This window comes from Homo sapiens, chromosome 5, assembly GCF_000001405.40.
Source record: "Homo sapiens chromosome 5, GRCh38.p14 Primary Assembly".
Lineage (NCBI taxonomy): Eukaryota > Metazoa > Chordata > Mammalia > Primates > Hominidae > Homo > Homo sapiens.
Window position 1 is genome coordinate 67,609,415 of NC_000005.10, and position 72,089 is coordinate 67,681,503.

General features: G+C 38.7%; 1 long non-coding RNA gene and 1 pseudogene across 1 annotated transcript; one reads left to right on the plus strand and one right to left on the minus strand.

The window, feature by feature from the left end:
- Positions 1–22,851: 22,851 nt before the first annotated feature.
- On the minus strand, positions 22,852–37,375 carry LINC02242 (long intergenic non-protein coding RNA 2242). The gene is made up of 3 exons (NR_147169.1): positions 37,192–37,375; positions 24,893–24,981; positions 22,852–23,219 (listed from the first exon to the last, which is right to left on the minus strand). It is a non-coding gene; the product is annotated as a long intergenic non-protein coding RNA 2242 (long non-coding RNA).
- BCL9P1 (BCL9 pseudogene 1) lies at positions 27,539–29,240 on the plus strand (annotated as a pseudogene).
- Positions 37,376–72,089: the final 34,714 nt, after the last annotated feature.

The window sequence follows — 72,089 nt, forward strand, 5'->3', positions numbered from 1 at the left end:
GATCACAAGGTCAGGAGCTGGAGACCAGCCTGACCAACATGGTGAAACTCAGTCTCTACTAAAAATACAAAAATTAACCAGGTGTGGTGGTGCGTGCCTGTAATCCCACCTACTCAGGAGACCGAGGCAGGAGAATCGTTTGAACCCCGGAGGCGGAGGTTGCAGTGAGCCGAGATCATGCCACTGCACTCTAGCCTGGGACAGAGTGAGACTCCGTCTCAAAAAAAAAAAAAAAAAAAAGGGGGAAAACGGCCAGATATTATTTATGAAATATTTCTACTGGCTTGAAGATAGTCCCACTAAATCATCATGGAAGAAATAAAATAATTTACAAAAAAACTCAATCTGATATGGTAATTTACAATGAAACGCATCATTTGAAGATGATTACTGCTGTACACCTATTTTATATCCCTAGTTTATGATAAAACCCTTTTTAAAAGTTGTCAGCTAGTGATGCATTCAGAAACCTACTCACTCCCTCCTCTCCAGGCTCTGAGTGCATTGCAGTGAAGACATAATACCCAGCATCTGATGTGTGTCTAATAAATTAGCAGTGAGCTGGATGTCACTTGAAATCTCCTCCCATGGGGACCAAGTGAGCCACAGATTATCTCCACCATTCGTTTATCATTCATATACTTTGCTTTCATTTTCCAAAGAGTAAAATGTGGAGATAAGTAGTCCTATCTGTTTACTGGGACACGGAAGACAAATATTCCCTCTTTTTTTCTCCTTGCTTCTACCACACAGCTATATGTTTCCATGAGGTCTCTCTAGCTAATTCAGCAGAAATTTCATGGATGAAAGGAAGGTAGGTAGATAAAGGTAACTGGATTTAGAATAAGTAATTGCATTTCACTGACTCCTCAGAGTCCCCCTCTGTCTATTGGATCCAAATGGAATATACACTATGAATTCATTAGCAACTCCACATGGTGGCCACCTGTTGCAGATACAGCAATTGGCTCACTCAACTCCATTCCAACCCCCATGTAACAGATTTTGCATCAGGCGGTGCTGTGGTTTCCAGAACAGCCGCTTCAGCATCATCTAAGCACTTGTTAGACACCTAAGTATTTCTTCAAATTCTTAGGCTCCACACCTACTGGATCAGAAATTCTAGGTGTGGGACTTAGCAATCTGTGTTTTAACAAACTCTCCAACACACCACAGTTGGAGAACTGCTGTCCATCTTTGTAGCTCAAAGTGTAATCTGCATCAGCATCGGCACTGCCTGAGAGCTTGTTAAAAATGCGTAATCTTGGGTCCTAACTTGCACCAACCAAAAAATGCAGATTCTGCATTTTTACAAAATACCAGGGTCATTCATGAATACAATAAATTTGGAGAAGCCATGCCTTGCATCTCTGGTTTAGCACTGGCTACACATGAGATTCACCTGCAGTGTTTTTTAAAAAGCAAATATACCGAATCCCCAGTGATTTCGATATGCTTGTTATGAGGTATAGCCTCAGTGTTTGGATTCTGAAAGCTCCCCAGGAAGTTCTAATTTACAGCAAAGTTTGAGAACCACTCACATGTCATGCTAAAGACCAGGAACTAAATATAATATTTTCCAGCTAACTTAGGTCTTCCTTCAAGTATATGTATCTGAGCATGATTTGCAAAGCATACATGAAGAAGAGTATGACACCAGTCATGGTTTTTCTGAAGCAGCATTTCAGGGGTGCCAAGCTTCATCTCCAGCTTCACAGGCATCAAGAGGTGGGGCATTGGTTGTTCTGGGGTGGATCTCAGCAGAGGAGTGGTGGAACTAGATCTTGCAGTTGGGAAAGAGGTTCAATGATTTCCTGAGTCCCTGATGACATGACAATGGAGATAGCAGTTCTCCTGGTGGGCAGGTTCGGCTGTGTTTTTCTACAAGTCATCCATGCAGTCAGCCCAGAGCCCTCCTACCCATTTTGTTAGCATTTAATTTCTTTTAAATACTTTGCCTCTTAAAACAGCTAGAGTGATTTTGCTATCTGCACTGAACTCTGCCTGATCCATCTATGTAAAGTATAAATTCATGTCCATGCCTATCATTCATTGTTCACAAAGTGACTGAATTGAGCTGAATTAGTTATGAGCCCTTTTCATAAGCATTTGATTTGTATCATCAGAAACAAAAATTAGTCATAAGGAGACTACCATGCAATCAAAAGTTATGATCTTAGTTAAGAACAGCTTTTTGTCTAAATCTTATCCCCACCCTTTTCATCAGTACACATCTTCCCCAGGCTCAAGTGTTCAAGTCATATTTGTGATGATTATAAAATATTGTGTACTGATACTTGCCCTGTCCAAATCTTAAAAGGCCATCCCATTTAGAGACACATGGGTGATTCCTTCACTGTCTGGTAAGAAACTTCATAAAATGATATTTTCCCACTTATTTCGGGTGTTAAAAAACCAAGCGTGATTTTTGCATATAATTTCACATATCTGCTTTTATATTCATGAAAGAAAGAGACCTAAATTTGGTTAAAAAATATATATTTTATTTTCAAATGATGCTTTTTGATTGCTAAACTCGTTTACATTAGTTGTCCAATTTCTCAAGAGTCTTTTCTGTGCACGAACAGTAACAAGGGCTTTTGGTGTCAGGAACTGATGGCACAGCCAGAGGGCAGATAGGAAGATGGAAAGCAGAGAAAAGGAAAGAGTAGTAAGGAGACTGAGGAGAAGGAAAGGCCCAGCAAGATCAAAGCTGCCACAGATTCCTTGCACATGGGAGATAGGCGTTAGCTATGGGCACCCTACCCTGCATGTTAAATAAAATTGCTCATTTTTCATTTTTCCTGGATGTCCCCTTCCACATTGGTGGTTGGCAGTTACTGAAGCATACCTGAAAGCTAAGTTTAGATGGAATCTCCTTCCTAGAGACCAGTGGCCACACTACACAGGATTTTCACATGGTCGCTATTATTTTAAAGGAGCAGAGTAGCAAGAGTGAATGGGCCACCCTTCACAAGACAATCCCAGATGCTCATTGCCTTTCCCTAATTGGTCCCATTTACCAGCAAAGGAGGCAGGGGAGGTGGTTGAAGATAATTTCCAGGTAACGAGGCTCCCTTTCCCATTGCGTTTGCTTCCTTTGAAAATAATCTCAAAGAGTAGCCCCCATCACACAACTTCACGCCTGGATGGAGCTGCGGTAATGTACCGTTAGACTTGCGCTTACAAAGAAAGATCAAGGAGATACTTTGCAGCCTAAATTGGACTGAGATAAATGCAATCTTTTTGAAGCTGGGATTCTCCATGGATATATAAGCATCAATGATTATCTTTATGTACAATGAGTTGAAGCTAAACTGCACGTGGAGGTTGACGTGTACTTATAGACACAGCTTTACTTCCATTCTTGTATAAGCATGAGTGCTTATCATATTGAATTTGTTGTTGGTTTTATGCATTTTTTTTCTTTACTCATTGTGCAGGTCTGTGGCTTTCCTTTTAACTTTGCAAAGCTTTGATACAAAGGAAATTTTAGAACATGAAAACATTTTTCAAATAATTTCAAAATGAACTGTATCCCCAACTAATTTGATTTGTAGGAAGAAAAGAACAAAGCCTTGCTAACAGAGAGCTTTAAAATATAATATAATTATTTACACGTGCAAGCATCTTTAAGCATGCTTTCTCAATGGAGGCACATCGTGCAATACTTTCATGCTCTAACTGTTGCCCATTAAAAAGATCCTGCACCATATGCAGGTGTGATTATACAGCCAACTGCCAATTCTGACTGGCTCAGGGATCCATTTTCAAATGTCCAGATGGATATGAATGTCGGATTTGGCAGTTAAATTGTAGAGTCCAATATATCCCTTTTAAGTTCTAAGGCAATGAAGAAAAATATCGATGTTTCCCTTCACTCCCAAATAGATTTCAAAAGAAGACTTTTGTCTTTAAAGTGGGATTATATTTCCTCATTTCTTTTGAATATCAAGATAAACTTTGTTGTGACTTTTATCACTTTTCTTCAGTCCAAATACGTTAACTAACAATCTCCATTGTTTCTGGTGGATAAGCAAAACATTAGCAAGAAATTGGCTTTGGAGGTAACCTGGTGTCTTTAAACAAGTGTAAAGTGAAAGAGAAATAAAACGACCCCTGAGCAGCTCCCCAGAGCATGCCATCTACTCTCCAGAGACATGGTTTACAGGAGAAGGACATTTAAACAGAACAGAGGGACAAGTAGGCGTCTCCTGGATTCCTGTTTTGAATCACAAATATGCGCATCTGCCACCCCCAAGAGAACAAGGCTCAGCAGCAACTTGCTATCATCAATGCACGGGAAAGTGCCATAAATATCACACTTAATATTTTCTTTTTCCCTGACTTAAAGTCCTCAGTGGTATTCAGGAAACTCCAGGTTATTGATCGTCTTTTTATAAAATGTGTGTGGCAGATAGAATATAGATTTGCCTCATCAAATGTGTTGTACGGGGCTTCCTTCTTGAGGACAGGAGCACCTGTGATACATCTCTAGAGCTTCACCCAGGACAGGCTTCTACATAACATTGCTGCCTGATTGAAGGGAAGTAACTAATCCTGTCTGTCCCATGATAGACCCAGCATAGCATCTGTAGGTGCTTTAAGCATGGGGTGGAGATTGAAGAAAAAAGATGTGCTTTTAAAATGATCTGTAGGAATAAGATCAGGAAGACTCCAAAAATATCTGCTCTTGTCACTTCTATTCAACATTGTACTGGAGGTACCAGACAGTGTAACCAGACCAAAAATAAATAAACGAATAAATAGAAAAGACATTCAGATTGAAAAGGAAGAAGTAAAATTATCATTATTCACAGATGACATGCTCAACTGTCGAAAATTTGATAGAATTCACACACAAAAAAAGCTACTGGCACCAACAGATAAGTTTCTATACTAGCAATAAAAAATCAGAAATTGAAAGAAAATTTCCTTTAAAATGCCTAAAAATATAATGTACTTAGAGTTAAATCTCACAAAAAAATGAGGATGATCTGTATACTGAGAGAAATTAAAGAAGACCTTTATAAATGAAGAGTTACACCATATTTATGACAGTACTCAATATTGTTAGGATGTCAGGTTTTTGTTTTCCAAGTTGATCTAGAGATTAAAGGCAATGTCAATCAAAGCCTCAGCAATTAGCAAGCTGATTCTGAAGTTTATATGTAAATGCAAAAGACAAAATATACCCAAAACAACTTTGACAAAAAGAACAAAGTTGGAGGACTAATATGATCTAATTTCAAGATTTATTTGTAAAGCTACAGTAATCAAAACACTGTGGTATTTGTATAAAGACTGACAAATAGCTCAATGAAACAGACTAGATAGCCCAGAAATGGACCCATATATACATGGATAACTGATTTGTGACAAAGTGTAATGGTCATTAGTGTAAAGAGATAGTCTTTTCAACAAATAGCACTAGTCTTTTCAACAATTGTATATTCACATGTAAAAACAAACAAACTTCAATCAACAATTCACACTATATATAAACATTTGCTCAAAAAGATTATAGACTTAAATATCGAACTATGAAATTGTAAAAGAAAACGTAAGTGAAAACCTTTGTGACTTGGGCTTAGGCAAAGATTTCTTAGCTAGTACACCAAAACACAACTGATAAAAGAATAACTTGTTAAGTTGGGTTTCATTGCAATTAAAAACTCAGGCTTTTAGAAAATACTACTAAAAGATTGAAAAAATAAACCACAGCCTGGAAGAAAATATGTACAGAATTATATATCTGAAAAAGAAGTTACATGCAGAATATTTAAAGAACTCATAAAACTCAATAATAAGAAAACAACCCCATACAACAATGGACAAAAGATCTGAAGGGACACTTCACCAAAGGAAATATATAAAGACAAATAAGTACATGAAATATATTCAACATCGTTTGTCATTAAGAAAATGCAAATTAAAAACCCAAGGAGATGCCACTGTACACCTATTAGAATAACTAAAATGAAAATGACTGACCGTATCAAGTGTTTGTGAAGGATGTGAAGCAACTGGAATCCTCATATACTACTGGTGAGAATGTAAAATAGTACAGCAAATTTGGAAAAACAGTTGAACAGTTTCTTAAAAAATTAAACATATATGAACCATATGATATAGCTGCTCCCTTCCTGGGCATTTACTCAGGAGAAATGAAAGCTGTCCATGTAACAAAATTTTAGCCAGCTGCGGTGGCTCACGCCTGTAATCCCAACACTTTGGGAGGCCGAGGTGGATGGATCATGAGGTCAGATCGAGACCATCCTGGGCAACATGGTGAAACCCCATCTCTACTAAAAAAATACAAAAATTAGCTGGGCGTGGTGGAGTGTGCCTGTAGTCCCAGCTACCCGGGAGGCTGAGGCAGGAGAATCGCTTCAACCCAGGAGGCAGAGGTTGCAGTGAGCCGAGATCGCACCACTGCACTCCAGCCTAGCAACAAAGCTAGACTCTGTCTCAAAACAAACAAACAAAAAATTTTTAGCAAATTGAGTTTAATAATTTAATTGGCCTTTATTAGTGATCCATTAATCGACCAGCATTCCATATATGAAAAAGAAAGGCACTCCACTAAGCTGAACGTAGTAGGTGGGCTTTACAGGTAGAAAATAGCTTAAGAAAGCAGAAAAAAAGCAGATTGGCCATTTCAAAGTTACTTTCCTTATACAATTAAAGTAAAGAGGATTTCATTATCATGCCAGTTCCAGTAGATTGGGCTTCTGTCAGTTGCTGTGAATCTCCTGTTCAGTTTGACCTCATGGCACCTAGCATGAGTGACTCTATTCTGGTTTGGTCTGATCTGTTACACCTAGTGCAGGAGCTCAGCCCATAACAATGCCCCCCACCCCCCACCATCAATTTTATTTAACAAGCCTAAGACCTACAGAGACTTGAACATGAATGATTATAGCCAAAAACTGGATATGACTCAAATGTCCACATACAGGTGAATGAATAAACAGACTATGGTGTATCCGTACAATGGAATATTACTCAGTAATGAAAAGGAATTAGACTACCTTATGAGCTACAATATGGATTAATCTCAAAATAATTATGCAAAATAAAAATTTTATGGTTTCATTTATATAAAATCTTAGAAAATGCAAACTAATCTGTATGGCAGATCAGTGGTTCCCTAGGCATGGGAGTGGGGAGGATTGCAAAGGTGGGATTACAAAGAGGCATGAATAAACTTCTGGTAGTGATGAATATGTTCATTATCTTGATTGTGGTGACAGTTCCAGGGAGGGATACATATGTCAAAACCTATTAACTTATTAACTATGTAAAGTTCAGTGTACATCAGTTATGCTTTAATAAAGCTGTTTAAAAAAAGACAATGGGGGAAAATCCCTTTCCTCTTTCAGTCTCTGTATACCTCTTTTTAATGTATGGTTAGGTGCTCTTACATTCCTTGTGTAATAGTGGCTTCCTCTGTGAACTCTCATTTAAGTTTGTATGTGCTTCAAAGTGTTCCGCCATTATTCCACCATATCATTTTAAGCCCCCTCCTTTTTGTTTTTGTGTTAAGGATATGAATTTATCCTCTCTATATTCATTTTGCCCCTGCTGACCCCTTCCAGAAGACAGTTGAATCTCTATGCCTTTCTGTAAACATTGGAAGAACTGCCTTTTCACAGAGACATGACATTTTCCATGGGGATTTATGGGAAGAGACAAACTGAATCAGATCTTCCTCACAGTTGAGCATGCCAAGGACAAATCCTCCAGGTTTTCTCTTTCTTTTTCTTCATAGAATTTGTGGCTCCAGGGCCCTTGGGGGTGTGTCCTTTGTGAGCCACACTCTCTAGTAATTACATAGAAGTACAGCCTCAGGCAGGTGTAGCTGAGCGTCCCCACTCCAAGGCGGAGCTTCTCCACTTCCAACACATCTATTGTGACACTGGCTACAGAGAAATTCCTCTTATATTCTTTATTTTTTTTTCTTTTTTTTTTGCAATATTTCTCTGTTTAGCTCTGTGTTATGCTATGATTAAACCGGGCATGAAGTGTAGCACAATTACTTCAAAGGCAATTCCAGTTGACTGGGTCTTTTCTCATTTATTAAAATATGAAGCATGTTGGACCTTCAACTTTTCCTTTGATATCTGTATCCCTAAGCTGTTATTGGAGCCTTGATTCTCTGTATTTCACATGCGGAGAGCAAAGGGTGTTCTGGTAGGAAACAATCCCTAAATATTTCCAGAACTTGAGTAGCCTCAGTCTTTTGTTCTGCCAGTTTATTGTGGAAATGTTCAGAGAGAGGTTCTTCCCAAGGAAAAAAAAAATCACTTACTATAAAAATCTAAATCTGAGCCCTTTTGGAATATTGTTTCACCTAGTGAAAAGTTTACCCTGATTTTATCTGTTTGTTTCCTCAAGTAAAAACAGCTCAAGTGACTGTTATTGGCTAGACAATGAAGGAAATAAAAATGGCATTTGCCTGTTGGGTAACTTTGAGCAAATTAATTGAGCCCCTGTGCCTGGACTTGCTCATCTTTCAGTTGAGGCAGAATGGTTTCTTAAAAAGTTGTTTCATGTTGAAGAAGTTTGTACTCCATATCTGAGTTTTCACCTGTCTAGGCTTCTATGGTGGCAAAATAGATAGCAAAGCTTCTAGGTATAAAACATTTTCAAAACAAATGCCTTCTAGTAATAAAATATTAATTTAATTTATATAATATTTGATTGATACAGAATAAAGCATGTAACGTATGTGTTTGTCAAAAGCATAGCAAGAAATGCATACCTGTGAACATACCACCAACAGTCAAAATTACATATGTGCTCCTCAATTCCATCCTCTTACATATCCCACTGCTTAAATTTCTTGCTTTTTTCCACAGTAATCTTCCTACACATGTACATATTGCTAAATGACATCTCACTTAACTTTCCTTATTTGGGGGCTTAAGAAAAAAATTAATCATTCTAAGTATTGTCATCTGCAACTTGCTTATTTTTTTTCTAAGATTCCCCCATAATGTTGTCTGTATCTGTAGTTAATTCATTCTTACTGCTATTTAATATTTTTACATGCATAGTTCATTTTCTATCCTCTAGTTGATGGAGATCTCAGTTTGCTTTTTTCTATTACAAAAGTACAGCTGTGAATGTTTTGGTGCATGACTTCCATTGCCCCTGTGCAAGAATTTTTCTCCTAATAGTGGAAGTCCTAGGTTATAGAGTACGTATTAGAATATATATAGGCATACCTTTAGAGAATAATGCCAAATTATTTTTTAAAGAGATTGTACAATAAATTTTTCATAAAGCATGTGTTGTGTGGGTCCTACTATATCAATGCAATATTTCTACTGTATTCCACAAGCGGAGCATGTGGAAATGGTGCTTGTTTGATAGAAACTTCTCTTCATCTGGCTTCTGTTTGTCTACCTATAGTAGAAGTCAAACAGCTCTAATCTTGAACTTAGGGATCTAATCTTGATCAGGGATGAGGCTGGCAAGGCACACATCCATTTCCTCAGCCTTGGAATCCCTGAACTACCTTTCAGCTCCAGGTACCTTCCCACTCTTAGCCCCTTTGAACATGAAATTGGTTAGTCACCCTGTTCTGGATAGCTTTCTGTCTATATTTTCCCTGTAGCTGTAAGTAGTGAAGGACCACATGTCCCATCTATTTGGCTTCTAGAATGAGATGCTACCTGCATACATCCCTTAGCAAAGCTTTATTCTTCCTGCCCTTTGCCTCTTTCCTTTTTGCTTAAACTTTTTCTTTCTTTTAGTAAATGTGAACATACGTTAGGTTTTCAGATTTGGGGGGTAATATTTAAATTAATATTTACTTTTAATTAACTTAATGTAATAATTATAATTAAGACTTAATGTAATATTTATCTTATAAAGTAATCCATAATCACATTTTTGATGAGTCATAAGCAAAGACCTCTTGAATGAATGCTTACTTTACTTATTGCCAGGTACTGAGCTGAGTGCTCTGGCTACAAAGATAAATACAGTGTAGTGATGAGTGGGCAGAAAATCATCAGATGCCTCCACATGGTGTGATGATTTCTATGTGGAAATTATAGACACACAGGATGTGAGGAAATATGTGCAAGAAAGTAATGGACTCTGGTTGAGGGAGTGAAAAAAGAAGGCACAGAGATGGTAATGGCTCAGCTGTGCCTCTTCAGGTGAGTTTGCCATGTGAGAAATGGAAGAAAGGCAGGCAAAAAAAGAACAAGCCAAGAGTCCCAGCGGAGACTTGGCCAAGTGTCCTGGGCTGCTGGAACATTCCCCTTTGAAGGTACAAGCCATCTAGTAGGATGTTCAGAGGTAAAATGGACTGAGAAAAATGTGAATTAATGGCTCTCCCTCTTCTATGGTTCTTCCAGGGGTAAAAGCTGACTTGGCAGAAGCTGTCTGATACTGTGGGTCATCCTGACCTTGAGACTGCGCAACGTGCCCTGGCAGATTCAGAGTGTGTCCTGCTAGAACCCATGTGCTGGACTCATTTCCAGTGAGTAATGGGCTGAGGTCAAAGGCTGTTCTCGCAGGAGCCTTTCAGGGTTATGTTTATATCCAACCCCATTCTTTGTGCTAACAGAAAACTAGAATATGTAGGAACTGGAAATCCCCATGCCACACTCTAGTCAGTACTTTCACTGCCTTCCCCACTGAACAATTAGTAAATACTTCTACTATTTTGTTCTGATTGCTGGGAATTTTATCCCCTTCTCCCTCCTCCAGGAGAGAATGAGTGAAAATTAGCAAGTAAGATGACTACATTCATTGCCTGAATGCTAGAAAGTGCCGCATGCCCCCAGATTACATTTGTGGAGTGAAGGCTTTGATCTCTGCTTCCTACATGTGTCTGCGAGGATTGGTACTATGGTACTAACTTATTTCTTCCCTTTCATTTTATCCTGACTGACTGAGACACATGGACTTTGACTTTCCAAAACCTAAATTCTAACTTGTCTTAAGAGTCAAAATAAGCCATGGTCTACCATTCTATTCCCTCCTCAACTAACCTTTCTCAGATTGATACAACAGCTAGACTCTGTCTAGGGAAGATTGAGGTCTTGGAGACATACTACTTTTCCTGCATTTGCTGGCCTCGGTATGAATTGAGCCAGCTCAGCACTCTTCTCTGGTGTCTGTTTTTAAAGCCTTGTGCTTTTATGGTGCCAATGGCACTTGGGGAGGATTTAATGGCTGCCTGTAAAAGCTGCTAAACTCTGAAGGCTCAGGTGAGGCAGTGTGAACAGGGGAGCAGCAGCAGTTTTTTCCATAGCATTATCTTCCACCAGATATCTGCAAAAAGTCTCTACAAAGTACCTTGTTTTGGCTGACTGGGTAGTTAAGGAGTTAAGCAAAAAAGAGAAACGGATGTTTCAAACAAAAGCCATGCTAAAGACTTTTATTTTAAGCACACTTTGCCCTGCCCTGCCCTATCCAGCCTGGGAAAGAGTCAGCAAGTTCATACAGGTGAACCATATCATATTACGTGAACACATCAAATATTTTAGAGTCTGTTTCAATGTGAAAGCTGTACATTGAAACTAATGTCAATTTTGCTGGCAAGATTCCGTTTGTTTTTTTCCCCCAAATGGTTTGTCGTATAATTTTTGCTCTTAATTATAACTGCTATAATTTAGAGTTAAATTAGAAGTCGAAGGAAAAAGATAACTTACAGTGCAGTATTCTTATATAGCTGAAGTTTCCAACAGTTATTATGTCTCACAAGGATCTTTAAAAATAGCATTATTATTCATAGCTCATCTTTCTCAGCTTGTAATGTGCTGTGCCACTCATACAGTATACTTTGGAGGAAGTTGGGGTTTTATCTTCAAGTTTTGATTTGGAGAACTGTAAAGAACGTAGGCTTTCATTTAAAGTCAGATAGGCACATCTTTAAATCTTGGTGCCACCAGTAAGTAGCAGAGTGACATCGAAATACCGAAATACCGAAATACCATTGAACGTCCTTGAGCCTCATTTTTCTCATAAGTATCATGTAGATCGGGGGATGGCAAACTTTTTCTGTAAAGGGACAAATAGTCAAGATTTTAGAGTTTGCAGGAAAAATGGTCTCTGCTGCAACTACATACTCAGTTATGCCATTGTAGCACAAGAGCAGCCATAGATAATACAAAAACAAATGGGTGTGGCTGTGTTCCAATAAAACTGTCTACAAATGCAAGCTGCAGGTTGGATCTGGCCTATGGGCTCTAGTTTGCTGACTCCTGATATAGGTAAAGATATTATGTCCCAGTGTTGTCATAAGGACTGCATGCTATATGTAAGATATGTGGAGTGATTGGTGCTGGCATAAAGTCAGCTCTATGACTCAATTCATTCCCTCACTCTGTGCCTCTGTGATCCCCTTTGCTGCCACTAGTGATCCAAATCAGAATGCAGGCAGGTAGCGGAATGCCCTTTTCGTAGGATGTAAGACTGTTTGGATGGAGTTTCTCTTCGCATCCTACTTATTATGTATAAAAGTACTTTTAAAGCTCTGAGCACAGTAGGAATGCCAGTTGTTATTTTTTTTTCCTCCCTGGCATCAGGGCAAGAGAGGAAAAAGTATTCCTAAAGAAAGTGACCCCTTGGCCCAAGGCAGCCTCTTGATTAAATCTTCCTGTTAGAGCTTTGAGAAAAAGCAGAGGTAATTGGATTGTGTCATCTTCCCCTCTGGGCAAAAGTTTTCTGATTTTGTTTTCTGGCTCTGTTTCTGATTTTCTCTCTTTTGATGATGGTGGGTGCCTGTAATCCCAGCTACTTGGGAGGCTGAGGTGGGAGAATTGCTTGAACCCAGGAGGTGGAGGCTGCAGTGAGCTGAGATTGTGTCATTGTACTCCAGCCTGAGTGACAGAGCAAGACTCTGTCTCAAAAAAAGAAAAAAAAGTTATCTCTATCTGGATGGATAAAGAAGGATAAGTTACATGTGAGATTTTAGTTTGAGAAAAATGTGGCATGGTTGAATAATTTTTATTTAAGCCTTACCCCAACATTGCAAGACACAGATTTGTGTGAAAGTATCTGTTGCTGTTGAATTGATATAAAGAAACAGAATCTACTGGATCATTGGTGTAGAGAATAACCCTAAATATAACATTTATTGAGAGCCTGTTATTTTTTAGCAAGTAATATATTTCTACTCTAGAAAATTTGGAAAATGTAGGAAAGTATATAGGTAAAAAATAAATAAAAGGATAAAGCAAAACGATAACAACAAGAACCAAATCTTTTCTCTCTCCGTCAAATGTTGATATTGGACATTTTAATGCTTCTTGTCTTTTATAATAGTTGCACTCTCCATTTTTGTTAGTTTACAAAACTGGAATCATATCCTATGTTCATATGGATTCATCTGTAAGCTGCTCTTTTCATAATAATGGCATGAAGTGAACACATTCCCTTGTTTTTAAAAACCTTTTATGGCGTCATTTTTAATGGCTATGGAGGATTCCAGGGATTGAGATAACACATTTGGAGGCTGATCTTTCAAAACCATTTAGGAACTTCCACTTCTCCTTAGCACTTTTGTCATAACTAAAAACAAAATCAAAGAAGTTAAAACTCACATCAGTTTGTTTGTCTCTTTTGTAAAGCGGTAAGAGGTTTGACAATGGGATCGTCCTTTCCAGCTGGATCAGGGCTAAAGGGAAGCAACTGAGCATGGGTCTGTGTTGCATCTGGGCAGTGGGATCCCAGCATCAGTGGCCAACCTGTTTCTTAGGGGCATTGCCTTAACTACAGGGCTGCATGGTGACAATTCAGGAGTTGACAACATCTGCTCATATTGTATAGTCACCACATGCATGCCCCGTCTTGATTAATTGGGTTGTTTCATTTTAGACATTCTCTTGTCACAGAACATTCTGAGCTTGTACCAGTGATAATGAGTTACCCAAGGGATAGCCTCTTCAGAACTAATAAATCTGTAACTCTTAGAGTACTGAATACATCAGCATCTTTCTAAAGATACAAAGCAATACAGCTGTGCATTAGTAACATTTAACATTGTAACATTTGTGTCTGGATGGGTAGGAAATGTTATACTTTAGCAATTAACCCTTTTGTCTGTGGCATTAATGAATGAGATTAGAGTTGGATTTAAGGATTTGTTAAATGACAAAGTCCAGTGACCTTAATTACTCTAATGCCGTTCCTAATCTTATCTGACCTGTGTAAATGAAATGCATTTTCAGCACATCAAATGGTAAGGGTTGTTACTTTATAATGAGTAAACTGCTGGTCAGAACTCTAGTGTTAAAAATGGCATGAGAAATAATGGAACGTCCACTAATTTATGCATAAATCTCTAAAAATAAAACTAAAGAGCCTTCAAGTCTGGGCCATGTAGCATCTTCTGTCAATCCTTTTCTAACTTTAAATAAAAATTGCTTTCTTGCCCCCCAATTATAAACATTTACTCAGCCATTGTGAAAACAACAGATGACGTAGCAACTTACAAAGGGAGAAAGTAAAAACCTTCCATAAATCTGATTGCTAAGATTTAAGCAATGTTCACATTTTTATTTGTATCCTTCTGGGAATTTTTTTCTATGCATGTATACACAGAAATATGTATTTTCCTAATATATAGAAATGGGATCATGTTACATGTATTATTTATTGTATTCTTTTTTTCAGGCTAAAGAATATATCCTGAGCTGATATTGTCCCTCTTTCTATCTTCAGACCACAGGAACTTAATTGCTTTTGTTTCTCTTCAGAGCTGCCACCACCTCCCCAACTTCTTAAGGTCTCTCCCCAAGACCCCCTGCAGAAGACAATACAGCCCCACCAGTTTTGCTTGGCTCGCTCTCGCACAGACCATTGTTAGGGATTTTATTGTTAACTGAGTAGGAAAACAGAAGGATATAAAAATAAAAACCATGGCACATTGTATAGGTTTGACATATTAAGACCTTCCTGTTCCTTGGTTGGGTGGTGCTTTGGGGCCTGAAAGTTAATTGTCATCTTTAATCCTGGGCAGAAACCTCACCAATCTCCCCCTTACTTAGACATTTTCCTACCTTGAGCTGCTTAAAATCAGTGATTCTCAAACTGTCTGTGGAGATGTGGAGAATATTCAGTTGTATTTTATGAGGTTTTTTTTTTGAGACGGAGTCTCGCTCTGTCGCCCAGGCTGGGATGCAGTGAGTGGCGCGATCTCGGCTCACTGCAAGCTCTGCCTACCGGGTTCATGCCGTTCTCCTGCCTCAGCCTCCTGAGCAGCTGGGACTACAGGCGCCCACCACCACGCCCGGCTAATTTTTTGTATTTTTCGTAGAGACAGGGTTTCACCGTATTAGCCAGGATGGTCTCGATCTCCTGACCTCGTGATCCGCCTGCCTTGGCCTCCCAAAGTACTGGGATTACAGGCGTGAGTCACTGCACCTGGCCTTTTTTCTTTAAAATTGTTTTTGTGGTAAAATACATATAACATAAAATTTATTATTTTACCGATTTTAAGTATGCAGTACAGTGGCATTAAGGACCTTTACACTGTTGTACAATTGTTACCACTGTTCACTCTAGAACTTTTTCATCGTCCCAACCTGAAGCTGTACCCATTAAACATAAGCTCCCCCTTCCCCCGAAACCCTGGCCCCACCCTTCTACTTTCTAACATGTGAACTTGACTATTCTAGCTACTTCACATAGTAGGATCATACAGTATTTGCACTTTTGAGACTGGCTTATTTCACTTAGCATAACGTCTCCCAGGTTCAGCCATGTTATCTCATGTGTTATAATTTCCTTTCTTTTTAAGACTGAATAAAATTTTATTCACATTTTATTCAACCATTTATGCATTGATGGACATGGGTTCCTTCCACCTTTTGGCTATTGTAGACAATGCTGCTATGAACGTGAGTGTACAAATGTCTGTTTGAGTCCTAGCTTTCAGATTTTTTGAGTATATACCCAGAAGTGGAAGTGCTGGATAATTCTATTTTTAATTTTTTGAGGAAACATACTGTTTTCCATAGTGGCTGCACTAGCTTACATTCCCACCAACAGTTGTTTCTTGACTTCTCTAACAACAGTTGTTATTTGCTGGGTTTTTTTTTTAATAATAGCCATCTTAATGAGTGTGAGGTGATATCTCATTGTGGATTTGATTTGCTTTTTCCTAAGAATTAGTGATATTGGCATATTTTCGTATGCTGATTAACCATTTGTATTCAGTAGTCCTCCTTATATGCAGGGATGTGTTCCAAGACCTCTAGAGGATGTGTGAAATCTCAGATACTATCAACCCTGATGTCCACGTCATCTACCCACAAATTTAATGCCTTTTCCATCTTAACTAAACACTTATGCACTGTGGCCACAACTTTTGCAGTTTGAAGTCTGACAGCAAAACTAGCACAAATTTCTTCCTTTTCGTCTTCACAATTTCATGGATAGACGATTCGTTCTTACCAAGATCTTAGCAACTTCTGCATACATTTTTTTCTTTCCTAATTAAGTTGAGAACTTTCACCTTTTTACCGAATGGAAGCACTTCATAACTTCTCCTTATATCCCTATTGCCAGCATGACTCTCTTGCTCTTTGGGGTCGTTATTAAGTAAAATAATGGTGACTTGAACACATGCACTGCAATACCTCGACAGTAGTTGTGATCACCGAAATGGCTCTAAATGACTAATGGGTGGGTAGCTTGTGCAGTGTGGATATGCTGGAAAAAGAGTTGATTCATATCAGAGGTGGGATGGAACAGGATGCCACAAGATTTCATCATTCTACTCAGAATGGCACACAATTTTAAATTTATGAATTACTTATTTCTGGATTTTTCTATTTAATATTTTGGACCATGGTTGACCATGAGTAACTAAATCTGTGGAAAGCAAAACTGCAGATAAGAAGAGATGAATGTATCTTCTTCAGATCTTTGGCTCATTTTTAAAATCAGGTTTTTATTTTGTTTTGATTTGTTTTTTACCTTCTTTTTCATTGCAGATTGATACTTTTATAAACAATAGTAATGTTATTATCAGTGAATTATGGAATGTCAAGATGAGGAACTTCAGGATGAAGTCCTAAAATGTCTACTTCTAGCCACAATTAAGTAAAAGAGACTGATCCAGTTTTCCACCTTAAACAATCAGAAAACCAGAAAAATACATGAAACAATGGTTTTCAGATACTGGACAAAAACCCCTGCATATGTATGATCCCTTCAGAGTGATGGTGCCATGGATTGAATGTATGTTTTCCTCCAAAATGCATATGTTGGAACTTAAGCTCCAATGTGATAGTTTTAAGAGGTGAGGTATTTGCGAGATGATTTAAGTCACGATGGTAGAACCTCTATAAAAGGCATTAGTATCCATGTAAAAGGGCTGGAGAGAACTAGCCAAGCCCTTCTTGCCTTGCATCTATTCTGCCTTGTGAGGACACAGCATTCATCCTTTTTGCCCTTTCGGCCTTCTGCCATGTGAGAATGCAGCAAGAAGGCTGTCACAAGACACCAAATGCTGGTGCCTTGATCTTAGACTTTCCAACCTTCAGAACTGTAAGAAATAAACTTCTATTATTTTTTTCTTTATTATTATACTTTAATTTCTGGTATACATGTGCAGAACATGCAGGTTTGTTACATAGGTATACATGTCCCATGGTGGTTTGCTGCGCACATCAACCCATCATTTACATTAGGTATTTCTGTTAATGCTATCCCTCCCCTAGTACCCCACCCCCACCAACAGGCCCCAGTGTGTGATGTTCCCCTCCCTGTGTCCATGTGTTCTCATTGTTCAACTCCCACTTATGAGTGAGAATATGCAGTGTTTGGTTTTCTGTTCCTGTGTTAGTTTGCTGAGAATGATGGTGTCCAGCTTCATCCATGTTCCTGCAAAGGACATGAACTCATCCTTTTTTATGGCTGCATAGTATTCCATGGTGTATATGTGCCACATTTTTTTTTTTATCATTGATGGACATTTGGGTTGGTTCCAAGTCTTTGCTATTTTGAAGAGTACTGCAGTAAACATATGTGTGCATGCATCTTTACAGTAGAATGATTTATAATCCTTTGGGTATATACCCAGTAATGGGATTGCTGGGTCAAAAGGTATTTCTGGTTCTAGATCCTTGGAGAATTGCCACACTGTCTTCAACCATGGTTGAACTAATTTACACTCCCACCAACAGTGTAAAAGCATTCCTATTTCTTCACATCCTCTCCAGCATCTGTTGTTTCCTGACTTTTTAATGATTGCCATTCTAACTGGCATGAGATGGTATCTCGTCGTGGTTTTGATTTGCATTTCTCTGATGACCAGTGATGATGAGCTTTTTTTCATATATTTCTTGGCTGCATAAGTGTCTTCTTTTGAGAAGTGTCTGTTCATATCCTTTGCACACTTTTTGATGGGGTTGTTTGTTTTTTTCTTGTAAATTTGTTGAAGTTCCTTGTAGATTCTGGATATTAGCCCTTTGTCAGATGGATAGATTGCAAAAATTTTCTCCCATTCTGTAGGTTGCCTATTCCCTCTGGTGGTAGTTTCTTTTGCTGTGCAGAAACTCTTTAGTTTAATTAGATCCCATTTGTCAATTGTGGCTTTGTTGCCATTGCTTTTGGTGTTTTAGTCATGAAGTCTTTGGCCATGCCTGTGTCCTGAATGGTATTGCCTAGGTTTTCTTCTAGGGTTTTTATGGTTTTAGGTCTAACATTAAAGTCTTTAATCCATCTTGAGTTAATTTTTGTATAGGTATAAGGAAGGGGTCCAGTTTCAGTTTTCTGCATATGGCTAGCCAGTTTTCCCAACACAATTTATTAAATAGGGGATCCTTTCCCCATTGCTTGTTTTTGTCAGGTTTGTCGAAGATCACGTGGTTGTAGATGTGTGGCATTATTTCTGAGGCCTCTGTTCTGTTCCATTGGTCTATATATCTGTTTTGGTACCAGTACCATGCTATTTTGGTTACTGTAGCCTTGTAGTACAATTTGAAGTCAGATAGCATGATGCCTCCAGCTTTGTTCTTTTTGCTTAGAATCGTCTTGGCTATATGGGCTCTTTTTTGGTTCCACATGAAGTTTAAAGTAGTTTTTTCTAATTCTGTGAAGAAAGTCAATGGTAGCTTGATGGGGATGGCATTGAATCTATAAATTACCTTGGGCAATATGGCCATTTTCACAATATTGATTCTTCCTATCCATGAGCATGGAATGTTTTTCCATTTGTTTGTGTCCTCTCTTATTTCCTTGAGCAGTAGCTTGTAGTTCTCCTTGAAGAGGTCCTTCACATCTTTTGTAAGTTGTATTCCTAGATATTTTTTTCTTTGTAGCCATTGTGAATGGGAGTTACTCATGATTTGGCTCTCTGTCTATTATTGGTGTATAGGAATGCTTGTGATTTTTGCACATTCATTTTGTATCTGAGACTTTCCTGAAGGTGCTTATCAGCTTAAGGAGATTTTGGGCTGAGACAATGGGGTTCTCTAAATATACAATCATGTCATCTGCAAACAGAGACAACTTGACTTCTTCTTTACCTATTTGAACACGCTTTATTTCTTTCTCTTGCCTGATTGCCGTGCCCAGAACTTCCAACACTATGTTGAATAGGAGTGGTGAGAGAGGGCATCCCTGTCATGTGCCAGTTTTCAAAGGGAATGCTTCCAGCTTTGCCCATTTAGTATGATAGTGGCTGTGGGTTTGTCATAAATAGCTCTTATTATTTTGAGATCCATTCCATCAATACCTAGATTATTGAGAGTTTTTAGTATGAAGGGGTGTTGAATTTTGTCAAAGGCCTTTTCTGCATCCATTGAGATAATCATGTGATTTTGTGATTGGTTCTGTTTATGTGATGGATTACGTTTATTGATTTGTGTATATTAAACCAGCCTTGCATCTCAGGGATGAAGCCAACTTGATCATGGTGGATAAGCTTTTTGATGTGCTGCTGGATTCAGTTTGCCAGTATTTTATTGAGGATTTTAACATCAATGTTCGTCAGTGATATTGGCCTGAAATTTTCTTTTTTTGTTGTGTCTCTGCCAGGTTTTGGTATCAGAATGATGCTGGCCTCATAAAATGAGTTAAACTTCTTCCTAGTTTAGTCTAGGGAGGGTGTTTGTATCCAGGAATTTGTCTATTTCTTCTAGATTTTCTAGTTTATTTGCATAGAGGCATTTATAGTATTCTGATGGTAGTTTGTATTTCTGTGGGATCAGTGGTGAGATCCCCTTTATCATTTTTTATTGTGTTTATTTGATTATTCTCTCCTTTCTTCTTTAATAGCCTGGATAGTGGTCTATTTTGTTAATCTTTTCAAAAAACCAGTTCCTGGATTCATTGATTTTTTAAAGGGTTTTTCATGTCTCTATCTCCTTCAGTTCTGCTCTAATCTTAGTTATGTCTTGTCTTCTTCTAGAATTTAATTTGTTTGCTCTTGCTTCTCTAGTTCTTTTAATTGTGGTGTTAGAGTGTTGATTTTAGGCCTTTCCTGCTTTCTCCTGTGAGCAGTTAGTGTTATAAATTTCCCGCTAAACGCTGCTTTAGCTGTGTCCCAGAGATTCTGGTACATTTTGTCTTTGTTTCCATTGGTTTCAAAGAACTTATTCATTTCTGCCTTAATTTTGTTATTTACCCATTAGTCATTCAGGAGCAGGTTGTTCAGTTTCCATGTATTTGTGTGGTTTTGAGTGAGTTTCTTAATCCTGAATTCTAATTTGATTGCACTGTGGTCTGAGAGACTGTTATGATTTCTGTTCTTTTGTATTTGCTGAGGAGTGTTTTACTTCCAACTATGTGGTCAGTTTTAGAATAAGTGTGATGTGGTGCTGAGAAGAACATATATTCTGTTGATTTGGGGTGGAGAGTTCTGTAGACATCTATTAGGTTCACTTGGTCCAGAGCTGAGTTCAAGTCCTGAATATCCTTGTTAATTTTCTGTCTCATTGATCTGTCTAATATTGACAGTGGGGTGTTAAAGTCTCCCATGATTACTGTGTTGGAGTCTAAGTCTCTTTGTAGGTCTCTAAGGACTTGCTTTCAGCTCTTCTTGTTGCGTTGATTCCCTTACCATTATGTATTGCCCTTTGTCTTTTTTGATCTTTGTTGGTTTAAAGTCTGATTTATCAGAGACTAAGATTGCAACCCCTGCCTTTTTTTTTTTCTTTCCATTTGCTTGGTAAATATTCTTCCATCCCTTTATTTTGAGCCTATTGTGTCTTTGCACTTGAGATGGGTCTCCTGAATACAGCACACTAATGGGTCTTGACTCTTTATCCAATTTGCCAGTCTGTGTCTTTTAATTGGGGCATTTAGCCCATTTATATTTAAGTTTAATATTGTTATGTGTGAATTTGGTCCTGTCATTATGATGCTAGCTGGTTATTTTGCCCATTAGATGATGCAGCTTCTTCATAGTGCTGATGGTCTTTACAATTTGGTATGTTTTTGCAGTGGCTGGTACCAGTTGTTCCTTTCCACGTTTAGTGCTTCCTTCAGGAGCTCTTGTAAGGCAGGTCTGGTGGTGACAAAATCTCTCAGCATTTGCTTGTCTGTAAAGTATTTTATTTCTCCTTCACTTATGAAGCTTAGTTTGGCTGGATATGAAATTCTGGGTTGAAAATTCTTTTCTTTAAGAATGTTGAATATTGGCCCCCACTCTCTTCTGGGTTGTAGGGTTTCTGCCGAGAGATCCACTGTTAGTCTGATGGGCTTCCCTTTGTGGGTAACCCGACCTTTCTCTCTGGCTGCCCTTAACATTTTTTTCCTTGATTTCAACCTTGGTAAATCTGATGATTATGTGTCGTGGGGTTGCTCTTCTCGAGGAATATCTTAGTGCTGTTCTCTGTATTTCCTGAATTTGAATGTTAGCCTATCTTCTTAGGTTGGGAAAGTTCTCCTGGATAATATTCTGCAGAGTGTTTTCCAACTTGGTTCCATTCTCCCCGTCACTTTCAGATACACCAATCAAACATAGGTTTCGTCTTTTCACATAGTCCCATATTTCTTGGAGGCTTTGTTTGTTTCTTTTCATTCTTTTTTCTCTAATCTTGTCTTCCATGCTTTATTTCATTAAGTCTATCTTCAATCTCTGATATCCTTTCTTCTGCTTAATCAATTTGGCTATTGATACTTGTGTATGCTTCACGAAGTTCTTGTGCTGTGTTTTTCAGCTCCGTCAGATTATTTATATTCTTCTCTAAACTGGTTATTCTAGTTAGCAATTCCTCTAACCTTTTTTCAGGGTTCTTAGCTTCCTTGCATTGGATTAGAACATGCTCCTTGAGCTCGGTGGAGTTTGTTATTACCCACCTTCTGAAGCCTACTTCTGTCAAGTCATCAAACTTATTCTCCATCCAGATTTTTTCCCTTGCTGGCAAGGAGTTGTGATTTTTTTGAGGAGAAGAGGTGTTCTGGTTTTTGGAATTTTCATCCTTTTTGCTCTGGAATAAACTTCTACTCTTATAAATTACTTAGTCTATGGTATTTCTGTTACAGCTACACAAATGAACTAAGACAAATGAGGAATAAACAAGGTGAGCCCTACTATTGCCTCAGCTTGCTGTGCGGAGGCAGCCTGAAAGCACACCTCCAGGGGACCAAATTAATCCTTTGTACCGTAACTGCAAGCCACAACAAAGTCCCCCACTACATAAAAGAATACAGCAAAATCCAACACCCAACTACCAAAAATGCATGCTCTCCAGAATCTAATAAGAAATTATCAGGTCTGCAAAGAATTGTAAAATATAATCCATAAACAGGAAAAAGAAACCAACTGGTAGAGTTGAATTATGATAAAAAATAAAATGGAAAAAATGAAATAGAACGTATAAACCCCCATTTCTTTTAATTATTAGATTTAATGGACATTAAAAAATTACATTGCTGAAATCCCTATAAAATTTCTAATGACCTACTCCCAAGTTTTGTAATACTTACTGCTCTGTGAACTGGTAACAATTCACACACTGTCACCAGGTCTCTGGACCACACTGTGTGTCCCTGTTTAGGCCAACTTTTTTTTTTTTTTTTTGAGACAGAGTCTCGCTCTGTCGCCCAGGCTAGAGTGCAGTGGCGGGATCTCGGCTCACTGCAAGCTCCGCCTCCCGGGTTCACGCCATTCTCCTGCCTCAGCCTCCCAAGTAGCTGGGACTACAGGCGCCCGCCACTACGCCCGGCTAATTTTTTGTATTTTTAGTAGAGACGGGGTTTCACCGTTTTAGCCGGGATGGTCTCGATCTCCTGACCTCGTGATCCGCCCGCCTCGGCCTCCCAAAGTGCTGGGATTACAGGCGTGAGCCACCGCGCCCGGCCTAGGCCAACATTTTTTTACCCCTAGCAGATTGACTTGAATATGCAGTTAGGGCAAAAAAAAAAAAATCATGTTTGAATATGTTTATATAAGAGTGTCGTAACCTTAAGTGAATTACTCTTCCTCCAGGGAGTCCAGACTAAGAGGCTCCCATCTCAGTGGTTTTCCAGCACCATTCTAGATCCCAGGGGAACACATGAGGTAAAGGCTCGAGGTTGTAGAGTGAAGTATGTCAGAGAAATTTATGAGAGGCCTAATTAGCACAGTCATTGTAGATAAGTAGAAACACCAGTTTTAAGTTAAATGCTTCTGAGCCTAATTATTTCCTCTTTTAGCATGGACTTAGAGGAAACTGCACTAAATCATTCTGGAAATAGATCGCCAGTTCACAGGATGCTGAGAACTAATTATTGAATGCACTGAATCTTGTGCATGTTGTAGCTGCTAAGAGTGAAGACACAGGAGAGCAACCATAGGGCTCTTCACCAGCCACCTCCTCCTCTCAAGCAAATGTCTGTGGACACATTTTTCCAGTAGAGTATGGGTGTTTGATGTCCTATTAATTGACAGCAGTTTCCCCTTTCAGTCCTCAAGATCACTGCTTAGCCTGCCTAGGTTCAAAACTCTTGTTTGTGAGCTGGGAGGAAAAAGAGAAAAAAGATAAAATAAATGTGAATAAAATAGAAATAAGCAAATGTCATTGATTACATTTCATTTGTTACTTTCATTTTGGAACCCATTGCAACCCACCTATCATGTCTTTTGTTTCTCATCTATAAAAAAGATACAATGATAATAGTACCTACCACATGACGTATAATTGAATTCACATGTGGAAATATATTGGCACATGTAGAGTGTTCAATACATATTAACTCCCTATAACTAGAGCTATACATCCATATGTGTTTACTTCTTTCCTTCATTCTAATCCACTCAAGAACCATATAGTATCTGGGTGATCAATTTTAAAAAATTATGCAATTCATCTTTTTAAATTAAAAGCACTGGTATGATTTTATAAAATGTAGCACTGTTTAATTTAAGATAGGGAGTTTTCATTAGTTTCTGTGATAAAAGCACGTCTCACCAAGGGCAAGGAGTTGAGTCCTGAGGTGTGGGTGGTATGATCGATCTTTGAGGGCCAGCTGCCCGACATGTACTTCATCATCCTCGCAAAGGTTCATCATCTCCTTTTGTTTTTCTATAGAATCATTAGTATCCATGTCCTGTGCCTGGGTCATTTTGGTTTATTGGTAAGAAAAGCAATCAGATGGCAGAGCACTCAGTGATGCCTGCCCTGACTAGGTGTTGCCACATGAACCTTGCAAAGCCCAGAAGAGTGAGAAAGGTGATGCATTTATAGGCTAGGTCTAAAGCTAAGGATGGTAAATCACCTTTTTATTTATAAATTCCAAGATCATATCCCTTTATCCTGCTATGTAAAATAAAATCTCTTGGTAATTGGTTTAAGGTCCTAGATGATGCTCTGCCAAGACACAAAGAGGATCTCAGGACGTAGGTGTTCATATCTGAAACTCTTTGTGAGCATGTGGCCTGGTCACAGACAACTATAGAAAGTCTGGGGCTGGGTACAGTGGCTCATACCTTGAATGCTAGCACTTTGAGAGGCTGAGGTAGGATGATCGCTTGAGGCCAATAGTCCAAGACCAGGCGAGGCAACATGGACTCCATCTCTACAAAAGTGAAAAAGGAAATAAATTAGCCAGGGTGGTTGTACATGTCTATAGTCCCCTGATATAGTTTGGCTGTGTCCCCACCCAAATCTCATCTTGAATTCCCATGTGTTGTGGGAGGAACCCGGTGGGAGGTAACTGAAACATGGGGGCAAGTCTTTCCCATGCTGTTCTCATGATAGTGAATAAGTCTCACAAGATCTGATGGCTTTAAAATGAGGAGTTCCCCTGCATAAATTCTCTCTCTTTGCCTGCTGCCATCCATGTAAGATGTGACTTGCTCCTCCTTGCCTTCCGCCATGATTGTGAGGCTTCCCCAGCCATGTGGAACTGTAAGTCCAATTAAACTCTTTCTTTTGTAAATTTCTCAGTCTCGGATGTGTCTTTATCAGCACCATGAAAATGGATTAATACATCCCTAGTTGCTTGGGAAGCTGAGAAAGGAAGATTGCTTGAGCCCAGGAGGTTGAGGCTGCAGTGAGCTGTGAGCATACCACTACATTCCAGCCTGGGTAACAGAGTGAGACCATGTCTCTTAAAAATATTAAAAATGCATACATACATAAGTAAAATCTGAAGATAGCACCTTTTCTTCTAATAGTGGGTTGCTGAGTTTCTTTATAGATTTCAGTGACTGCTCCCTATATGAATGTGGAAACTTCTCATAAGATGGCAAGTGTGTTCCTAGGGATGAATAATTACTTTGGTAGCAGTAAATAAAATTATTTTGAAATGGATCGAAGGTCTCGTCTATAGAGAAAGAACTCTTTTAGTTATCCTTATGCTTGGCTACATTGGTTTTCTGAAATGAGAATGTAATATTCCCGAGAGATTGAGTGTTCATACTGAATTATTTTCATCTAAAAATAATCATTTACAGAGGTAGAGGTGAGCTTTTGTGCTAAACTAGAAGTGGCAAAAACTTAGGTAATAAGGAATTTATTTTTTATTTTTCTGCTTTCTAACTTTCCTCCTTGACATTCTCTAAATTACTACTTTTGACCACTTTTTAAAAAATTTACATGTCCTCTCATGACACAGTCTGCCAATCTCTTGGCTGTGTGACAGAGACAGCCAATTCTCTCTCTACAGCTTTAAGACTTCTTGTTATATGTAATAATAAATCTCTATCATCTAAGCCATCTTGATTCGGTGTTCTGTTCCTTGCATCTGAAAGCACCTTGATTCTTTTTCCTCTAAACGATAATGGGAGAATGAACCATTCTAAAGCGAAGTCATAATCATGTTACTCCCATGCACAGAAATCTTAGTAGTTCCCTACTCCCAACCAAAAAACAAAACCCCACATTTATAATGTAGTATTTAAGGCTTTCCTAAATTTTGTCCCAATCTACCTTTCCAAGCTTATTTCCCATATGCTTAGTTTACCTGGTCCCTTCCATGGGTTACAACACTTTAAGAGCTGCAGTGAGGGAGAGAGGAGAGGGATGCAGTTGGGCCTGACCCTGGACCAAAGCATCCCTTGCCCCTCCTCTCCTCTTCTAGTTTCCACCCTGCCTCCAAAAAATGAATGTGGAACTAGCTGGTATCTGTTTGATTTTGACCTAAAAATCATTTCTGTTTGAGAGGCAGAAATCATTGTTAGTAAATTCTTCTGTGTCTCAATGCAGAAAAAAAGAACAAATTTGAGTGTCCTGAAAGATGAAGGTTGCCTTTGAGAACACGGTTCCTAGATTCCTCAGCTCCAGGATAAGCACTACCATGGGGTAGCCCTGGTCATATCATGTGTGCTAGAGAGGAGAGATTTTTCTTTGGCAGCAGGAGGTATATCCAGAGAATGCTGAAGCTCCTAGACTAAATTCTGCAGCAGAGATCAACAAAGAAGAACAAGGCATACTGTTGACCAGTGTAAAGGCATGCAGCCAGCAAGCACTGAACCACTGCCACCGCCTCAGCTGCTCAGTCTGAGAACAACCCTGAAAGCCTGCCCCTGTGTGTGATGCAAGCTCAGGAGCTCTGTCAGTGTATTCCAGTCACATTAAAGTGAAGGGCTCTCCATCAAGAAAGACAGTGAAAGCCCTAAATCAAAGTCAAAGGGGATGGGTTCTGCCCTTACAGCAATGTTCCTATCAGGAAAGCCTCACCTGGTTTCCAAATTTTCCAGTCAGGCTGAACATGGGAGCTTGTCAATCAGTCCTAGACACCTCTGGGACAGTGACACCGAGAGTAGAAGCCACACCCCTAAAGCACTCCTTAACCCAGGTGGGAGCATGGGTCTGAAGACAGAGACTGGAAATGATGCCAAGGGAGGCATTCCCATCTACTCCTTTGATCTAAGAGGTCCTGAGACTAAAGAATGTAATTCTGCTGACCACATAAAGTTCCAGGATTCCCAGCACACAACACACTTGATGATACCCTCAAATTCTGTGGCCCACAGCTCTTCCATACCTTCCCATAGCCAGACTATTGCTCAGAGTCCACACCTTCTTGGAAGACATCAGCCCAAGTGGTGCATGTGCGTTCAAGCTGCAGAAGCTGTATTGAAAGGTCAGGTTGAAACTGACGCCTCTTTCCAAATCCAGAAAATTCCTAGCAGCAAGATAGAGAGAAGCAAAACCCTGAACACACAGATATCTGCCTTTGGAATGATCCAAAACTTTTCCCACAACAGCCCCCAGCTCCAGCCAACCAGGGCCATATGTGCCTTTCTAGACTTTCAGGAATGTTAGGCTCTGAAATGTAAGGGCAAAATGTCTCCAACCCTGCACCCAGTCCAAGTCTTTCTGGAGTCAGTTGGCCAGACAATGTGCCAAAAATTCCAGATGATGGAAACTTCTCTCTTGGCAAAGAGGTCTTCGGTGTTCTTGGGGTACACTCCCCAAATCCCCAAAGATTGTTTTCAGAGATGTTTTAATAGCAGCTGGCAGAGAAACAGTGAGATCTTCCCCTTGGGATAGCACAGCTGACCTAAGGCCCAGCATAGAGATGACTAGGATGATCCCAGGCTCTCTGTGAATATTCCCATTTTCCCTTGACCAGTTGAGAGACCTCTCAGTCCTACCAGGGAAGACTTTTCCAAAGCACTGTCTCACAGATGGGCTCCAGTTGGGAATTTGAGTTTGGGATGGTTCTTCATGTCATGAAATAAAATGTCCATCTAAATATCAAACGTGGGATCTAACTCTCAGATGATACCTCAAAAGATGAGAGGCTGGGTGTGCCCTGGGGAGATGGTGAATTACAGTCAGGTAGCTCAGCTGTGCTGCCTGCTCAGCAGAAGACAGCACCCCTGCCATGTGGTGAGCACCCTCAGCAGGAAGATGACATGGGCTTCAGGTCATTCTTTCCCATATCTTAGGGTCCAAACTGCAACAGGGTTTGGCAGAATCTTAGTGAACCAATCAGACCCAACAGAAGGACTAACAGCCAGCTCAGTCATAGCCACCACTACCTTTCAACCCTTCCAGAAACCCCATTAGCCTCAACACAGCTTCTGCAGTTTGACATGGCCTGAGGCAGGGGCCCTTGAATAAATCTGGGGCATGCAGCCAGGTGTGTTCTCTTGATGTGAACTCTCTGAAATCTCCCACTCTACACAGTCCAGTCCAGTCCACAATATGGGACTTGCCCTCGGGAAACCTCAAGTTTCCCCAGGTTCCATCATACCTGGTGGGCCTAATGGCAAATCCTGATGCTGTTGCTTCCATTAAACTGCACCATCTTGAAGTGAGCAGGTTTGGGAAAGGATAGGCTCTGGAGGCAAGTTGTACTAGACAGAAGACTTCTGCAGATTATTTGATGATTGATATTTTTTTGAATATGCATTTTGATATGTTGAGTGTCCAACTTTGCAATGTCCAGTTCTATCAGATTATATCATGATACCATCAAGCTAGTGGTTAACTCAAATGAAAACGCTCCTCCAACTCCCTCACCCAACTTATCATTAATTAAAAACATGCCAGGAATTGGCATTAATAATACATAAAATCTGCAAATTTTAGATCCAGACTCTATGATTCCAATGACAACCCTCCAGCTCAGTGGGAATAACCTAGCCACTTCTCACTCCAACTTGACACCCTTCCTGAATGCCACGGAACCCAGCATACTTCCCCATAGTGCTCCAATGGGGCCTGCTTTGATGTCACACAATCCTATGATAAGTCACGAGTCCTAGGAGCCTTGGCTGGTATCACAATCCTATGATGGGTCATGAGTCCCAGGAGCCTTGGTTGGCATCTCAAGGACAGAAGAATTTCTCTAGGTGTTTGTAAGCCAGGAGGCCCAGAGTGTCTGACTCCTTTGCTATGCTGGGGAATAGCATGACTTCAGGGTTTGTGGACCCAGATCTGCAGCAATCCATATGTGAGTTTGATCTGTCTTCCGTGATTCCATCACAGATGTCCAACCAGACAGTGAACTATTTCCCTCAAGGGAAAATCTCAGGCCATAAACAATGCCAGGGTTTTTGCAGATGGAGGAGGTGACAGGCAGATAAGTTCCACGGTGGCACTGGCATTGCTTGGTCTAGGGTCAGCACAAGCTCTGAGCATCCTTTGGGTACAAGTGTATCCTTTCCAGACTTTGTCAATGACATTGCTGGCCTTTCTCAAGCAATAACACCAAAAAAAGAAAAATAAATGCAAAAAAAAAAAAAAAAAAAAAAGGAACTAAGTTTAGCATAGATAGGGATGGAAAAGAAATCTTTCGTTTTAAAAAATAGTGAAGTGTAGGACATTGTTTTTGTGTTCAAATGCTCTTCGGCACTGTCTCTCCATGTGTATACAAATTCACCTTCGTGTTTCTCGTGTTGTCTCTCATCCTTCCCCATCTCTGTTAAGTGTGCTTCACAGACATCGTGCCCGCCTTGCTTCCCTCCTCTGTTTTTCCCTTGGGCGCCGATCTACAAGGTGTTCCTCTGGGTGATTAATGGAGACAGGCCTCCACTTCCATGCTGAGCATCTTCGTGGTTTTGAGGGAGAGAGAGAGGTCAGCCACTGGGCTGCTCTATGGCTTTTCTTTCCCTGCTTTGTCTTCTCCTTCACTAATATGCCCTTCCCAGCACCCCGCCCCACCCCCCTCCTTGTTTCCTGTCTTCCTTTTACTCAGAATTCCCAGGTGAATTGTATTAATGTGGGAGTGGAACAGATGCTAAAAGTTACCCAGGACTTTTGTTTTTGTTTTCTTGTCTTTTTTTTTTTTTTAAATGTTGTGGTTATTTCCCTTTCTTCCTCCTCCCACACATGCAATGTTAGAGCAACTGCCATTCCATTTGGTACAGAACCACTCCCTGGGGCTGTGATGTCAGAAAAATAGAATATATTATTTATTACAAAATTAAAAACCGGAAAGCTCACTTTAAGGCTGAATCAAAAAATCACTTCCATGAGACACTTCCTGGTCTCCCAGGAAGAACAAATGTCATTTTCTTCGGAACTTGCTGCTGAGATCTAACACTTTCTTCTCTCATGTTCTTATAATACATATATATATATTTTTAATTTCAGCTTTCCTATAAACTGAAACTACATGAGGGTTGGGCCTGAGCCTGATTCAATTTCAGATGTTCCACAGTGCTTTGCCTACAGACATTGTGCACAAAAATTTTCTCTAACCACTTTAAATTATAGCTAAACATGGGGAATGGTGAAAAGGAGCAATTAAAGCAAGCCACAAGTTGGGACATGAAACTCAATTTATGAAATTAGAAAAAAAAATAGACATGAGGAGGACAGAACTTGAGCTATAAATAGATTCAGGGAGACTAAGCAACAGATGGCAGAGGGGTTTGTATGAGATCACAAGTTGCTGAGGGTGAACAGCCAGAGCCCTCCGTAAAGAGAGGGAAGTTTATAAAATTGGCTTCTTAGCACAGTGAGGCAATGTCAGGATTTGCTGTGGCTTGCACTGGCTCAGAAAGCCCCCATATCAGCTGAAGTGAAAAGTCATGCTGATGACCGCCCTGCACTGCTGGCTGTGCCTTTAAGGCTGCAGAAATGGAATTTTCATAAAATTCAGTGTTCCTCAGGAAAAGCTGGAGGTTAAACTGTTATCAGATTCAGTGCCATTGTAAAATGGGTCCTTTGTGGCATCCCCAAATTAGTTTCTCACTCAGAGCACCTTATTTCACCCAGTCCCAGGTCAGTTATAATAAATGAGGGCTTAGAAGTACAGAGTGCAAACGGAGAAGAGAAACAGGCATCTGTGTCTACTCCAGAAACAATTCTGTGTACACGACTAAATCTTAATTTTTTGCAACCATCCTTTTTAAAAGTGATTATTTTCTACATTTTATTTTTATTTACATTAAGAATGAAATCTGCTAACAAAATAATGTCTTTTGAAGCAACATGAATGAAGCCAGAGACCATTATTCTAAGTGAAATATCTCGGGAATCAAAACCAAATACTGCATATTCTCACTCATAAGTGGAAGCTAAGCTGTGGGTATGCAAAAGCATACAGAGTGGTATAATGAACATCAGAGACTCAGAAGGGGTGAGGGATGAAAAACTACTTATTGGGTACAACGCACAGTATTTGGGGTGACAGGTGCACTAAAATCCCAGACTTCACCACTATACGATTCATTCATGTAACTAAAATCCACTTGTACCCCTAAAGCTATTGAAATTAAAAACATTTTTAAAAAAGAATAAATATTCTCAGACTTAAACGGTGAAAGAAAACAAGTGTTGGTGAGGATGTGGAGAAAGAGAACCTTTCTAGACTGTTGGTCAGAATGTAAATTGATACAGCCATCTTAGAAAACAATATGAAGGTTTCTCAAAAAACTGACAATAGAATTATTGTATGATCCAGCAATCCCACTTCTAGACATATATGCAGAAGAAATGAAATTAATATGTCAAAGGGATACCTGCATTCTCATGTTTATTGCAGCACTATTCACAATAGCCAAGGTATTGAAACAACTGACATGCCCATCAAGATGAATGGATAAAGAAAATGTGGTGTGAATATACAATGGAATACTACTCAGTCTTTAAAAAGAAGGAAATCCTGTCACTTGTGACAATACAGATGAATCTAGAGGATACTATGCTAAGTGAAATAAGCCAGGCACAGAAAAGCAAATATCACATGAATTCACTTGTATTAGGAATCTATAAAAGTCAAACTCAGCCAGGTGTGGTGGCTCACGCCTGTAATCCCAGCACTTTGGGAGGCCGAGGTGGGTGGATCACTTGAGGTCAGGAGTTTGAGACCAGCCTGGCCAGCATGGTGAAACCCCATCTCTACTAAAAATGCAAAAATCAGCTGGGCGTGGTGGCAGGCACCTATAATCCCAGCTACTCGGAAGGCTGAGGCAGGAGAATCACTTGAACCCGGGAGGCGGAGGTTGCAGTGAGCCAAGATCACACCACTGCACTCCAGCCTGGGCAACAGTGCGAGACTCAGCCTCAAAAAAAAAAAAAAAAAAAAAAAAAAGTCGAACTCATAGAAGTGGGGAGTAGAATTGTGATTACTGGAAGATGGGGGTTAGAGGATGGACAGGAAAGGAGATATGATTGTCAAAGGGTACAAAGTTCAGTTAGAAAGAATAAATTCTAGTGATCTATTGCACAGTATGCTGACCTTAGTTAATAATAATGTATAGTTCAAAATTGCTAAAAGAGTAGATTTTAAATGTTCTCACCACAAAGTAATAAGTATGTGAGGTAATGGTGATGCTATTTAGCCTAATTTAATCATTACACAATGTATACATGTATCATAATATCACATTGTTTCCCATAAATATATACAGCTGTCATTTGTTAATTAAAGATTAAATTTTAAAAAGTTTCTGTAAATCTTGCTTAAGTACCACAATAATAACCCTCTGAAAGTAGCCTCAGACAAATAAATGTGCAATAAATAGGTATTCTTAAGATGAGTAATGTCATATCCAGGAGTCTTAACTTCTAAACTTAATGCTGATGAGAAATTCCTACAGCATTGCTACTGTGGGGACCAAAAGCAAGCCATGGACAGTTCACCAGGAATTTTATCACTCTCCTGAGCTTAACACTCTCTATTTACTCACAAGCATAATCTGCTTTAAATCCAACTGAGGAAAATTTAGACTTGCCAAATTAAAAAGCCAGCAGAGTGATTATCTCCTAAAGAAAAGGATCATTTGCTGTATCAATACTTTAAATAACAAGGTGCCTTAGTACATTTTAAAGTTGGAAAATATTTATTTCACAGCACCTCTGGATTCCTGAAAATGTGATGTGCCTATATTTTTTTCTTCAGTGCTCTAGCGCAGACCCAGACAATTTCTGAAGCCAGTTAGAAATAAGATGGACAACTAACAGTCTGTGTGATGTAATCTGTGGCTCGTGAGTCCAGAATTAGAGGCCAAAGAAGAAAATAACTGAATCCTTTTTCTAGCACTGATTTGCTGTGAATTGATTTTAAACCGCAAAAATGAATCGTTTTATTTTGCTAACAGGGAAATCATATTACATAGCCTACTCCATGTAAAGTAGTTTCGGTTTCTGCAAAGGAAAAAGAACATGATCGGATTTAGCAAAATGGTGTATTACATAGGGCGAAAATCAGATCATCACAGAATATTAGAGCTTAAATGGTCCTTAGCATTCTCAGTCTAAATCCTTTATATTGTAGATGCTAAAACTATGGTGGGCACTTGAGTGGTGTCTGTCCAGCATTTCTTCTCTTCCCCAGTCAACCTTAAGAGACAAGTCCATTTCCAGGAAAAAAATGACAAAGGGTGATGGTATTACCGGCATTACTAGTGCCAGGCCTTCTAAAGGGACTCCTCTGAAGCTTCTCACTGTATGTCACACTAGATATTAATACATGCAAATTTTTTATATATGGTGGGTGCCAGGAAAAAAATGGTTATCATGTGAATTTAAAGAATGCTCCACGTTTATTATTTTCATCAAATAAAGTAAATTTTTTTTTCTTTTTTGGTTTGTTCTGACTTGTTTTGCTTTGGCCTGGGGTGGGGCAGAACAGAGAAAGGCACTACAAATTATGAAGCATAATCCTGCACTGACAGGCGTACAAATTTAAACACAGCTTTGAGTTTGAATTCATCTATATAATGTCTAAACCATGCAGTTCTTCTTTTGTTCTGTAGATCAACTTAAGAAATAAAAGACAAGGCAGTTTCTGGTTAACGTGTATCCTCCTATTCTGTCCTATACCCTGATCTACGAGGATTTTGAATGAGCTGCAGTGGTATATTATGGCAATGTGTTCTGTCTTGAAAATAAATAAGATATTTCAGTTAAAAATAGATACAGAGATTAGAAGTAGATAAATCTCATTATGTTTGGAATTTGGATTGACTTCATATGAGCATTCTAGGAGTTCTGAAGCTTAATGACAAATTACAGAAATATTTGGGGATTAAAGGACTCATCAAATCCAGGAAAAACATATGGCCTTTAAGGACTTAAAAAACTTACACACACACACACACACACACACACACACGTATATATATATGTGTGTGTGTGTATATATATGTGTATATATATATGTTATATGAATTACTATTTTTAACTTAGGAGAGAAGAATGAGTGACTGAGGCTGTAAGTTTTCCATGTTCATATGTTTTCCACTTCTATGGGAGAAGAGGATGCTATTCTGACCCATGTGGTCTGGAGCAGGCAGATCAAATGTAAGAGCACAGAATAGTTTCTCAATGGCCATACTAAGAACTGGGCTTTCCTGTGGGTACAAAAGAGATAGCCTGGTCTGAGTTCAAATTCTGTTTCATTTTACTTGGTATGTGGCCGACTTGTGCTATTCTTTCTCACAGAGCCTTCATTCCTTCAACTTAAAGGAAGAGAGTAACAGGTGAAGATAGAGTCGCTAGTACAGAGAAAACTTTAAAAACCATGTCTAATTTAAAAAAGCAATTTAAAAACCCTAAAAATGAAAGTAGAAATTTACCTTCATGTTGACATTGTGAAAGGCTTTGTATGTTTCTGAGGAGTCCTGCCTTTTTTGTACTGCTTATGCAAATGGAGTCCTGCTTATGCAAATGGGCCCATTTATTCAGCCCTGGGGCAGTAGTTATTTATGTGCTGTAACACGAGAAGAGGCAGTGGCCCTTAAAAGAGAGAATCATGGGCTTATGGTAAGAACTAGACTTGAGCTCTGACTCCTCCAGGACCTCTGACTTTGGAAAAATCATTAAACTTCCCTGAGTTACGGTTTCTCATCTGTAAAATGATATGATGGAATGAAGTCTGAGTCCTCCCAAAATTCTTATATTGAAGCCTTAACCACAGTGTGATTGTATTTGGGTGTAGAGCCTTTAGGAGGTAATTAGGGTTAGATGAAGTCACAAGGGTGGGCCCCTTACAATGAGATTAGTGCCCTTATAAGAAGAGGTAGACCAGAGCTATCCCTCTTTCTACCATGTGAGGATTCAGCAAGAAGGCAGTCATCTGCAAGTCAGGATGAGGGTCTTCACCAGGAACTGAATTGGCTGCCACGTTGTTCTTGAACTTCCCATCCTCCACAAATGTGAGAAATAAATGTCTGTTGGTTAAACCACCCAGTCTATGCTATTCTGTTATAGCAGCCTAACCTAAGACAGATAGGAATAAGAATACCAATCTATTGTGTAGAGTTGTTAGGCCACAAATGAGACACTTGTATATGAAATCTATGTAAATTTTCAATCAATTTTAAGTACTATGTTAGAACCTAGAGAGATTTGAAAGTGAATCAGACATAGACCTTGCCCTCAGAAAGTTCAATTTCCCAGGTGATGTAAGACTCATATAACCAACAAAAATACAAAGTATAAAGGGCCATATTCATTAATTCTTTGTTCATTCATTTATTTAACAAATATGCTTTGAGCATTTAACTATGTGCCAGGTGTTATTCTAGATGTTCGGGAGACTGCAGTAAACAAAAGAAATTCTGTGTTCTTAGAGAATTTGTATCTGAGTTTGGGAAGCAGTCAATATATAAAATGTTAAATATGTCTGGTGGTGGGAAGTGCTTTGAAGAAAAATAAAGTAAGACAATAGATAAGAGTAATAAGGGGCACATGGCCATTTTGTACAAAGTGATAAGAAAAGCTCTAGTCAGGTCTGTCTGATAAGGGACATTTGAGCATATGTGTCCATGAAGGGAGCAATGATCCAAGAGGTTTTTGGGAAAAAAATGTACCAGGCAGAGGGAGCAGCAAGTGCAAATACCCTGAGGCCGCCGGTTATTTATTTATATTTATTTATTTTGTAAGACAGAGTCTCACTCCGTCGCCCAGGTTGGAGTGCAGTGTCGCGATCTCGGCTCACTGCAACCTCCGCCTCCCAAGTTCAAGTGATTCTTGTGCCCCAGCCTCCCAAGTAGCTAGAATTACAGGCGTGCAACACCATGCCTGGCTAAGTTTTGTATTTTTAGTAGAGATGAGGTTTTGCCATGTTCACCAGGCTGTTCTCAAACTCCTGAGATCAAGTGATCCACCTGCCTCGGCCTGCCAAAGTGCTGGGGTTACAGGAGTGAGCCACTGCGCCCAGCCAGGAGTCTTAATCACACAAAAGATTCTTCAAAGTGGTTCTGGGAATTCAGAGTTGAGATTATTTCCAGCTAAGGGTGATAATGACACAAGACCCTAGAGAAGGGGCTTGTAAAAAGACACCACAAATTTTCATAATATTTCATAGTTTTTACTTGTCTTTTGCTTAGATCATATTTCATAAATTCCTAACAATAAGTACAGGTTTTTAATTCTTATTCTCCCCTCAAAGAAAAGCCATAAACATCACTTTTCATTTTCCTATAAACATAATGAATGAACATTGCTATTAGTCATCCTTTCCCATTTCAGATTATTAATATTATCATCATTTTCAGACACAAGGTAGATTGTAGTTAAGAACCTGTGCTTTGAAGTCAAGCAGACAGTAGCTGATGTCCCAATTCAACTTCGTACTAGATTTCTCACCTTGGGAATATTGCTTAGGCTTTAGAATCATAGTTTCAGTCACCTCTTTTTACCTATGGCTCCTCATGGATGTGATACTAAAAAATTGCTCAGTGTTGCTATCCTTTTCCACCCTCTCTTTATTGAAGTATTCATAAACATCAAACTAGAAAGCAAGAAGCCCAAAATCTAAAAGTCACACTATGCAAATTTTATACAAAATAAATGAAAGTGAAAGTATGAAGAGAAGTAACAAGAACAAATGTATATACATCTTTACTGAATAAAAAGGGCTTTCATAGATACTCACCTATTAACTCTTTGATAAACTTGTAGCCTGAATATTATTCATCTTCAGTCGACTGATAAAAAATACAACTCAGACAGATTGAGTTATTTTGGCTAAGATCTCTCAGCTCGTAAGTGGCAAGGCTGCAATTTGTATTGCTCTTCTGAGTCCAATTCCTTGGGGTTAGTTATTGGTACAACTAGTGCCCAAGAAGTCCTCGCAAGACTGGAAGAACTTCCAAGTGATTAACCAAGTTGGTTGCATTATGGGCGGCCTCCCTCCTACTTGTGGAATTTGTTTTCTCACTGAGGATTGTTTTAAAAGTTACCTAAGCTGCTTCACAAAGCTTCAAAAATTCCTGGTTATGTGATAGATAATGATGTGTACAAGGCTTCCTTCTGGATGATTCTACAGGGTCTAGAATATAAATAGTTTCTCTCTATGGTGAGCAAGATCTCTGTGCTCTAAGGCTCATTTGATCACTCATCTGGGAGCTCTGCAAGAACTGGGACCATGTCTTACTCATCTCTGTATCCCAAGGCCAGCCGAAAGCCTGGCACGTGGGAAGCACTCAGGTGGGGTTTGAGCACCAGGATGCCAGGCATTATGATGGTGATGCCTGTTAAAAATCATCGGTTAAGCTCCACTTTTGCTGCAGTGAACAGACTAGACATCAGCTGTCATGAGAAAACATATTACCAGGCAACTTTTCCTTTTTTCATCCTGAATCCAAGCAACTGGCCAGGACAGTGAGATGACAGCCCTGCAACTTCCACATCTCACATCACTTCTCTCTTCTCCTACTTCCTTTTCAGAGAGCTTTTTTTTTTTTTTTTTTTTTTTTCCAAAATACAAGCCTGAGCCAGAACTACAGGCTTTGTTTGCCCCAATAGGGAATATACTTTTAAAGCAAGGATGTTAAATCACCCTGTAATTTTAGTCTCTCGAGTATCAGTTCCACCTAAACCTTCCCCATGGAGAAGGGTGGCACTGATCTCTAGACTGGTGAGGGAAATCAGCACCAGCTTGGAAGGGAGCTGCACTAGGTTTCAGTCTCCGCACTGTCATATAACAATGGCTGAATTTATTGACCAGTTACCTGCACTGATCACCTTACACACATTGCTTTCTTTAACTCTCTGTGAAGGATTCTCATTATCATTCACGTTTTGAAGATGCGAAAGTTAGAGCAGAGAGGTGAAGTGACTTGCCCAAGGTCACAGAAAATGATCAGCAGATCTAAGATGAAACAAACCAATTGTACTCCACAGCTGTATTCCTAACTGTGCTACATCAGGCAAGTGAATGACCCTCTCAGCACCTCCGTTTTCTCATCAGTAAGATGAATGGAGGAACAACGACTTTATTGGATTGTTAGGAAAAGTAATTGAGATAATGCAGGCAAGCTCCTGACACTTAGTAGTTACTTAAGGTATGTCAGTTCTCTCCCTTCCTTTACATAACCTGGAATTGGAGAGCATCACCTCTTAAGCAATCCTTTAGAAATATAAAGCTGAAATTAATCCAAACCACACCAGAGCCAATGACAATAAAGCTGATTTGTTCAGACTTATTATTCTGTTTCAATAAAGATCTGTCTCCAGTTTCCTCGGCATCCCCACAGAGCCAACCCAAACTGAAAACACATGCGGCGAATGCAAACTCATTGGTGAAACATGATAGACACTTCAAGAACCAGGAAATTCCTTCTTTATATGACTTGCTCCTTAGCCAGAGCAGTTATGGGTTAAACAATACAGCAGTGCGGCTGTGGCCTTCAAGATGCACAGTGGGGCTTCATGCTCCTGGAGGGAATGGAAGCACAGGGTTCTGCTTGCCAGCTGGCACCGACACTCCACGGACAAGATACGCATGGCCTGGCCTTCCAAGTTGAGAGCAATTGCTGGCAGTACACTGTGAGCATGTGAAGCTAAGGGAGTATTTTTTTTTTAAGTCCCATCATTGTTTTTCTTTCTTTAAATGGTAGCCACTGAAAAGCTATGCAAACACTTCAGCTGTGGAATATTTAATCTGACATTTGGCATGGCTCCCTTGTTGATCCAAGACATAAAGTATGCAGTTGTTTCATGGCTTACTCAAAAAAGATAAGCTAGATACAAATTAATTTTCCTTCTCCTTGCTTTTAGCTGGGTCCCTGCATGGATGCATCCTTGATTCCTAAGCAATGGGATGACAATTATAGACCACAAGAGCAGAAGGTGAATAGTTCATTTAACTAGATGGGTCAATTGAATACTTTTCTTCTGGGGGGTAAAGGGGGATACTCTACTAAAAGCTTTAGGAGTCCCTGTGGTTGTGGTGTTTTCAAAGGTTTGGCAGCTCTTCTCACAAGATTTGGGGTTTCGGGGTTTCATGTGCTGTCATGGAAACATCACCAGAATGGTCCCCTCTTCACTCTGTTGTCATTGGTCTTTAGCAAGAGGAGAACCAGCATCTTGTGAGAGTCTTGCACCTGTTCACATCGGACATACCTCCTGGCTGTATCTGCTTTTTCACTCCATCAGGACAAGTTTAACTATCTCACTGGCAGATTTGGTTTCCTGAAAGTAAATCTCCTGTAGGTTCTCTTTCACTGTCATTGAGTGGTTTCTGACCCTAGACTGGTAAGGAGAACATTGCCCCTTCTCACAAAACACAGGGATCCAAAAAACTGAGTGAGTGGGCAGTTCTTGTTTCTCAGCATGTGCAGGGAAGGACACAGAAATGTCCAACATTAGAAAGGGAACAGAGACCTTCCTTGTCCAAGTGTTCCTCCACTAGAGAGTTAGAACAGTTGCTGAATGTAAACAAACACACTTCCTAAAGTCTCATCCTTTCTTCAGGTGGACCAAGAGTGCCAAAAACACTGGAAATTATAGTCCAATGAGGACTTTATTCATTCTCCTGTGTTTCAATGCCCATTGTTATAACAACCATGTGATTTAAACATCAGGCTGCTGTCACTTGACTGCAGGTAATGATATAATTTTGCATTAGAGAAATACTGAAACACAGTTAATCCTTTAAAAAGGGATGGATGAGGGAATGGGGAGAAGAGAATCAAATGGATTTGTTAAAAGAAACCAAATCTTAAAAACCCTGAAACTGCTAAAGTAAATGGAACTGACCAATTGGGACATTTTGTTAGTTCTGATTTAAGTTTCTGGATCCTGTTCCAAATAAAAACATATCTTTTTTTCTAATGGAAAATTCAAAGAACACAAACCTGAGCTTTAAAAGCCATGTACCAGTTTGTTCTTTTATGGTTTTTGAGCTTGAGGGATTCAGTTTGGTGAGAAAGGAACTTCTTAACCTTAAAACACTTTAGTCAACAGACAAAATTGTGCTTGAAGGCAGGGAACTCCTATAAGAATGGCCTTTCTAGCAGGTATAACACAGTTATATATTTTGATTATCAATTTGTACTTAAAATATCTGCCTAAATACTATTAATAGAGTTTTTCAAAGATAGTGACAAATGATTTTTACTTTCTTCTTTATAACTTTTCTCTCTCTCCTTTACAGTTTTTGACATTGAATATCTGTTTTGTATATAAATGGAAAAATGAAAGTTAAAAATACATTCTTTCTCCAAGGATCTAGCAGTGGACCTTTTCTGGGAGTGGCTAGTAAGTCCTGAAATGAGGTAATTCTGAGCATCCTCATTGCAACGAGGCACTCACTCTGGGTCTGGAAACTTCTGTGGAGAGTTTCCAGCAGCTTTCTCTAAAGGGTTCAAACTCTTTTTCCACTTTTTCTAGGCCTTCCCCATGTAAGAAGGTCTTAATATCATGTCCTTATAATGCATCAATTATAGTCAAATTATGGCAGTGATAAACTAAATTCCATAAGCCGAAAATATTTCATAGAAATTGCTTCCCAAAGTTTTGTGAACGTGTTTTCAGTTGTCCAGTGTCTTCAAAATAGGTGGCAGGGCATTTCTTGGTAAGTAATTGGGAAGCATACCAGAGCTCTGCAAGTCCTCCTAAATTCCTTAAAATATAGATTACTATAGATAATTGAGTAACTCTTTAGGGTCTAGAGTGGCAGAGTAGTGACATCTCACCTGCTGACCCTAATTGACTGGGGGCAGCTTCTGGAATGTTCTGTTGAGAGGAAGTAGAAGGAATGGGCTTAGGCTGATGAGCAATGTTGGTACCGTGTCTAAGGTAGCAAATTGGTGACACAGTTGGTTTTAAATTGCCAACCCTGTTCTAGATTTTGTCTGAATGAGTTTCTAGTGATTTGTGTAGTAGTCAAAATGTCTTTCCCACAATGTTTACTTGGACAATATGGAAGCATATCCTAGGGGCACCTCATACTATTTCTCTCTTCTTTCCCACTTGCCTGCCTTTTTTGCATGCCAGGAGCTTCGGGGTTACTGGCCAAAGCTTTTTGAAGACTCCATGATCTGTGCTGGAGGCTGTGAGGCTGTGGTTAAGTTCTTGGTGAACACTGTCACCCTTCTCTTAGAAAGCAAGCATTGAGAACCCTTGTTTCATGTTTGGTCTTAAAGAAAAAGTAAAAGGAATGAAAACAAGAATATTTCTTTTAATGATTTGCCTTTATATTTGCATTTCCCCCAGTCCTGTACCACTCCACCACAGAAAGGAAATTTTAAGGCAAGATAATCCTATGAAGGCAGTGCTAAACTATCTCTCAGCAGTATCTTTTGCCATTGCCTTTCAACAGATTTCTTATTTATATTTAGATTGTAATGTATTCAATGTATGCAATGGAAACCTTAGAGAAATCAACTAAAGCTGAATTCCTGTGGAAAAAATACTTTACTTCCTGCCATATTGCTGCAACAGAAATTTTATTGGCAAAGTAAGTTGCAATATTACTCCCAGCAGAAGATTTCTGCATATGTAAAAAAAAAAAAAGGAGTATAATTGCTTCATTCAAAAATAAAAAGAGGAAAAGAAAAAATGAGCAATTGGGAATCATGTTGCCATAACCATCGTTAAGCTCTGTATTTATTAAATCTAACTTAAAAAAAGCCATATTTATTAAACATATAAGGAAAGCAGTGAATTGTCTCAAGATGTTATACCCTATAAGGTTTAAGTCCATACAGAATTCATTAAAAGAAAAAGAAAAAAGAAAATGAGTTAGAACTTCTAATATTGGAAATACAGGGATTTAGCAGAAGATAAAAGTAAACACAATTTTAACGTTTCCCTAGTAACTATCAAAACCAGATTAAAAGACTACAATGAGGCAAAAATATGTAATAAAATTATACCAGCACTGAAACTTAATGTCAATCTAATACTATAAAATGTCTGACATTTCTATCAGAAAAAAAATGGCTTTTGAATCAAAACAAAGATCCCATGGACCACCACACAACTTAGAGAATAATAACATCATATAAATCATGAAAAATAAAAAGAGAACATTGTAGGAAATTCTTCTAAATATCTCTTAGTTTGAAAGGACAAGGACTGAAAGAATTGGGAGGCTGTGGGAGAAACCATTGCAATTCTGCAATTGGAACCCAGCTCTGTTCTGCATGGAGAGTCCTTGAGGAAATCCAGAGAACTTTTTTTGTATTTGTCTCTGGCTCAGACAGTTATTAATGCTCTCTGAGTGGTAATGGGGAAAAGCAATCTCTAGAAGGTAGCTCATTGAAGATCTGGGACTCAATTCACTAGGAGCTATTTCTGCTGCTACATATTATAAGTGTAAATGCATTGTGATGTGTGAAGGGGAAAAGCTGTGGCAGACAAAAAAATATAGTTTGTCCACTCACCAAACAAAAAGTACATAGTAGTGGGGATTTCCTGATCTTGAATTTGTACTAGTATGACTGGTAACTCTGACTCTGCTGAATGAAACAGAATATTCTCTCAGCTCAGTGGAGCTGGAGCTTAGTGAGGTAGTTTCCGTAATACATAGAAAAAGCTTACAGTCATAAAATTATTTGAATATAATAGCTCAAAATCCATACCAATCTCTTCAGCCAAAGGCTGCTGAATTGCTTAAATGGCTGGATAGATTCCATTAGCTTGTGGCAGTCAGGCATTCATTTTATGGGGAGATAGGAAACTCCCCTAAGTTAAAGGAGAGGAAATGCAAAAGAAATACATCATACTATTTATTTATTTATCGCCTGTTTTGTTTTTTTTTTTTGAAAATGACAGTTATAGACTGACTTGTCTCTTTTTTAACTAGAGTAAATGTAATAAAATAGACTAAATGGGCTGGGGAAGTTGCTCACACTGATAATCCCAGTGCTTTGAGAAGCTGAGAAAAGACAATAGCTGGAGCCCAGGAGGTTGAGGCTGCAATGAGATATAATCGCACCACTGCACTCCATTCTAGGAGACAGAGCAAGACCCTGTCTCTTAAAAAAAGAAAAGAAAAGAAAAGAAAAAAAGTAAGATAAATATTACATTCCAAAAAAGAGTATCATTTTAACAAATATTTATTCTGGGAGACTCAAATAAAAGTAAATGATATTTTCATTTTAAAGAGATAATATAAAATATAAATTCTAAGAAATGATGTTAATAGACTGAAATTAAAAAGTACAAGCTTAGCAATAAAAACAAGTAAGTTATTTCAAAATTTAAAATTGTATTATAAGTTGAAATAGAGAGCAAGTGGGGAGAGAGAATGAGAAAGAAAGAGAGAGAGGAGAATCAATGCAGAAAGACAAATCAGTGTAATGCAGGACTAGCAGCAGGAAGTTCTACAGATTGGAGAGGGAAAGGACAGAATGCTGGAAATAGAAGGTAATAGATACCAAATGCAAAAATAGAGATCCTGCATATGAATAATGAGTATGAATGAAAAACTGAAAAAAAGATTTTAAAATGTAAAAGAAAAAAACTAACCGAAAGAAGTTTTGACTGTACAGAGTAGAAAACATTACTCCACTTAGACAAAATTATTGGAAAGCAATCAATAATTTCTTATGATATTCTGAAATTGAAAGGTAAAGAATTCCGAAAGTACTGAAGAATCCAATCACTTAAAATGAGAAAAAGTGTCATGCTGGCTTCAGACTTCACCTAGGTATGTATGTTACCAAAATACATAGCAGACACATCCCAAGACTAGAAACTATTCAAATGCCTACGAATGGTAGCTGTATATTCCCACCACAAAGTAGTAAATGGCAATAAGACTAAACTGTTTATGACTATATGGAAAAGTGTATGTGAATCTCATAAAACTAATATTGAATGAAAGAAGCCAAAAATAAAAAAGTAAATCCTGCATGAATCCATTTACATAACAATATAAAATAAGGCAAAACAAATGCATGCTGTGAGAAGTCAACTAATGGTTACCCATGAGGGGAGAACGCCAGCAAGGGAAGATTAGTGGAAACTTCATTGGGTGCTGATAATCTTCTGTTTCTTGATCTGCAGGCATTTTATAGTGTGTTAAATTATTCATTTTATAAAAACTTACCAAACTGTACACTTATGACTTGCGTACATGAATAAAACATTTTTAAATATTGAAGTAAAATTAGAGCAATCATTGAAAATATGGAGGATTCAATGGATAGATGCTGTGAATAGAATTTTAGATAAGCATATGAAAAATCTGATGGTAATAACTAACTATATATGCCATAGCTTCAAAATCAGCAGAAAAATAGAGAATAAAGAAAATTGTATCAAGTTAACAGGAGATAGGAAGGATGAATAAAATGGAAAAAAAAAGCATAGTAAACAGAAAATAAAAAATAAGATGGCAGAAATTACTCCAAATATGTCAGTCTTCACAATAAAATATAAATGGATTGAACTCACTTTTTAAAAGATGCAGATTATAAAATAAGATGAAAACATATTCACAGTCAAGGTCCTGGTTTTAAAATGTCATTCTCTAATAAAAGTAACCAGGGCCCTCTGGAGGAATGGTTGATTTCAGAGATAGGTGAGGATAAATAAATATCCAAAAGTTCATGATGATAAATAATTGAATGAATAAACACATGATGGAAAAGGAATAACCCTTCCTTGTGGAAGAATTCCAATTAATAGATGTAAAGGGGTTGAAGAAAATAGAAAATCACCATAGGCCACGTAATAATCGCTGCAGATAAGAGCCACTGATTATTCTTAAATTAGTGGGTAAAAGTATGAGGAGAAACAGAATATTGCATGGCCTCAAAGTATCAACTGCTCCCAAAATATTAATTAATTACAGTGGGGAAACCTGGCAGGTAACACAGGAACCAAATAGTAACAGTAAACATCATCAACAATAAGACAAATCAGCATCCCGTAACCCCCGATCTCATGCACTGAGAAGGGCAAATATCCTCTGTGTTGTTCTTCCCAATAAGCAAAACCTTACTCTAATCCTGAGAAAATATCACACAAACTCAATTAGTGGGATATTCTACAAGATACATGACCAATACTCGTCAAAGTGTCAAGATCATAAAAGACAAGGAAAGACAAAGAAATTGCCACAGACTGAAGCAAACCCGACGACTAAGTAGAACGCTCAGGATCTTGGACTGAATTCTGGAAAATGACTAGTACAAAAACTGGTGAAGCCTGAATAAAGTCTATAGTTAATAGTATTGCAGTGATGTTAATTTCTTGATTTTCATAATGTTTCTATGGTTATGTAAGATATTAACATTACAGGAATTAGAATAAAAGGTGTATGGGAACACTACTTTTTTGCAACTTTAAGTCTAAAATTATCTCAAAATAAAAAAAAACTTTTCAAAAAAGAATCAGATCTTAGTAGTTTGTAGAGGCCTCAACAGCCTTTGAAATTCCTTATTATACTTGGTTAGTAAGGTTTACTATATATATTTTAGTCAATATTTATAAAATATTCTCCTGGAAAATATTCAATTTCCCCAAGATATACCAATTTGTAATAATAGAATTCTATCTATTTTTTCTATATTTTAAAACTACTTCTGTTGAATAAATGTGGCCCATTTTTGTTACTTATTCATGTCCTTTTATATTTCTTGATTTAACTGTTAGAGTTTTATTTGTTTTTTATCAAATAACCTATTTAATCATTACTTAAACCCTGCTAATTCTTTAACATTTTTTATTAATATTTGCCTTGTTTGTAATAATTTGAAAATTCTAGTTGACTTGCATTTTTTTCTTCTCTTAGCTTACAAATGTAGGCAATTGGCTCATACATTTTCAAGCCTCTTGCTGAAAGCTTCTGAGGTTATGCATTATTTGAAGATCACTCTTTTGGCTGTATTTCATAGGTTTGAATCTTTCATTCTTCATGATATAATGGCTTGATAATTGGCAACATCATGTTGTACGTTAGTTCTTTCAAGCTGCAACAGCAAGAATACCATCCCAAGTGGCTTAATCAACAGAAATTTAATTCTCACAGTTCTAGAGGCTAGGAAGTTGGCCAGTTTGGTACCTGGTGAGGGCCCTGGTTATGTCATCACATGGGGTAACAGAGGTAGGGTGGGAGGTGATGGGGCAGAAGCAATCTCTCTACTGTCTCTTTTTATAAAGGCACTAACTGTATCACGAAGACTTCACCCTCATGTCCTAATTACCTCCCAAAGGCCCATGTCCATATACAATTAGAATTTTGAGGAGATACAAACATTTAATTCATAACACATTGATTATACTTTAGTCCAAATATATGCAAATTATTTATTTGCTCGATTTTATTTTCACTGATTATTATCTATTTTTAATTTGATTCTTCTCTGTAACCAACATATAGGTCATAGATTATAATCTGTGGTTAGGTTCTGTGGGTATACTGAAGTCAAATAAAAAATTTGTTTTTGTGAAAAAGTATATACACTCTATACAAACACAACTGACACATGGGCATACATATACTACACACAATATACAACCTAAGCATATGCTTCTTATATAGATATACCTAAAATTAAACAACAAAGAAAGGTTGAAAATAAAGGGATTCCAAAAGATACCATGTGGGTACCAACTAAAGGAAAGTTGGTACAACACTATTTGTATCAGGCAAAATGTAAACTTAAATCGCAAAGCGTCTCCCTATCTTGTGGAATATGAAGAAACACATTGTTGTCAAAGGACTATCCAATTAGAAATATTTAATCATGCTGAAGCTGTGTGCACATAGCACCAGAATTATACAATATATAAAGTAAAACTTAGAAAAATTACAAGGAGAATTTGCAAATCCACAGTCATACACATTACAAGTAGACTGCAAATTCTGCTTGTTAAAGAAAACGAATTTAGTTTTAGAAGAAAGGATTTAAAATAAAGTTTTCAAACTTTAATATATACCCACAGAGAGAATAAATATTGTTTATAAGTTCACATAAAACATTAACAAAAATCAACCACAATACTAGTTTACAAAGAAAATCTCAGCAGATATCAAACAGTTCATACCATAAAGAATACTTTCTCTGAAGAAAATAGAGTTGAATTAAAATTTTTAAATAATAGAAAAAATACCATAGTTCTAGAAATTAGAAAAACATTGAAAATGTACGTATTAAACAGGATATCTGATACAAATTATTATCTATGATTTATAGAACAACAATGAAAATACTGCATATAAAACTCAAAGAATAAAACTAACGTGGCAGTTCACCATTAAAATCAAGTTATAAAACAAATATATTGAAAATAAATAATTCAATGCTCAATTCAAGTAGCCAGAAAAGGAAAAAAAATGCTGTAAATGCAAAAAAAGTCAAGGAAGGAGATATTAAAAATAACGTGCATTTATGAAGTAGAAAATAAGTAAAAAATAATAACTACAAGTCAAAAATTGATTCTCTGAAAAGAGTAAAAGAAGTATAAATCTCTCAATAAGAATGATCGAAATCTAGGAAAAGACACAAATAATTTATGACAGGAATGGATTACATAACGTAATTACTAGTAACAGTTGAGATGTTAAAAAATATTTGAAGAACTAGGAACAAATTTATACCAATAAATTTTGGATAATTTTCTTAAAAATATGAATTATAAAATTGACTCCAGAATAAATAGAGAAATTAAACAGGTAATAACTACTAAGGAGCTTGAAATTATAGCAAAAATATTTTTCTCACAAGACACCCACCTGCCCAGACAGATCTTCAGGCAACTTTTACCAAAATTTTAAGAAACAGATAATGCATATATTATAAAATCTTAAGACAATTAAAGAGAGAAAACACCCAGCTTATTTTGTAAGGGTAGTATAACCTAGATATTAAAATCAGGTGATAGAAGTATTAGAAAAAATCTAGTCTCAATATTCTTAGGAAGGTTGATGAAAAATAAAATATAAAATATTATTCAGTTGAATCCAGGGTGCGCATGGAACATATGGCCATGTGTGTTTATCTTTATATATGTCATGACTAACTAGACTTTGTCCCTGGGAAGCAACAAGAAATCTATGTTTAAATTGGTGTATTGTAACAGACTAAATAAGAAAAAAAAAGTGATTTTTAAAGAAAGGATAAAGAAAAGCTACTCAGAAGTTACCAATAAGCCCACCAACCATAAAGTCATTAATGGATTACTTAACTCCATTAATAATGAAAAGAAAAAAAATTTAGATGCCATTGCTTCCTAAGTAAATTGGCAAAAATGGAAAAGATTGAACTAAGCAGTGATGTTGTGTCCAAGGAATGAGTGGTATAGATTATTTCAATGATTTTAAAGGTAATTTAGCAAAATAGATTACAGTTTAAAGTTCACGACTTTCATCTCAGAAAATCTATTTCCAAAAATATGTTTTAAGTAAGTAATTGGGAAAAGGTACGGATATTATGTTCAAGGATGTTTATTTTTGAAGTGGTATGGTATGTACAACTAAGGGAATATTGGCTTTTATTCCCCATCACTCCTAACTCTGGATGTGATACCTGAGTTAGGACACCAAGTTGGATTTAAAGTGAGGACCTGACACAGCTCCATGGATCAGGAGACAACTCATAACCACTGTATCCCTGAGTTTTGCACACTTGGGCCAGCATTACTTATTTATCCTCAAAATATTAATTATGGATTATTAGTCCCTGACAGTTGGGATAGCCTTAGAAGTAGGCTGAGACTGTGGTTCTCAAGTTTGAGTGTGCATCAGAACTACCCGGAGAGCTTGTCAGTCACCAATTGCTGAGACCCAACTCCAGAGGTTTTGATCCAATACACCTGAGAATTTGCATTTCTGACAAATTCCCAAGTGTTGCTGATATTGATGGCCCAAGGACCACATTTTGTGAAACACTGCTCTAAAGGAAATCTGTTCTGATTATTTTCCTTTATTAATGAAATCATTGACCAGAGAGAAAACAGAGTCTAGGGCATAAGCCATTCTTATCTCCACCTCTCCTGATACATCCTCCCTTTATTTTACTTTGAGAGGGGCATTTATAGCTGTAATTCAATATACATTCTCTGAAACCTCACAATAGCACCATTGTCTTCCTATATAAAGACAAAGAGTGAAAAACTAAACAAATACACACACACACACACACACACACACACAAAATCTTAGGCATGGGACAGCTTCTTCCTGCAGCTTGTCTAATAGGATCTAGTTACTACGGTACCAGGATCTTTTAAAAAAGCACAATACTATATTTAATGCTCTTTCCTACATTAACACTGAAGGCACCCTTCTAAGCAAGATTCTACCTCATATTACAAAATCTGGGGCTAAACTTTTCCAACATTCTCTCTATTCATGGGCTTCTTATCAAAAGGAAAAGAGAAAAAATAATAAAAGATAAAAACATAAACATAATTTGCCAAAAAGATATGGAAAAAAAAGGCATTTCGCTTATTAGCCAAAATGAGGCTGGGACAGAGCTGATCGCCTCCATCAGAATGGGAAGACTGAGAATTGAGTCTATCCAGTTGTCTCTTTGCCAGAGAACACATCAACACTTTAAGCTGATGACTGTACTGCACCGTCTAACTTCACGTTTCATTAAATTACAAAATGTAATTCAATATGACTGAGGTAATGAGGCTTAATGTGTTGGCTTGGTATACGTCAAAAGACGCAACTCATTGGCAACCACAACTCAGCTATGTGGTGTTTAATCCACCCTCCTAGCCAGAGCCTACCTGACTTTGAAATCTTTTTGTTTCCCTTGAAATTCTGAAATAATAATTTTATTGCTTTAGAAACATCATTAATTTCCAGTTCTAATATTTGCTCCAATAATTTATAATCAGAAAAACAGGCAACAATTTTCCCACATTCAGTCTTTTAAAATGACCTCTATCAAACACTTTGGTAGTTAAGAACATACTCGCAGAAAGTCAATTACTAGGGCTCAAATTCTGTTCTTGCTGTTGTTAACTGTGCAGTCTTGGACAAGTCAATTACTTTTTGGGTAAACTTAATTTTCCTTAACTGTAAATTTTTCTCATTGAATTAAATAAACTAATACATGTAAAGTACTTAGAACTATATCTAGAACTGAGTAAGTACTTAATAAATGTTAGCTCTTATATAACTAATTCATTCCTTGCGTGCTTTGGTAGCAGTCTCTGGGACTATCCTGTTTAGAAGCCTGGTCAACCTTAAACAAATACAACCTTGTTTCCTAAATAAGTTGAAAGCTATAGGACTTAAATATAAGCTGGGTGACACAAGTTGGTTTTAATACAGGAACTTTAATTTAGGTCCCAAAGTAATTTTTGTTAGAGTGTAAAAATGAAAAATCTTTTAGCAATATTTTACAACAATGTAATGATTACTCACACCCTGACAGCCCAGCCAATGGACAGCTGAGCTGAATGGTGCCGCTCTGTTTGTGTCTGCCTATCTCTTGGCAAGGTCAGCAGCTCCAACCGCCTCCTGGAAAGGTGAGAGATTAGCTTAGGACTTGCCCATACTGAGAAACGATCATTGAGAAGCAAAAAGTAACATTTCATTAAACTGATATAGCCAGTTATGGATTCATTCAGATAAATATTAGATATTTCTTTACCAACCACATGTTGAATTTTAAGTTCAACGATGGGCAAGGAGAGAGAGTTTTACAACAATAAATAAGAGAAAATCCCTCACTAAAAAACATTTGTTTAGAAAATGAGATATTTTTCCTGTTATTTTTCATTATTTTCATACAAAAATGTTTTCTTTCAGCAAATTCATGACCTACCAATACATAAAGTTTTATATTATATATTATTATATTATACATATAAAATATTTTATATACCTAAAACGTATTATTATAAAATGTTTTCGTTCCTCTGCTAAGGAAAAAAATCTTCTTTTTAATTTGCACCCTTTGATTACCAGTAAGGTTGAATATTTTATTGTCCATTTGTAAGTCTTCTTTCTTTTTTTTATTATACTTTAAGTTTTAGCGTACATGTGCACACCGTGCAGGTTTGTTACATATGTATACGTGCACCATGTTGGTGTGCTGCACCCATTAACTCATCAGTTATATTAGGTATATCTCCTAATGCAATCCCTCCCCCATCCCCCAACCCCATGACAGGCCCCAGTGTGTGATGTTCCCCTTCCTGTGTCCAAGTGTTCTCATTGTTCAATTCCCACTTATGAGTGAGAACATGCAGTGTTTGGTTATTTGTCCTTGCGATAGTTTGCTGACAATGATGGTTTCCAGCTTCATCCATGTCCTTACAAAGGACATGAACTCATCCTTTTTATGGCTGCATAGTATTCCATGGTGTATATGTGCCACATTTTCTTAATCCAGTCTATCATTGATGGACATTTCGGTTGGTTCCAACTCTTTGCTATTGTAAATAGTGCCGCAATAAACGTGTCTTTATAGCAGCATGATTTATAATCCTTTGGGTATATAACCAGTAATGGGATTGCTGGGTCAAATGGTATTTCTAGTTCTAGATCCCTGAGGAATTGCCACACTGTCTTCCACAATGGTTGAACTAGTTTACAGTCCCACCAACAGTGTAAAAATGTTCCTATTTCTCCACATCCTCTCTAGCACCTGTTGTTTCCTGACTTTTTAATGATTGCCATTCTAACTGGTGTAAGGTGGTATCTCATTGTGGTTTTGATTTGCATTTCTCTGATGGCCAGTGATGATGAGCATTTTTTCATGTGTCTGTTGGCTGCATCAGTGTCCTCTTTGGAGAAGTGTCTGTTCATAATCCTTTGCCCACTTTTTGATGGGGTTGTTTTTTTCTTGTAAATTTGTTTGAGTTCTTTGTAGATTCTGATATTAGCTGTTTGTCAGACGGGTAGATTGCAAAAATTTTCTTCCATTCTGTAGGTTGCCTGTTCACTCTGAAGGTAGTTTCATTTGCTGTGCAGAAGCTCTTTAGTATAATTAAATCCCATTTGTCAATTTTGGCTTTTGTTGTCATTGCTTTTGGTGTTTTAGATGTGAAGTCCTTGCCCGTGCCTATGTCCTGAATGGTATTGCCTAGGTTTTCTTCTAGGGTTTTTATGGTTTTAGGTCTAACATTTAAGTCTTTAATCCATCTTGAATTAATTTCTGTATAAGGTTAAGGAAGGGATCCAGTTTCAGCTTTCTACATATGGCTAGCGAGTTTTCCCAGCACCATTTATTAAATAGGGAGTCCTTTCCCCATTTCTTGTTTTTCTCAGGTTTGTCAAAGATCAGATGGTTGTAGATGCATGGTGTTATTTCTGAGGGCTCTGTTCTGTTCCATTGGTCTATATCTTTGTTTTGGTACCAGCACCATGCTGTTTTGATTACAATAGCCTTGTAGTATAGTTTGAAGTCAGGTAGCGTGATGCCTCCAGCTTTGTTCTTTTGGCTTAGGATTGTCTTGGCAATGTGGGCCCTTTTTTGGTTCCATATGAACTTTAGTTTTTTCCAATTCTGTGAAGAAAGTCATTGGTAGCTTCATGGGGATGGCATTGAATCTATATTGATTCTTCCTATCCATGAGCATAGAAGGTTCTTCCATTTGTTTGTGTCCTCTTTTATTTCGTTGAGCAGTGGTTTGTAGCTCTCCTTGAAGAGGTCCTTCACATCCCTTGTAAGTTGGATTCCTAGGTATTTTATTCTCTTTGAAGCAATTGTGAATGGGAGTTCACTCATGATTTGGCTCTCTGTTTGTCTGTTATTGGTGTATAAGAATGCTTGTGATTTTTGCACATTGATTTTGTATCCTGAGACTTTGCTGAAGTTGCTTATCAGCTTAAGGAGATTTTGGGCTGAGACAATAGGGTTTTCTAAATGTACAATTATGTCATCTGCTAATAGGGACAATTTGACTTCCTCTTTTCCTAATTGAATACCCTTTATTTCTTTCTCCTGCCTGATTGCCCTGGCCAGAACTTCCAACACTATGTTGAATAGGAGTGGTGAGAGAGGGCATCCCTGTCTTGTGCCAGTTTTCAAAGGGAATGCTTCCAGTTTTTGCCCATTCAGTATGATATTGGCTGTGGGTTTGTCGTAAATAGCTCTTATTATTTTGAGATACGTCCCATCAGTACCTAATTTATTGAGAGTTTTTAGCATGAAGAGTTGTTGAATTTTGTCAAAGGCCTTTTCTGCATCTATTGAGATAATCATGTGTTTTTTGTCTTTGGTTCTGTTTATATGCTGGAGTACATTTATTGATTCACGTTTGTTGAACTAGCCTTGCATCCCAGGGATGAAGCCCACTTGATCATGGTGGATAAGCTTTTTGATGTGCTGCTGGATTTGTTTTGCCAGTTTTTTATTGAGGATTTTTGCATCAATGTTCATCAGGGATATTGTCTAAAATTCTTTTTTTTTTTGTTGTGTCTCTGCCAGGATTTGGTATCAGTATGATGCTAGCCTCATAAAATGAATTAGGGAGGATTCCCTCTCTTTTTATTGATTGGAATAGTTTCAGAAGGAATAGTACCAGCTCCTCCTTTACCTCTGGTAGAATTCATCTGTGAATCCGTCTGGTCATGGACTTTTTTTGGTAGGTAGGCTATTAATTATTGCCTCAATTTCAGAGCCTGTTATTGGTCTATTCAGGGATTCAACTTCTTTGTGGTTTAGTCTTGGGACGGTGTATGCGTCCAGGAATTTATCCATTTCTTCTAGATTTTCTAGTTTATTTGCCTAGAGGTGTTTATAGTATTCTCTGATGGTAGTTTGTATTTCTGTGGGATCAGTGGTGATATCCCCTTTATCATTTTTTATTGCGTCTATTTGATTCTTCTCTCTTTTCTTCTTTATCAATCTTGCTAGCAGTCTATCAATTTTGTTGCTCTTTTCAAAAAACCAGCTCGTGGATTCACTGATTTTTTAAAGGGTTTTTTGTGTCTCTATCTCCTTCAGTTCTGCTCTGATCTTAGTTATTTATTTCCTTCTGCTAGCTTTTGAATGTGTTTGCTCTTGCTTCTCTAGTTCTTTTAATTGTGATGTTAGGGTGTCAATTTTAGATCTTTCCTGCTTTCTCCTGTGGGCATTTAGTGCTATAAATTTCCCTCTACACACTGCCTTAAGTGTGTCCCGGAGATTCTGGTATGTTGTGTCTTTGTTCTCATTGGTTTCAAAGAACGTCTTTATTTCTGCCTTCATGTTTTTATGTACCCAGTGGTCATTCAGGAGCACTTTGTTCAGTTTCCATTCAGTTGAGCGGTTTTGAGTGAGTTTCTTAATTCTGAGTTTTAGTTTGATTGCACTGTGGTCTGAGAGATCGTTTGTTATAATTTCTGTTCTTTTCCATTTGCTGAGGAGTGCTTTACTTCCAACTATGTGGTCAATTTTGGAATAAATGCGATGTGGTGCTGAGAAGAATGTATATTCTGTTGATTTGGGGCAGAGAGTTCTGTAGATGTCTATTAGGTCCACTGTAGATGTCTATTGGGTACAGAGCTGAGTTCAATTCCTGGATATCCTTGTTAACTTTCTGTCTCATTGATCTGTCTAATGTTGACAGTTAGGGTGTTAAAACATCCCATTATTATTGTGTGGGAGTCTAAGTCTCTTTGTAGGTCTCTAAGGACTTTCTTTATGAATGTGGGTGCTCCTGTATTGGGTGCATATATATTTAGGATAGTTAGTTCTTCTTGTTGAATTGATCCCTTTACCATTATGTAATGGCCTTCTTTGTCTCTTTTGATCTTTGTTGGTTTAAAGTCTGTTTTATCAGAGACTAGGATTGCAACCCCTGCCTTTTTTTGTTTTCCATGTGCTTGGTAGATCTTCCTCCATCCCTTTATTTTGAGCCTATGTGTGTCTCTACACATGAGATGGGTCTCCTGAATACAGCACACTAATGGGTCTTGACTCTTTATCCCATTTGCCAGTCTGTGTCTTTTAACTGGAGCAGTTAGCCCACTTACATTTAAGGTTAATATTGTTATGTGTGAATTTGATCCTGTCATTATGATGTTAGCTGGTTATTTTGCTCATTAGTTGAGGCAGTTTCTTCCTAGCATCGATGGTCTTTACAATTTGGCATGTTTTTGCAGTGGCTGCTACCGGTTGTTCCTTTCCATGTTTAGTGCTTCCTTCAGGAGTTCTTGTAGGGCAGGCCTGGTGGTGACAAAATCTCTCAGCGTTTGCTTGTCTGTAAAGAATTTTATTTCTCCTTTACTTATGAAGCTTAATTTGGCTGGACATGAAATTCTGGGTTGAAAATTCTTTTCTTTAAGAATGTTGAATATTGGCCCCCACTCTCTTCTGGCTTGTGGAGTTTCTGCTGAGAGATCATCTGTTAGTCTGATGGGCTTCCCTTTGTGGGTAACCCGACCTTTCTCTCTGGCTGCCCTTAACATTTTTTCCTTCATATCAACTTTGATGAATCTGACAATTATGTGTCTTGGAGTTGCTCTTCTCGAGGAGTATCTTTGTGGCATTCTCTGTATTTCCTGAATTTGGATGTTGGCCTGCCTTGCTAGATTGGGGAAGTTCTCTTGGATAATATCCTGCAGAGTGTTTTCCAACTTGGTTCCATTCTCCCTGTCACTTTCAGGTACACCAATTAGACGTAGATTTGGTCTTTTCATATAGTGCCATATTTCTTGGAGGCTTTGTTCGTTTCTTTTTACTCTTTTTTCTCTAAACTTCTCTTGTCACTTCATTTCATTCATCTGATCTTCAATCACTGATACCCTTTCTTCCAGTTGATCGAATAGGCTACAGAAACTTGTGCATTCGTCACGTAGTTCTCATGCCATTGTTTTCACCTCCATCAGGTCATTTAAGGACTTCTCTACACTGATTATTCTAGTTAGTCATTCATCTAATTTTTTTTTAAGGTTTTTAGCTTCTTTTTGATGGGTTCAAACTTCCTCCTTTAGCTCGGAGAAGTTTGATCGTCTGAAGCCTTCTTCTCTCAACTTGTCAAAGTCATTCTCTGTCCAGCTTTGTTCTGTTGCTGGTGAGGAGCTGCGTTCCTTTGGAGGGGGAGAGGTGCTCTGATTTTTAGATTTTTCAGCTTTTCTGTTCTGTTTTTTTCCCATCTTTGTGGTTTTATCTACCTTTGGTCTTTGATGATGGTGACGTACAGATGGGGTTTTGGTGTGGATGTCCTTTCTGTTTGTTAGATTTCCTTCTAACAATCAGGACTCAGCTGCAGGTCTGTTGGAATTGGCTGAACTTCCACTTCAGACCCTGTTTGCCTGGGTATCAGCAGCAGAGGCTGCAGAACCACGAATATTGCTGAACAGCAAATGTTGCTGCCTGATCGTTCCTCTGGAAGCTTCGTCTCAGAGGGGTACCTGGCCATGTGAGGTGTCAGTCTGCCCCTACTGGAGGGTGCCTCCCAGTTATGCTACTCAGGGGTCAGGGACCCTCTTGAGGAGGCAGTCTGTCCGTTCTCAGGTCTCAAACTCCGTGCTGGGAGAACCACTACTCACTTCAAAGCTGTCAGACAGGGACATTTAAGTCTGCAGAGGTTTCTGCTGCCTTTTGTTTGGCTATGCCCTGCCCCCAGAGGTGGAGTCTACAAAGGCAGGCAGGCCTCCTTGAGCTGCAGTGGGCTCCACCCAGTTTGAGCTTCCCTGCCACTTTCTTTACCTACTCAAGCCTCAGCAATGGCAAGTGCCCCTCCCCAGCCTGGCTGCCGCTTTGCAGTTTGATCTCAGACTGCTGTGCTAGCAATGAGCGAGGCTCTGTGGGCGTGGGACCTTCTGAGCCAGGCACGGGATATAATCTCCTGGTGTGGCATTTGCCAAGACCATTAGAAAAGCTCTGTATTAGGGTGGGAGTGACCCAATTTTCCAGATGCCATCTGTCACTGCTTCCTTTGTCTAGGAAAGGGAATTCTCTGACCCCTTGGGCTTCCTGGCTGAGGCAATGCCTCACCCTGGTTTGGCTCACGCTTGGTGGGCTGCACCCACTGTCCTGTCCCCACTGTCCGATAAGCCCCAGTGAGATGTACCCAGTACCTCAGTTGGAAATGCAGAAATCACCCATCTTCTGTGTCACTCACACTGGGAACTGTAGACTGGAGCTGTTCCTATTCGCCCCCATTTGTAAGTCTTCTTTTGTGAATTTGTGTTTATTACTCTCTTATTTGTCAGCCTCTTGCACAGTTATCATAGTAGGATTTCTTGTTTTTTTTTTTTTTTTTTTTTTTTGAGACAGAGTCTCTCTGTCAGCTGGGCTGGAGTGCAGTGGCATGATCTCAGCTCATGCAACCTCTGCCTTCTGTGTTCAAGCAATTACTATGCCTCAGCCTCCGAAGTAGCTGGGATTACAGGCATGTGCCACCATGCCCGGCTAATTTTTTGTATTTTTTGTAGAGACAGGGTCTCACTATGTTGCCCAGGCTGGTCTCAAACTCCTGGCCTCAAGCAGTCCACCTGGCTTGGCCTCCGAAAGTGCTGGGATTACAGGCGTGAGCCACTGCATCCATCTCATAGCAGGATTTCTTTCATCCACTTAGTGGTTACCATCATATAATATATCTCATATTCCAAGCCTTTATCTCTCTTTCATTATGTTTTGTAGCAGTTTCATTAAGATCTGGTTCACATATAAAATTCATCCATCCAGTGGTTTTCAGTATAGCCAGAGAGTTGTGCAACCATCACCACGATCAATTATAGAACATTTTTGTCACTCCAAAAGAAACTCTATACCCATTAGTTGTCTCTCCCATTTCCTTCCACTCCAAACTCCAACCCTAGGCAACCCCTAATCTACTTTCAGTCTCTAATGATTTACCTATTCTGTACATTGTGTTTAAATGGAAACATACAATACATAGTCTTTTACATCCAGTATCTTTCACTTAATATTTTCAAGGTTCATCCATGTTGCAGCATGTATCATTCTTCATTTATTTTTATTGCTAAATAATATTCCGTTGTATGGATATGCCACATTTTAAAAATCCATTCATCAGTTGATGGACATTTGGGTTTTTCCACTTTTTTTGGCTGTTATGAATAATGCTTCTGTGAATATATAAGCTTTTGCCTGAACATATATTTTCATTTCTGCTGGGTCATATAATAATATGGTTTGGCTGTGTCCTCACCCAAATCTCATCTCTAATTGTAATCCCAATAATTCCCATGTGTCAAGAGAAGGACCTGATTGCAGGTGATTAGATCATGGGAGCGGTTCCTTTTATGCTGTTCTTGTGATAGTGAATGAGTTCTCACGAGATCTGATGGTTTTATAAATAGCTTCCCCTGGGCTTCTCTCTCTCTCTCCTGCCACCATGTGAAGAAGGTACTTGCTTCCTCTTTGCCTTCTGCCATGAGTATAAGTTTCCTGATGCTTCCCCAGCCATGTGGAACTGTGAGTCAATTAACTCTCTTTCCTTTATAAATTGCAGTTTCTTATATTTATTTATAGCAGTGTGAAAATGAACTAATACAGAGAATTGGTACCTCAAAGAGTGGGGTACTGCCATAAAGATAGTTGAAAATGTGGAAGCAAATTTGGAACTGGGTAATGGGCTGAGGTTGGAACAGTTTGGAGGGCTCAGAAGCAGATAGGAAGATATGGGAAGGTAGAACTTCCTAGAGACTTGTTGAATGGTTTTGACCAAAATGCAGATAGTGATATGGACAATGAAGTCCAGGCTGAGGTGGTCTCAGATGGAGATGAGGAATTTCTTGGGAACTGGAGCAAAGGTCGCTTTTGCTATGCATCAGCAAAGAAACTGGTAGCATTTGCCCCTGCCCTAGAGACCTGTGGAACTTTGAACTTGAGAGAGATGATTTAGAGTATCTGGTGAAAGAAGTATCTTTTTTTATCTTTAAGTTCTGTGATACATGTGCAGAACGTGCAGGTTTGTTACATAGTTATACATGTGCCATGGGTGGTTTGCTGCACCCATCAACCCATCATCTACATTAGGTATTTCTAGAAAAGGAAATTTCTAAGCAGGAAAGCATTCAAGAGGTGACAGAGTATAAAATTTTGGAAATTTTGCAGCCTGACCATGTGGTAGAAAATAATAATCCATTTTCTGGGGAAAAATTCAAGCTGGCTGCAGAAATTTGCTTAAGTAACAAGAAACTGAAAGTTAATAGCTATGACAGTGGAGAAAATGTCTCCAGGCCATGACAGAGAGTTTATGGCAGCCCCTCCAACCATAAGCCTGGCGGCCTAGGAGGGAAAAATGGTTTTGTGGGCCCTGTTGCTTTGTGCAGCCTCCGGACTTAGTGCCCTGTGTCCCAGCTGCTCCAGCTCCAGCTGTGGCTAAAAGCGGCCAAGGTACAGCTTGGGCCATTGCTTCAGAGGGTGCAAGCCCCAAGCCTGGTAGCTTCCATGTGGTGCACAGAAGTCTGTGGGTGCACAGAAGTCAAGGGTGCACAGAAATCAAGGTTTGTGAACCTTGGGCCTGTGGGTGCACAGAAGTCAAGGTTTGGGAACCTCCTCCTAGATTTCAAAGGATGTATGGAAATGCCTGGATGTCCAGAAAGACATCTGCTGCCAGGGTGGGGCCATCATGGAGAACCTCTGCTAGGGCAATGTGGAAGGGAAATGTAGGGTTGGAGCCCCCACACAGAGTCCTTACTGGAGAACTGTCTAGTGAAGCTATGAGAAGACAGTTACCATCCTTCAAACCCCAGAATGATAGATCCACCAATAGCTTGCGCCTTGTGCCTGGAAAAGCTGCAGGCACTGAACACCAGCCCATGAGAGCAGCTACAGAGGCTGAACCCTGCAAAGCCATGGGGGCAGAGATGCCCAGGGTCTCGGGAGCCCACCCTTTGCATCAGCATGACCTGGATGTGAGACATGGAGTCAAAGGAAATTATTTTGGAACTTTAAGATTTAATGACTGCCCCACTGGATTTTGGACTTGGGTGGTTCCTGTAGCCCCTTCGTTTTGACCATTTTCTCTCATTTGGAATGGGAGCTTTACCCAATGCCTATACCCCCACTGTATCTTGGAGGTAACCAACTTGCTTTTGATTTTACAGGCTCCTAGGCAGAAGGGATTTGCCTCGTCTCAGATGAGACTTCAGATTTGGACTTTTGGATTAGTGCTGTAATGAGTTAAGACTTTGGGGGACTGTTGGGAAGGCATGATTGGTTTTGAAATGTAAAAATGATGTGAGATTTGAGACAGGCCAGTGTCAGGATCATATGGTTTGGCTCTGTGTCCCCACCCAAATCGCATCTCAAATTGTAATCCCTATAATCCTCACGTGTCAAGGGAGAGACCTAGTAGGAAGTGATTCAGTCATGGGGGTGGTTTCCCCCATGCTGTTCTCATGATAGGACTAGGCCCCTAGGCTTCTCTCTCTCTCTCTGTCTTTGTCTCTCTCTCTCTCCTGCTACAATTTGAAAAAGGTCCTTGCTTCCCCTTCACCTTCTTCCATGATTGTAAGTTTCCTAAGGCCTCCCCAGCCATGTGGAACTCTAAGTCAATTAAATCCCTTTCCTTTATAAATTACCTAGTGTCAAATATTTCTTTATAGCAGTGTGAAATGGACTAACACATATGGTAAATCTAGGTAACTTTGTGTTTAACCTTTTGAGAAAAAGTCAGGCTGTTTGTCAAGTGGCTACCACATTTTTAAAATCACACCAGTAGCTTATGAAGGTTCCAATTTTTCTATATCTTCACCAGTACTTGCTATTATCTGCCATTTTCATTATAGCCATCCTAGTGGGTCCAAAATGGTATTTCACTGTCATTTTGATTTACCTTTCTCTGATAAATAATCTACTACTTTTTAATTTTGCTAGAGTATATCCCAAAGTAATTTTTTCCTAAGTAATATGAAGTTACTTATATTCCCCAAAATGTACTTGGGGGTGGGTTTATACTTTTAATCTAATTCATATGTTTTAGCCACTTTAAACATGTCTTCTTAATTACTTAACACATACCCTATGAAATCAATATTTTCTAATTCACTTTTTGTTTGCTTTTTTGTTTTCCTTTAGAGTTGTAGTCACAAAGAAAATATTCGATAGGTTTAGAGGAAAGGCATGGAGTGTGTAAACTGCCATTACTACATTGTAAATTTCTTTTATAAATGTTAATTATTTTTTGTCCAAGTGGAGACATGATTACCACATAGTGATTAACAATTTAAAAAAGAAGTGTTGGTCTTAGCATATCCTAGAAACACAAGAAAATAAATTGAAGAGGCGGGGAGCCTAGAGGTCATATCTTAATTTCTATTGTTGGAAACTATATCAAGAAGGACAGAATTTTATAATTAAATGAGAAATTAAATGCATGTTGATCAAGCTTCTCCCTGTTTGTTGTGATCAAGGAGTGGGAATTTCTAGAATGGGCAGTTTCCCAGTTCTGGGGCACAATTGTCAAAGTCTGGACACACATGTGGAGGCATCATGTATGTTCCCGTGAGAGCTGGAAAAATGTAAAGAGCCCCAGAGCTAGTCTAACATCTTACTTTATAGATTAGAAAATCAAAGTATAGAAAGTCTCAAGTCTCACAACCTGCTCGTAGCAGAGATGAGGCTAGAATGCAGCTCTCATAAATCTTAGTCCAGTGATCTTTGAATTATCCAATGTGCTGTAGACTGAACGTTTGTGTTTTCCCAAAATTCATATGTTGAAATCCTGATTTGCAATGTGATGGCATTAGCAAGAGGAGTGATTAGGTCACAAGGGCTGTGAATGGAGTTAGTGCCCTTATAAAAGGGACCCCAGAGAGCTGCCTCCTTCCCTTATACCATGTGAGGACACATCAGAAAGAACCAGGAAGTGGACCCTCACCAGACATTAAGTCTGCTGGAGCTTGGATGTATGATTTCCCACCCTTCACAACTCTGAGAAATAAATGTTGTTTACAAACCACCCAGTCTATGTTATTCTGTTATAGCCACTGGAATAAGACTAAAACATGTTTCTTAAGTTAGTGAAACACTTCCTATTTAATACACACCTATAGACATCAACACATCTTCACAAAAAATCTCCCTTGAAATGCTGATTCCCATTCAAATTAAGATATCCTCTTCATCATGCCCAGCTGATAGTTATGTGGTACAGAACAATATACGATTTCAGTGTCACCTGATGTTACTTTTATTTTTGTTTCATTTTTGCTTCTGGTTGTGTATATTTTAAACAACTATCTCAAAAATTGGGGCTGGGCACAGTGGCTCACACCTGTAATCCCAACACTTTGGGAGGCTGAAGTGGGTGGATCACTTGAGGTCAAGAGTTCAAGACCAGCCTGGTCAACATGGTGAAACCTGTCTCTACTAAAAATGCAAAAATTAGCTGGGTGCGATGGTGCATGCCTGTAATTCCAGCTATTTAGGAGGTGGAAGCACGAGAATCGCTTGAACCTGGGAGGCGGAGGCTGTGGTGAACTGAGATCATGCCACTGTACTCCAGCCCAGGTGACAGAGTGAGACTACATCTCAAAAAACATTAAAAATAAAAATTGGGAGGGGCTTCATTTTTCTATCTGATGTAGATTGTTACTTTTACCCATTGTATTCTACTGGGGCAACAATAACCTGTTATATGTTATTTCCCAATTAATATATGTCTGCTGGGCACCTATTCTCTCTCTAGAGCCATGGCAATCACTCTTCCTGGTGGACACTCTGGTGAGTGTCAACAGAAAAAGCAAAGGTCCTCACCCTCCATGCCCATGCTATTTGCCCATACCTTCTTCTTTATCTTTCAATATTACCCCTTCCAGACTTTTGAATGACCAGTGAAACAATTCACCACCGCCCAAGAATCCCTCAGCCATTTCTCTTTTAACCCAAAGTGATGATCAGATGTATTGTCCCAAGCTCTATCCATTAGTAGGATTTTTTCTTACTTCCCCTTTTCTGGGCCATTTATAAATAAGACTGTAGTATAATAACAGTCCATTTTTAGCTTGTACCCACATTCCAAATTGACTCATCTGTGACTAGTCTCTTTTTCCTCCTCCTTCAGCTGGTGTTAAGGAGTCCCATGCAGTCATGGGTGCAAGCTGAGAGAGAGAAGCCAGTGAAGCAGTGGTTGATGACGGGGTCCTCTGGGCCACTTGATTGCATAGCTTTCCTGTGTCTCTGTTTTGTGCATTTCTGATCCAAGATACAATTCCATCTTATGGCAGGTTGCTATTGACACTGCCTGACCCCTGGCTCTGTATTCAGACAGACCCAGCTATAAGGACAGCTGTGGCTCCATGCTCACTTCATGGCCTAAATCAGAAGTGTGAGCTCTACAGGAGTCTAGTAACTTAACAGGAGCTACATTTGAATGGTGTATATGGTTTCAAACTTCAGATAGCGCGGCTTTGCTCCAGAACTGTAGAGGTCATCATTATTTTCCTATAAAGCCTGGTTGTAAGCTCCACAGAATGTCTCTTGTTGTCACAGATGCCTCTAGTATTATAGCTTCTGCTGGATTTTATTGTGCAAGGCACAGGTCTAAATCTACCATGGCCTGTATTTGCTGCTTTTGGTTCCACTTAAAACTCTTGACCTTTGTTTCACTCAGTAAGTGGATTAGAGAAATATTTCCAGGTACAAAATATGCTGCCTCTAGAACCTGTGCTTCCGTCTTTGTGGTAGGAGAAGGTGCAATAATCTGGCCTTCACTTTAGAGGGATATCTAGGCATGCCCTGGATCTCTGGACTCTTAAAAACTTTACTGATATTGGGGAAAGTCAAATCTTCATAGAGTTTATCTCTCACACTCAAAAACAAAAGTGTTCCACTACTGCCTTCAAATCCAATTCACATGCCATCAATACAGTGGGCCAATGTGATAGTCTGTGGAATGTCCAGTGGGTTGTGATCCCTTCACACCACATTATAACAGATAATGTCAGTTACCACTCCAGTGGTGCCTTCAGGATCAAGGTATTCATTTCCTTAGCTACCAGAATTGTTGGCTGCTGATGGGCCACAGATGAGCCTCTACCCAGTACTGCCTGTAAACAAAGGGAGCTCCCACACTCAAGTTTACACATCTTCTCTTAAGTCAGCTGCATTTGATGATGGGTTCAAGTGGCCTTTCTCAGTTTGGGACACCTCTGAAGCATGATCCCAGTGTCATAGTGCCCTTGGAGAATTGACAGTACACTGAGGTAAAATCTTACATGTTGTTCCTGCATAAATGGGAATTGCTTCTGATCCTCCTTCTTAATAGGGACAGAAAAGAATGCACTTACCAGATTATGTTCTTGAGGTCACGTTGATGTGCTCAAGCAGAAATACCACATCTGGCACAGCATCTACAATTGGGGCTAGTGCTTGGTTGAGTTAGGGGGAGTGCATTATCATCTGCCAGGACCCATTTGCTTTTTGTAGTGGCCAGACTGGTGAATTAAATGGGGATATGAAGGTGATTAAAACCTAGGTCTTTGAGGGTAACACTAACCTTTAACATTCTACCCAGGATGCAAAAATCTTATTCCCTCTCTTGAATAGAGGGAGGGGCAGCTTCATAAACTACTTTGCATTCTGCATTATAATAGCTACTTCACCTCAGGTCAAGAAACCAATGTAGGTTTTCTGCCAACTACTAAGCATGTCCCTCCAAAATACACATTTGCTGAATGGGGAAATGACCACCAACTGAACCCTCTGTGACATACTCAACATGACTCTATTTATTACCTAGCCCTCAGATACCACTACTCTACCAGGGCATATGATAATTTTTTAAGTCCTCAGCTGTCAATGTTAATACAGAACCTTTGCCAAACAGTCCTCAAAACCTTTGGTTATTCCTGTTTCTCCAGTGGTTACCAAGGAAAGTGGATGTTGTTTTTTCTAATTAGGGGCTTATTCCTATACACACTTGCTGTGGTGCTGGAGGGTCTTTTCTTATTGCACCATGGCATACCTTTTCATCAATGAGATATAGGAACAAGTTTGGAAATTGATTGTTGTGAAGTAAAGTGCTTGAGGTTGAGAATTCAACTTTCTCTGAAGCTCTGATACTCTTATAATTAAGGAAGAGTCTGGTTCTCAGATTTTTCTGCCTTTCAGTTGCTGGAGATGAGCCTCCTTCTGTTGCCAGTAAGACCCTCTAACCTTCATGTTTATCTTAGGTCGAGGAGTATCTTCCTCGTATTGTGCTGTCTTTTCCCAATATAAAGTAGCACCAGAGCAGCCATCCAAATGCATAATCTTTATAAATACTACTTCCTCCATACTTCTCAAACTCTCCTGAGACATTACACCAATAAGTGCATTTGTTTTAGCTGGTATCTCATTTTGGTTCACCACTGATAATAATAGCATTAATAATTCTACTCCAGCACACTGGGGGCTATTAGTACCTACCACTAGTGACAGGGTCTTCATTAGCAGCTGACGGGCAGGTAATCAAGTTCTTTATTCAAATAAAATTCCAATTTAGAGTCTGCTTCCTAGTGCTACTGCCAGTATCAACTCTTTTTGTAGATTTCCCAGAAAACAGACCCTGAAGTAGAGATTTTTTTTGCAAGAAATTTGCAGGAGAAATGAGTGAAGCAAGGCTGTGAGAAGGAGAAATTGAGTTACAATGTGGTGGCAGCAGAGTTCTTAACTGACCTCACTGGGGTCTATGGCACTGTGATGGTGCTTTAGTGGTGTACCAACTTGAGGCAAGAAGGCCACTTGAACCAGTCATTGGACACAAGTTGCCTCCAGAAAATTTGTGTAAACTTGAGTAAGGCAGCTCCCTTTGTCTGCGGGCAATTATGGGGTAAAGGCTCAACTGTGAGTCCTCAGCAGCCCACAGTCCTGTTAGAGGAGGAAATGAGCACTTCGGCCCTAAAGGAGCCATCTGAGTAGTATGTGACAGTATCTACCACATCATGATTCCAACGATCTCAATGAATGCTCCAGAAATTTAGTCTTCTGTTGAATTTTAAAACCAATTTATTGAAAAAATAGGCTGAATACAGGGAACCTGAAATTTACCAGAGTAAGAAAATATCCTGCTGGGGTAAAATAAGCAAAATCTCTGCTAAGTAACAGATCATATTTCTTCTGATCTATCTAAGAATTAGCACACACTGTTGAAAAGGGAAGTATGCTTTTGAACATTAAATATGTGGTCTTCAGGCGCTGATAGTAAAGGCTACTAGGAAGGGCTAGAGCTTTTTCAGGTAAGCACATGGTCCCCTAGTTGTTCTCCAACAGAAGTTTCAATCATACTTGTCAAAGATATCATAAAGTTTTTAAAAGGATGAAATTTTTTTTTCCTTTCACTTTTTTCTCCTTTGAGTCTCCTCCCTCCAGAAGCATTTATCTCTATGTGAGCCTACTAAGATTCTGTCAGGTTCCCTGTCTAGGTACCCAGTAGAGACTAGGGCTAACCCACAATGGCCATGACTTCTTTCTTCCCCGCAGGATGGGCACACAGAAAAAAAATAATAATAAGAGCATACCAGAAAATTGTAAGGAAACAGATGATTAAGAAAATGGGGAATTTAGATTCTAGTAACATTTTAACATTCTGTGAAAGTCAGGGGAACATGATATGCCAACCAGAGGGAGAGAGCATTATCAAGCACTCAGTAACAAATCTGTGGATCTGTCAACCAAAATGTTAGTAAGATGCTTCTTTTGCCAAGATCCTTAAGATTAATGGGGAAAATCTGAATTATACAAACACCATAGCTTTAATAACTATGAGAGAAAAGTCTCTGAGAGATTATTACGAATATAGAAACACTTCAAGTCCTACAAATGCATATACATTATACTAACAAGGAAAAGCCTGGATATAGAACTAAAGAGGGTCATTTCACTCTCTCTCCTCTCTCTCTCTCTTTCTCTGTCTTTCATACATTCTCTAAAGCAATAAAAGGTTGTCAGATCAACCAATAAACCTCTAAAACTCCAAAATATGTCTGAAATCACAAAATAATATTCTTTGCATGATGAAATGTACTCTGTCTCTGATTACATAGACCTCAATGTGAGAGTGCCTTGGCCTCTATTATTTAAAGAATACTATGGAAACAAAAACTTTAATACAGTAAATCTGCGGTTGTAAACTGCTATCACATAAATTAAGTCTGGTTTATCAATAGTTTTTGGCCTCAGATATCTATTTTATTAATATTCTGAACAATCTGAATCCCTAGAAACACTGGACTTCCAGGCCTATGTGGGGCATACGCTCATCTTTTCAGCCCTCTCCTTCATGCCACTCTCTTACCACTTCATTTAGGGATTTGAATTAGCAACTCTAGAAACAAATATAAAAATAGCAGTGAGGCAATTAATAAATACAGGCTGGGAGAGGTCAAGAATAAATTATGTTGCTGAATAGCTAACCTTAAAGATATCACTAATAAAAGTAAACTAAAACCTTGCTGTTTGAGGGTTTTTTATGTAAAACAACTAATTTGACCAATTAGCTATACATGTGGTTATAAATTAGGCAATATATTCAGCTAAAGAAAAGCAAGGCCCTCTAGATACCCATGTTGTAGAAGCTGTCACTTAATGACATAAATAAGCTCTACGCCAAACAGAAAATGCAATCATAATTAGTGGTTTTTTTCTAAGTAAAAAAATGCAATAGTCAAAACACTCATAAACAATTATAGACAAGTTCCTTAAAGTTCTGAGATTATTAGCTGGGGCTTATTAACCACAAATACTCAACAAACAGTCACTTGGTAATTATGCTAGGAACACTCTTGTTAACTTAGAACCAATTCTAAGAACTGATGGTGAAAACCAACACAATTAAAATGAAACTAGAGAGCTGTACTGAGGGGGATGAACTCAGGAAACCCAAGCTCTGTTGGATTGTGGAGACTTGAGAGAATCCATGGGGTTAGAACATTCAAAGTAGTCACTTTTGACAGCCTGAGTACAGTTAAGCCATTGGTGTTGTGTGTTGCGGAGGTGGCATCAGGTTTCTGGCAAGCTGCACTGGAATGAAGGAAGCAATACCTCATGACATTTGCCACACCATATGGCAGGTGGAGGTTTTGCAGAATGCCATGCAGTGTCACCTCATCACAGGAACTGTTCTAGTGAGTGTTACTTGATACATGTAGCTTGCGAAGGAGTTCAAATTCCTGTAGATGATTACATTATCCAGAGGAAAAGACAAGGGCTGAGATAACCTGAGAATTCTGGAGGAGCCAAGCCAAGAAAGAAATTCTGTATACAGTGAGAATAAACTAGAAATTAGAGGACCAGCAAAAGTCAGGGGAACAATACTCAATGGATCAATATTTACTGAGCTTTGAATAAAGTGACTAAGGATGTGGGATCTAGGTCAGACTGGTAATTAATGTTACTTCCATTTCTATTGCAATTTTCTCCAAAAAATAAGCATAATTGCTATTTATTATGTACTTATTGTGTGCTAGGTACTGCGCTTTATGCTTTTCCTGCTTTAGGATGCTTAATGAACATTTGCTGACTGAAGGGATGAGTTAATTCTTCCAGCCACCCTGCAAGGATTACAGATGAGAAGTTAAGCATCTTGTTCAAGCTGTGCTACTAACAGACAAAAGAAATAAAATAAAATCTAAGTCTGCCTCACTCCAAATCCCACGAATTTTCTACTGTTGCTTTGGGCATAGCGTTGATAAATGAGCAAAGTTACAAGTCACCAATAACCACTCAACGAGTAGTATCAGAGTAGAATAAGAAAGAGAATGGCTGAAAGAAGTGCAGCAAGAAGAGTCTGAACAATATCTGGGGACATGGAAATGATATGAGGGGCAGTGACTTTGATAGATGGAAGCTTAGAAAGTGAGAATGCTGGACTTGGATTAGGTACTCACCTTCTGATCGCAGACATTAAGAATCTGCTTGTCATGAGGCATGATTTCTTGTAGGATGTAGGCTCAATATCTCTGAATGGTGCTCTCTATAGAATGTTCTATTTCTGGGGCTGGGAAGGTTGGGGGGAATGAATGAAAAGATTGTGCAATATGCGTGCGGTCTCAGATGCAGGTCTTTCTTGACTCTGAATGCTCACATGGTTGTGGCTCCCAAAGTCTGGGGTCTCATTAAAGTATTCTCTCACTTTATGCACATAATGAGTTCACAGGAGGAGGGATTCAAGCAGCCAGCATTTTTCATCTCCTTATCTATCTCTGTGGACTTTCATCTGTAACCAACTATGGGACTTGTAAGCTGGGACGGTGGGGACCCATCTGACATTATGCCTGCAATTCATTACCACCTCCTACGCCCTCCTGGAAGAATTTTCAAACAGTTCTTCCAACAACAATCCAGCTAATATGTATATTCTCCTGGAGTAGTGGCTCTACTTGTCCAGACAACATTATGCTTGCCCCATGCCGGTGTAGACATCTCTGCAGACCATAAAAATTATTGTGTCAAGCAGTTAAGCCATTAGGCTATTGGGTACAAGAATTGATCTGCTACCAATGCCATTTGCTAATGCCATCCAGTGTAGGATAGATGCAAGAAGCTGAAGCTCAGCCAGTGGACTTTGTTTTACAAATGCAGCTGCTTCTCAATTATCCTGAATAATGAGGAACAGAAACTGCCTGAGAACAATGATGGATAGGTCTCAAGCTGTTTTCAGTAAAGTACATCTCCTATAGGAGGGTTATAACAAAACCACACAAAGAGTATGTGTCCCTCAATATAAAGTGAGGACACCTAGACTGATTTTGAACTTATATTTCTAAGTTACACGGATGTTAAACATTGAATTGCAGCTGAAGCAGATGGACATAACTCCAGAAATCCAGGGAGGCTGCCAAAAAGCCCAAGCTAACAGATTGCTGTAGCCATATAAAATAGGTCAAGTTGGACCTTATGCATGCTCCAGGGAAAGCTCTGAGACCCACACACATGCACACACGCATGCGCACGTGCACGCGCGCATACACACACACACACACACACACACACACACACAGAGATTTGAGACATAAAGCCCTGATTATGTAGATATTCTATATATGCATATATAAATATCCTTATATGTACCTGCATCTATATCTATATACATACAGCTAAGCAGAAAGTGACATTTCCACACTAAAGTCCTGTTCTGCAGAAATCATTTTTAAATACAAGCTGCAATTGTTGTAGTATGGGTAAGGCTGTGCATACCAAAGTCCTGATATTTGCAGTAACTGAACCCCTTTGGAAGAAGTCTAAATTAGCATCAACAATCCTGAATTCTATACAAATAAAAACTATGTATTTTGACTCTAGAATATCACCAAAGGAGACATTCTAGATCTTCAAAGGCAATATGTTAAAGCATTCTGGATAAAATTTGAAGCATGGGAACATTTCATCTGCTTCATCATGGAAATCTGTTGCAATTATTACTAACAAAATCAAGTGTCTTCAATTAGTGAAGTCTGTTTCTAAGGAACATACATTGTTTCCAAATTACCATGGCTTCCTCCACTCTTGTAACCTACTGTAATTTTTTCCACAAGGGTTATTAAGTAATTCTGTTTGTCTAAAGCTGCCCAGAAAGTATCCCTTCCAAGTACTATTCTTTTACATTTTTGTTCAGAGCAGAGCTGTTGGATGATGCCTCACTGTTAGACCAGCTTTAGTAATCCCATTAAATAATGCAATAACAAGGGATACTTGAAACATGGGACAGCTGTATAAAAAAGATTTTCAGGTACACTGGAGGTGGATTATTATGGCATCTCCCAGATGCTGATTTTTGCCTTGGAATCACCCAAACTAACCCCTGATGGGCATCTGTACCCTGAAGCTTATCACAGACTCTTGTGTCTCTGCCTCTGCTCCCGCTCATAGGGAAGCTAACACTGGTCCAAGTCCTATTTCAGAGCTTAAATAATGAATTAAGTGTTTTGGAAATAACTCCTTTATTAAGGAGTAACTGCTGGCTCAAATCTTTGGCCAAGTGTCTCATTCTATGATTCCTGTCTGCCTGCCTGGACTCTATTTTCCTTACCTTGTCACCTTCTAAACCTGGACTTGCAATATGCAGGTGGAAATGCAGAAAATCCACCCAGAAGAGCCTGTTGAAAGGCTATTTGTAGTTGCATAGGGTAATTTTGTCAGTCACTGTTATCATTTCCTATTCTAGAGTTTTCCAAATGTCAAAGTTGTTAATCATATAGAGGACTGGTTATGAAGACAAGAATTACAGGGTATCTTGCCCTCAGAATTTGAGAGGTGAGGTGGAAAGCAAGATGTCTCTTCATTCCTCATGATTAGTTTTCATTATTTAGCGCACAATAAACAATTGGGCATTTAGTTTATTCTTTTCCCTGACTTCTCGAACTATGAGACTGTTTGCTAACTGTAGGTTAGAGCCTTGTCTCACGAAACAAATTTATTAGAACATGACCAGTGAAAATAATAAAATATATCAGAAGTGAGGACATGTTCTTTCACATGCATATATACAAAACGTGTGAACTACAGAAAGATGAGAAATGCATTTTTTTGTACTGTGGATTGAGACTGAAAAAATAAAAATTTTTAAATGGCCAAGGTTTTACATCAAGATTCATATATTCAGAGACCTACAGGGGCCAGGCAGATAACATATATTTATACTCAGGCCAAGGACTAGCCACAACAAGATTGTAGGTGCCATGGATAACCGGAGAGTGCATGCCCCATTTAATCTGTAAATGCAAGTCAATTTAAAAAAAAATAATTA